The sequence below is a fragment of the Dendrobates tinctorius genome, unplaced genomic scaffold, assembly GCF_039654945.1.
Source record: "Dendrobates tinctorius isolate UK_male_01 unplaced genomic scaffold, ASM3965494v1 ptg000044l, whole genome shotgun sequence".
Classification (NCBI taxonomy): domain Eukaryota; kingdom Metazoa; phylum Chordata; class Amphibia; order Anura; family Dendrobatidae; genus Dendrobates; species Dendrobates tinctorius.
This window is the reverse complement of record NW_027361712.1, coordinates 20,706,177-20,778,265: the sequence shown is the minus strand read 5'-3', so window position 1 is coordinate 20,778,265 and position 72,089 is coordinate 20,706,177. Positions and strand designations below refer to the sequence as shown.

Sequence of the window (72,089 nt, the reverse complement as noted above, 5' to 3'; positions counted from 1 at the left end):
ATCTTAGTTATCCCACCACTGCCACAATGTGATAAAAAAACAGCAAGCTAGTCCTGCCCTAACAATTTATCGCAGGGGGGTTATTTTGGGTGTCCCACCACTGCCACCAATACTTCCAAAACTTTTCAGTTCCACTTTGGAACTCGCAGCTCTCCAGTGCCCCCCCTTACCTTCAGGTCAGTCAGGGATCTACACCTGGGATAAGTGGTTGCCGGCCGACTGCTTCAAAGGGGACTGGCCACTCGGCACGCTGCAGTGAGGGAATTATAAAATGCTCTGGCCGCAGCCACCCAATTAGCTTCCAAAAATTCCCTTTCCATCACAGTCAGCAGTACCTGGGACCCAGACCACACTTCGCTACCACCAGCTCCAGATTTTCTCTTATTAATTTATAAACTTAATAGAGGGGTTCGAAGCCAACCCGATTCAGTAGCGTAATTATCTTAAAGGCACGTAAATTCGGCTTAGAGCATGAACACAGACTAATAAAGTTATAATTTATTCCCCAAAAGGTGGGCAATGATTACAGAGATAGAAGATCTTACAAAGTTGAGACATTAGATATGTACAATGCAAATATAAAATAAACGGGTTTTAAAAAAAATTAACACTTACATGTGCAGATGGTCTTAGGCTAACCATGTGGGGAGGAGGGGCAGCCAGCCACACATCTCCACTCATCTGAGAACCTCTTGGCATGAGATCTCTGGCAGGAATGACTGAATTTTAGGGAAGGAATACCTTATAGCCTAGGGTCGGTGACATCACTAAAGGGGCTGGATGGTGATGGTCCTCCTCCTGCTCAAAGTACAGATGTGGGTCCGGAAAGCTTATTACCACCATATCTGGGCTTGAGAGCCTAGCAGAGTATCAGCAGGACCATCATTCACCTTATATTGAAATTAGCTTCGTAATGACAGCAAACACCAGCTGTTTATTCCACTCTGGATAGGAGAACTCCGTTTTGCTGGTTCTGGCAGTACCAGGAATTAGCAAGAACCACTGTAGTGGAGCCCAATCGGCGCATGTTACCAATATGCCATTTTTATATTTGTGCCACGGATTGGGTCTGCTGTACGACCTCTTTTAATATTTCCCACACTTGAATTTGCCACATGGGAAGATAAAGGACATTCTTTCCACTAGCTGGGGAGGGGGGGATGGTTGGCACAGGAAGTGTCTGGTGTCCTGTTACAGATGCAGGCACAGAGCTGGAATGTGTGTGTGAGCTGCGGGGGAAGGAGAAGGGAGCTGCTGGGAGGCAAAGTCTCCTCTGTAGTGTAATAATCAGGGAGCCTTTGATCAGATCTTACCGTATCATTACAAGCATCATTACACCTCCCCCTTTTAGAGTGCACTTAGGGAGGTAGTACCTGTCGGTACGCCGCCAGACGCACCTCCGGAGGTTCGCCCCTGCGGGACAATCCATCGGCATTTCCCTGATTGTGACCCTTCTTGTGTTGTACGGTATAGTCGTACTGCTGAAGGGCAAGGCTCCAGCGTAGCAACCTTCCGTTGGTTCCTGACACTGTATGCAGCCAGTTCAGAGGGTTGTGGTCGGTTACCACGGTAAAGGTAGGGCTGCAAACGTTGCAGTGCCCAAACCATGGCCAGGCACTCCTTCTCGATGGTGGAGTATGCCACTTCCCTCGGCAAAAGTTTCCGGCTCAGATACAACACTGGGTGCTCCTGGTTCCCCGAGTCGCCTGGCTGAGCACAGCACCGAGGCCAAACTAGCTGGCATCGGTCTGTACCAGGAATGGGCGACTGCTTTCGACTGCTTTCAACACTGGAGAGTTACACAGGGCTGTTTTCAAAGCTTGGAAGGCTGCCTCACAGCCGGCCGTCCAGTTAACTGTTTGGGGTAGCCTCTGCTTGGTGAGGTCTGTCAAGGGTTTTGCAAGGGCGCTATAATCCTGTACGAACTGTCTATAGTACCCTGCAGTGCCCAAGAAGGACATCACCTGTTTCTTGGTCTTGGGGGTGGGCCAGGACATGATTGTGTCCACTTTCTCTGGTTCTGGACTCATGGAACCCCCACCTACCTGGTGCCCCAGGTAGTGGACCTTGCTCATGCCCATCTGGCACTTTCCCAGCTTGATGGTCAGGCCTGCCTGGTGAATACGCTCAAGCACCTCCTGGAGATGCTGAAGGGGTTCCTCCCAGGTGGAACTGAAGACAGCAATGTCATCCAGGTGCGCCACTACGTACTCCTCCTGTCCCTGGAGCAGGTGGTTGACCATCCGCTGGAAAGTGGCAGGGGCATTTTTCATGCCAAAGGGCATTACCGTGGACTCGTACAGTCCAAAGGGGGTGATAAAGGTGGATTTCTCCTTCGCCTCAGGGCTCAGGGGAATCTGCCAGTATCCCCGACTCAGATTCACAATGGATATGTATTTTGCGGTTGCCAACCGCTCAAGCAGCTCCTCGATGCGCGGCATTGGGTGTGCATCAGAGGTTGTGATGGCATTGAGCCCCCTGTAGTCCACGCAGAGCCAGGTGGTCCGATCCTTTTTAGGCACGAGGACTACAGGTGAGGCCCACGCGCTCTTGGACCGTCAAATCACCCCTAGCTGTAACATCTCATTGATCTCTTGGCGCATGACCTGTTGCACCTCCTCAGAGATCCGATTAGGTGTTCGCCGTAGTGGGGCATGATTCCCGGTGTCCACCTCATGAACCGCTAACTCCGTCCTCCCAGGTTGGTTGGAAAACATGGCCTGGAAGGGTTCCAGGGTGTCCAACAACTGCGACCGCTGGGGTACGGTTAACAAATCACTTATCTCCATGTCCTCGATGGACCCACCGTCCTTGGCTTGGGCCAGCATGTCCAGGAGGGAATCTTCCTCCCCATCCTCGGGCAGGTTGCAGACCGGTAGGACGCAGGCTTCCTGTTCGTGATGAGCCTTCATCATGTTGACGTGAAAGGCCTTGCGCCTACCCTGTGCGTGGTCAAGCGTGACCACATAGGTGACTGGGTTGAGCTGTTGGTGGACGACGTATGGGCCCTCTCAGGCTGCCTGAAGCTTATCCGTTGGTACGGGGACCAGCACCCACACCTTTTGACCCACCTGGTAGGTCCGCTCCCAGGTGTTCTGGTCGTACCAGTGCTTCTGGTCAGCCTGAGCCTGCACCATATTGTCATGTTCCAACTGCGTCAAGGTCTGCATCTTGTCACGGAAGCGCATGACATAATCCATGATGGACACTTCAGAAGGGTTTGGTTCATCTTCCCAGGATTCTCTTATCAACCCAAGGGGTCCCCGGACTCGCCTGCCAAACAGGAGCTCGAAGGGGGAGAACTGTTGTGAACTCCCTTGCTCGAACTTCTGAGCCAAAGCTCCCTCTGCTCCCTCTGGTGGTTACTGAGAGTAGTGGAGCTGGCCAGGATGATGGAAGTTCCCCACTTGACGACAATAATTGGGAACCTGGAATTACTGGCTGGGAGCATATAATTGAGCTGCCTGCTCTTGGTGGTTGCTGGTGATTTCCTCCATGTGCATTTGGAGTTCTTTTGTCCCCTGCCTGATCTGCATGGTTCAGTTAAGTGATTCTTTTGCTAATCCTTTGCATCTAATCTGGTTGTGCCTTTTTTTGCTTTCTGCTTTGTTGCTAGGGTTCAGCGTACTCCCTGCTGGAGGCAGCGCTGGGCCCGGCTCCATATGTTACAGCTTGTGTCAGTTTGTTCAGTCCCCTGTTATGTTAGTATCTTTTGCTTTGCTTCCAGTTTATACCAGAGTGCTGATCTAGCGGGGGTGAGGTTGTGTGGCCTCAGGCTTTTTGTATATCAGAAGTGTTGGACATTTTTTAGGGTTTTGTGCGTGATTGCAGACAGTACCTTTTCTGTCCTGTCCTGTCTAGACAGCTTGAGCCCAACTGTTTGCTCAGTCTGTTTTCTGCCTGTGTTTGTGTTTCATCTTGCCTCACCGACAATATATGTTTGGGGGCTGTCTATTCCTTTGGGGATCTGCTCCGGGGCTGTTTAGATTTCACCTTTCTGGCTTTAGGCTTAGTTAGTTCTCCAGGTGTGACGAAGCGTCTAGGGCATCGTGGGAACGCTCCACGGCTACTGCTAGTTGTGTTGATAGGATCAGGGGTCTGCAATCCAACCTCTCTGGTTTTCCGGTGGCTTAGCCTGTTCCTGCCATCCTACTTGGTGACCCATTCATAACAGAATCACCAGCCTAACTGTAGACTCTAGGGTACTCAAAAGAAGGAAAGAATTGTAAAAAAAAAAAAAAAAAAAAAGTGTGTCAGAATTTTTTTATATATTTTTTCCTCTTTTTCTCTGGGGCCATAGGAGGATTTTTTCCTCAATGGAGACTAAGCAATTGTCCGATCGTGTTGAACAGCTCGATGCTGAAGTGCGGGGAATTTCTGCCTATCTCTCTCAATCATCTGCTGTAGAACCAAAGTTCCCTACTCCTGATGTGTTTTTGGGAGATCGGTCAAAATTTTGAATTTCAAGAATAATTGTAAACTATTTCTTGCTTTGAAGCCTAATTCATCGGGGAGCTCAGTGCAGCAGGTTAAAATTGTCATCTCCCTGCTGCGCTGCGATCCCCAGGATTGGGCTTTTTCTCTGACACCTGGAGATCCTTTTCTGGCTAATGTAGATGCGTTTTTTCAGGCCCTGGGGTTGTTGTATGATGAACCTAATGCTATTGATCAAGCTGAGAAAACCTTATTGGCATTGAACCAGGGTCAGGATGCTGCGGAGTTATATTGCCAGAAGTTCCGAAAGTGGGCGGTCCTTACTAAATGCAATGATGATGCCCTAGCAGCTCTCTTTCAGAAAGGTCTGGCAGAAAATGTAAAAGATGTTATGGTGGGATTTCCTGTCCCCTCTGGTCTTAACGACTCCATGTCATTAGCCATTCAAATTGATCGATGTTTACGTGAACGTAAAAGTACGCGAGAGGCGGTGCTGCCTTTTGAACAAACTTCTGAACCCATGTAATGTGATAGGGTTTTGTCTAGGGCGCAACGTCAAGAGTTTAGAAGGCGTAATAAGTTATGCTTCTTTTGTGGGGACGCCTCTCATGTTATTTCTGTCTGCCCTAAACGAGAAAAACGTTTTGCTCACGAATTTGTGGTGGGCAGTGTACAGCCTAAGTTCCTGTTGGCAGTTACCTTGATTTGCTCTTTGTCTACATTTTCTGCTAAAGCCTTTGTTGATTCAGGAGCAGCCTTGAATCTGATGGATCTTGACTTTGCCAAAAGTTGTGGTTTCCCCATGGTGCCCCTGAGAACCCCTATTCCCTTGAGGGAGATTGATGCTACCCCTTTGGTGGAGAATAAACCCCAGTTTTGGACCCAGGTAATAATGCGGGTCGCACCGTACCAACAAGAGAATTGTAAATTTTTAGTATTCCACAATTTGCATGATATTGTTGTGCTGGGTTTTACTTGGTTGCAGGCCCATAACCCTGTTTTGGATTGGAAATCTGTGTCTGTGGTGAGTTGGGGTTGTCAATGTGTTCTTAGTGACACTCCTGTTTTCTCCACCTCTCCCCAGTCTCAAGATGTTCCTATTTGGCTGATTTTTCTGATGTATTTAGTGAGAGTAAGTCCGCGTCTTTGCCTCCTCATAGGAGTTATGACTGCGCAATTGAGTTAATGCCCGGGTGTAAATTTCCCAAGGGTCGGCTTTTTCCACTTATCGGTACCTGAACTTGATGCTATGTGATCTTATATCAAGGAATCATTGGGGAAGGGTCATATCAGACATCCTCTTCGCCTTTGGGTGCTGTTTTTTTTTTATGGCCAAAAAAGATAGCTCATTAAGGCCATTTATTGACTATCGTTCCCTTAACAAAATCACTGTTAAATATCAGTAACAGTTACCCCTGATTTATTTTCTAGAGTTAAAAGTTAAAAGTTTGGTTTACCAAACTTGACTTCAGGGGGGCGTATAATCTTATTCGCATCAAGCACGGGGATGAATGGAAGACAGCGCTTAATACTCCGGAGGGACATTTTGAGTACCTGGTGATGCCTTTTGGGCTCACTAATGCCCCTTCCGTCTTCCAATCTTTTATGAACGATATTTTCCGGGACCTTGTGGATAAGTTTTTGATCATTTATCTGGATGATATTTTGATTTTTTCCAGTGATTGGGATTCTCATGTGGAACATATCCGGACTGTGTTCCAGATTTTGAGGGAAAATACTCTGTATATTAAGGGATCGAAATGTCTTTTTGGTGTACAGAGGATTTCGTTTTTGGGATTCATTTTGTCCCTGTCTGCTATTGAAATGGACCCGGCCAAGGTACAGGCCATTTATGATTGGGTTCAGCCCACTTCTCTGAAGGCTCTTCAGAAGTTTTTGGGTTTTGCTAATTTCTACCGTAAATTTATAAGTAATTTTTCTGGTATTGTTAAACCTCTGACGGATTTGACCAAAAAGGGCGCTGATGTGGTGAATTGGTCTCCAGAGGCAGTCTCGGCATTTCAGGAGCTTAAGCAGAGATTCACTTCTGTTCCGGTTCTACGGCAACCTGATGTTTCACTCCCATTTCAGGTGGAAATAGATGCTTCTGAGATTGGTGCAGGAGCCGTTTTGTCTCAAAGTGATCCGGTAACCTCCAAGATGAATCCCTGTGCCTTCTTTTCTTGAAAATTTTCTCCATCTGAACGTAACTATGACGTGGGGAATCGGGAATTATTAGCCATGAAGTGGGCATTTGAAGAGTGGAGACATTGGTTGGAGGGAGCTAGACATCAAGTTGTGGTCCTCACTGATCACAAGAATTTGATTTATCTTGAATCAGCCAAGCGCTTGAATCCTAGACAGGCTAGGTGGGCCTTGTTTTTCACGCATTTTAATTTTGTGGTCTCCTTTCTTCCGGGCACTAAGAATGTTAAGGCGGACGCCCTTTCTAGGAGTTTATTTGCGGATTCTCTTGATGTGACCTAGCCTACTACCATTTTAAATGAGGATGTAGTTCTTTCCGCCATCTCTCTTGATTTGAGACGTGCCCTGGAGGAATTTCAGGAGGACAAACCTGAACGATGCCCTATGGGAAAATTGTGGAGGAAAAGAGTAATGTCTGAAATTCATTGCTCCGCATTGGCTGGTCATCCAGGTATCTTTCGTACCAGAGATTTGGTGAGTCGGTCTTTTTGGTGGCCTGCCTTATCTCGTGATGTCAGGAATTTTGTGCAGTCCTGTGGGACTTGTTCTCGGTCTAAGCCCTGTTCTCATGCTAGTGGTTTGTTGATGCCCCTGCCGGTGCCCAGGAGGCCATGGACCCATATCTCAATGGATTTTATCTCTGATCTCCCTGTCTCTCAGAGAATGACCGTTATTTGGGTGATCTGTGATAGATTTTCTAAGATGGTCCATCTTGTACCACTCCCAAAGTTGCCATCTTCTTCTGAGTTGGTGCCCTTGTTTTTACAACAAGTGGTTCGTTTGCACGGGATTCCTGAGAACATTGTGTCGGACAAAGGGGTCCAGTTTTTTCCAGATTTTGGAGGGCTTTTTGTTCCAAACTGGGAATTCAGTTGTCTTTCTCCTCTGCATTTCATCCTCAGACCAATGGGCAGACTGAGAGAACAAACCAGACGTTGAAGTCCTATATGAGATGTTTCATATCTGCTGATCAGGATGATTGGGTCTCATTTTTGCCCTTGGTCGAATTCGCGTTAAACAATAGGGCTAGTTCTGCCACTTTGATATCCCCTTTCTTTTGTAACTTTGGATTTCATCCTCGATTTTCTTCGGGGCAGGTGGAAGCTTCTGCCTGCGAAAGTGTGGATTCTGTGGTAGAGAGAATGCAGTAGATTTGGGACCAAGCAGTGGATAAGTTTTCCCACCCTCAGGAAAAGGCCCAACAGTTTTCCAACCGGCATAGGACCATGGGTCCCCGGTTTAAAGTGGGTGATATGGTTTGGTTGTCCTCAAAAAATATTCCCATTAAGGTTGCATCTCCAAAATTCAAGCCAAGGTTTATTGGACCTTATAGAAATCATTGACCCCGTTACTTTCCGTTTGGCTCTTCCAGTTACATTTAAGATTCATAATGTTTTTCATAAATCTTTGTTGAAAAGGCTTGTGGAGCCAGTAGTTCCCATGGTGACGCCCCCTGACCCTGTACTGGTTAAGGGTAATTTGGAGTATGAGGTAGAGAAGATATTGTATTCTCGTCTGGCTAGACGGAGACTTCAGTACTTGGTCAAGTGGAAGGGTTATGGCCAGGAGGATAATTCTTGGGTCCCTGTTTCTGACATCCACGCCAAGAGATTGATTCGTGCCTTTCACCGGGCCCATCCTGATCGGCCTGGTGGCGTGGATGAGGGTTCGGTGACCCCTCCTCAAGGGGGGGTACTGTTGTGAACTCCGTTGCTCGGACTTCTGAGCCAAAGCTCCTTCTGCTCCCTCTGGTGGTTACTGAGAGTATTGGAGCTGGCCAGGATGACGGAAGTTCCCCACCTGGAGCTGGAAAGTGTGTGTGAGCTGCGGGGGAAGGCGGAGGGTCCGAAGCTGCTGGGAGGCAAAGTCTCCTCTGTAGTGTAATAATTAGGGAACCTTAGATCAGATCTTACAGTATCATTACAAGTATCATTACACAGACTCTATGCAGGCTTTTCTTAGCACCACGCCGGGTTACAGGCGTGTCAGTTCACTCACCCGCGCTGCAGTTGGTTCCTCTCTTCCTCATGCTCTGCATGCTCCCAGCAGTACTTCCAGCCAGGTCTCTGGCCATGTTCTAAGGGCATGCACGCGCTCCCACCCTCTTAAAGGGCCAGCGTGTGCACTTGCTATTTCCTCCCCAGCCAATGGTTTTGAGGCAGTATTTATATATTGCTTCCTCTCCACTGGGGAGGTGCCTGAGCAACCTTCCTGTTTCAGCCTATGTTGTGTAAGGTCGCATACCAGTGCAAATTCTGCCTGTTCTACACTAAGTACAAATCCTGCCTGTTACACTAAGTACAAATCCTGCCTGTTGTACTCTGAAGCAAATCCCGTCTGCTGCACTCTGAAGCAAATCCTGCTTGCTGCACTCTGAAGCAAAACTTGCTTGCTGCACTCTGATATAAACTCTGTCTGCTGCACTCTGATACGAACTTGGTCAGCTGTATTCTGATACAAGCTCTGCCTGCTGCTCCTTCTAGTCTCTCCTTCGGGTCCAGCTGCTGCGCGACCATTGGTCTGCCCTGGAGTGGTAACTGGCGTTCATCGGGAGTTAAGTCTAACCTCACCATCAGAGGCTCTAGTGAATAGTCAGGTGATCGCTTAGTCATGCCCCTCCAGGCTCTCCATGGTTCATGGCACAGTGGGTCCACAAACCACGACCGTGACAGCTTTCATATGTCTGGCACTGAGGAGAGGCTTCCGTCGGGCCACTCTGCCATAAAGGCCCGACTGGTGGAGGGCTGCAGTGATAGTTGACTTTGTTGAATTTTCTCCCACCTCCTTACTGCATCTGTGGAGCTCAGCCACAGTGATCTGGGGGTTCTTCTTTACAAATCAAGTCCTATCAGTTTAACTAAACACAGCTGGACTCCTACAAAGGAGAAGAATCATCTCAAGGAGGATGGACTTGAAAAATTTGGGGAAGGGGAATTTGGGGAAGGATCCAGCCGAAACAAAAATCGCATTGAACACCAATGACAAGATGGAGGAAAGTGGCGCAAAATGGCAAGATAGATTTTCCCATCGTGGGCACAGACAAACAGAAAGTGTGTGAAAGTCCATTCAGCACAAGGAGAAACTTGTCCAGAGAGACCAGCCCCTGGTGAGCAGTGCCCGCACCCAATGGGCACGACGAAAGAAAAAGAAACCACGCTCGCTGCAGCGAGTCAATGGAGAATGGGCGTAGAGTGTCAGAAAACGAGCAGGTAAGTCAGAAGAAGCCCCACCCTGTACGAGGTGGATCCATGTCGGGCCTTGGAAGCCGGAAGAGACAATGCCATTCGTGGGCAAAGAGGAGGCGAAAGCTGATCAAGGACAAGTACACCAGCTGCAGGAGATGTTAGAAAAGAAGGTAAGACCAGGTAGCCTGCTGTAAAGGAGCCATAGCGACCTGGTTTACGGCCCGCAATAGAATCATAGAATCATAGAATCATAGAATGGTAGAGTTGGAAGGGACCTCCTGGGCCATCTGGTCCAACCCCCTGCTCAAAGCAGGATTCGCTAAATCATCCCAGTTAGATGTCTGTCCAGCCTCTGTTTGAAGACTTCCATTGAAGGAGAACTCACCACTTCTCGTGGCAGCCTGTTCCACTCATTGATCACTCTAACTGTCAAAAAGTTTTTTCTAATATCTAATCTGTGTCTCCTCCCATTCAGCTTCATCCCATTGCTTCTAGTCTTTCCTTGTGCAAATGAGAATAAAGTTGATCCTTCTACAATGTGACAGCCCTTTAGATATTTGTAGACAGCTATTAAGTCTCCTCTCAGTCTTCTCTTTTGCAAACTAAACATTCCCAAATCCTGCAACCTTTCCTCATAAGACAAGGTTTGCAGACCGGTCACCATTCTGGTCGCTCTTTTCTGAACTTGCTCCAGTTTGTTGATGTCTTTTTTAAAATGTGGTGCCCAAAATTGGACACAATATTCCAGATGAGGTCTGACCAAAGAGGAGTAGAGGGAAATAATTACTTCACGTGATCTAGACTGTATGCTTCTGTTAATACATCCTAGAATTGCATTTGCCTTTTTTGCTGCTGCATCACACTGTTGACTCATATTCAGTCTGTGATCTATTAGTATACCCAAGTCTTTTTCACATGTGCTGTCACTTAGCCCTATTCCTCCCATTCTATATATGCTTTTTTCATTTTTATTGCCCAGATGTAGTACTTTGCATTTCTCCCTGTTAAAAACCATTCTGTTAGTTGCTGCCCACTTCTCCAGTTTATTTAAATCTTTATGAATCCTCTCTCTCTCTTCTCAGTTCCCAAGGGCCAAGTCCTGAAGACCCTGCAGTCCCTGATGCCGGAGGTAAGCCCCAACCCAGGGTGCGCATCTCTTGCCACACAGGCGAAGTTGATTGCGGTGGTGGTCTGGTCCTAGTTTGACAGTCACGATGAGGAAGGAGGCCCTGGTTGACTGTGTAGGTTGATGGCCCTTGTGATACAAGAGCTTAAGGATGACTTCATGTAGGGAGTGATCGCTTCCCTATTTGGCAGAACACTGATGCCAAGTGAGAAGATGCCGGTGCCAGGAGAGTTACGATGCTGTGTCCTGATGGTGAAATGAAGCCGGGAGACCTGGTGTGAGGTGGAAATAAGTAAAATGTGGCCTGAAGGCTTAGTTGTGCTTGTTGCACCAGAGATGAGCAGCTTAAAGGGAACTGTTCCGTATTCCTGAGGGCATTAGGTCCTAAATACGTCAGGAGCCCCAGATGCTGGCCAGGATGACCAAAGAGTTTTTGTGTCCCCCCCGCCCCTCTAAGTTTGTTTTAAGTACGTTGCGTACCCCCCTGCTGGATTAAGGGACTCTGAACTCTTAAAGGGCCCAAGACCATTTTTGTCTCTACGGAGGGAGCTACTTAAAGTTAATGTTACCAGAAAAAGGGGCAGGGTAGGAAATGGATGACTTGATGATCCGGCCAGATCAGGGCTTTATGGACTGTGTTACTTGCACCCCTGCTCTAAAAGACAGATGAGGGATCGTATGGACTGTGCTCATGGACTTGATGAGTCAATGTTGTGTGGGCCTAGAGGCCATTGTTATAGGTAGCCATGAAATCTAATGGACACTAGTTGTGTGGTTCTGACTGAGAGGACCACTCTTGTTTAAGCAAAAGGACAGAAGGAGGACTCGAGAATTGCTCATGGACTATTGGGTCGTGGATTATAATGACTGTACTCTTTATCTTGGGGGTCAGTGAGCTGACCATGGACACTATATAACTCAGGAAGAGAGATTACAAAGACTTTGTGTTGGAATGTATTAGAACTGTGAGGTTGTCTTCCAGGTTTCCAGATGGACAAGGATGACTGTCCAAAGAGGGGAGGAATCTGAGGATGTTGACTGTCTTACCCCATCCCTACCCTGAAGACAACCGCCATATGCTTATGTGTAATGTGAAAGGTGTTATGTGTTTTATGCATTTAATGTGTATAAGCCCTATGCAATATGTTATGGTAATGTGTAGAATAGCGGGGCAAATGCCAAAACACCATGATAGTGTATAAAGATACTGTAAGAGTTCATAGATATAAGGAGGCAAGGATTATTAGTAATATATGTTAGTAGATAGGAAATAGAAAATAAATAATTAATGTTAGGCACAGACCCACACATGGGAGGCGAATAGTCTTAATATAAGTAGATGTACTTCCTGGTTATGGATGGTTAGGAGTAGTGGAAGGTTTAAGCAAGTTCTTCAAAGAGCTCAAGATCAGTGGGCTGCTACGACCAACGTGGGTCTATCACTTGGGGCCAGCGTCGGACTGGTGTACCTTGGGCCCAACAGAGAAAAATCATTCTTTGGGCCCACCATCATACCTCCCAACTTTTGAAGAAGGGAAAGGGGGACAAAGGTTGCGGCGTGCTGCGGCAAGTTTTAGGCCACGCCCATCCACACCCATTTCACAACTGGTCACACCCATGTCCATGCCCCAACTGCACCCATTTAGCACTGCTGATCACACTGGCTGGTACAAAGGGCACAGTGGATGGCATTGTGGGCACAGTGGCTGGTACTGTGGGCACACTGACTGCTACAGAGGAAAAGAAAGAACAGAGAGAGAGAGAAAAGAAAACAGAGAAAAAAAGAAAGAACAGAGAGAGAACGAAAGAAAGAACAGAGAGCGAAAGAAAGAACAGAGAGAGAGAAAGAAAGAGGGGAAAGAAAGAATGAACAGAGAGAGAAAGAAAGAGAAAAAAAGAAAGAGGGGAAAGAAAGAGAACAGACAGAAAGAAAGAGCAGAGAAAGAAAGAAAGAACAGAGAAAGAAAGAACAGAGAGCGAGGGAAAGAAAGAACAGAGAGAAAAAAAGAACAGAGTGAAAGAAAAAAGAAAGATTAGTGAGAGAAAGAAAGACCAGAGAGAGAAAGAAAGATTAGAGAGAGAAAGAAAGAACAGAGAGAGAGAAAGAGAGAGAAAGAAAGAACAGAGAAAGAAAGAAACAGAGGGAGAAAGAAAGATTAGAGAGGGAAAGATAGAAAAGAGGGAAAGAAAGAACAGAGAGAGAGAAAGAAACAGGGAAAAAAGAAAGATTCCATAACGATATTACAGTATAGCAGCCCGACTCTCATTGTAGTGCCCACCTGAGCCTCCCGGTGCAGGACATATCATGATCCTCTCACATAGCCGACATCCCCGATTCCAAGGTGATCCCGCTGTCAGAGGACACAGTGATGGATCTGAAGCATTCCCTGAAGTGCCTCCATGGATCCGGCACAAGCTCCTCCCGAAATTACCTAATTTCTCGTCAGCTTCCAGCACATCACTTCTGGTGGAACATCATGTGCGAGTTTTGAAGTGCTCCTTGACGCTCCGCCGTGTACTCCTGTGTCCGCGGGAAAAGTAAGCTCCCGGCCTGGACAGTGGGGCAGACTCTCAAAATTGGGACAGTCCCGCTGGATCTGGGATGGTTGGGAGGTATGAATGCTCCCCACCATACACCTTGTACACGTACGGCTCCGCACACCTAATACACACATGGTTCCACTTTGTATGCCTCGTACACGCATGGCTCCGCTCCGTACACCTTGCACACACACGGCTCCACTCAGTACACACATGGCTCCACTCTGTAAACCTCATACACAAATGGCTCTGCTCCACTCCGTACACACACAGCTCAGCTCCGTACACTTTGTACACACAGGGCTGTTTCGTACACATGTGGTCAGCTCCATACACCCCGTACACACACGGCTCCGTTTCGTACACTTCGTACACACAAGGCTCCGCGCCGTACACCTCGTACAAACGCGGCTCCACTTCGTACACAAAGTACACGTGTGGCTCCGCTCCTTACACCTTGTACACACGCGGCTCCGCTCCGCACACCCCATACACACGCGGCTCCGATCCGCACACCCCGTACACATGCGGCTCCGCTCCGTACACCTTGTAAACACGCAACTCCACTTCGTACATCTCGTACACATGCGGCTCCACTCCATACACCTCATACACACGTGGCTCCACTACGTACACCTCGTACACATGCGGCTCCGCTCTGTACGCCCCGTACACACACGGCTCCGACCCGCACACCCCTTACACATGCGGCTTTGCTCCGTACACCTCGTACACACGCGGCTCCGTTCCGTATACCTCATACACACACGGCTCTGCTCCGTACACCTCGTTCACAAGTGGCTCCGCTGCATACAACGCGTACACACAGCTCTGCTACATCCACCCTGTAAACCCCTCCTGACCCCACACATAAACTTCCCCTCATCCATTCAGCACCACGACAACCAGCACAGCAGAGTCCTGCATACACTGAGGCCTCTGATCATATGACTCCTGACTCCTCCCCTCCTGTTACCTCATCACAAATCCTGTGCGCACAGAGCAGCCCAGCGATGTCATTGCTGGGATTTATAGGATGATGTGGAAATGGCTGGCACAGTGCTCTCAGCTGGATGAGGAGAGTTTGCGCCTAGTCTAGGAGTTGTGCCCCGCTGCAGGTGCGCCTGACATCTGCACACAGCACGGCCGGTCAGTTGTAGGCACTATTGACATACAGGGCAGGGATTAATGAAGGAGGCAGAAGCTGGGGGCAGGGCCCACCGGAGGATCCTCCATTATCCCGCTGCCTCAGTCCGACCCTGCAGGGCAGTGGATTGCCATAAAACTCCCCCATAAGGAGCCATTCGTCAGGCATGGGACCTCAAGATTGGCATCTGGGCCATTGCACCTGCAGGCCTGCAGGGGTACATGGATACGTATCCTCAAAGGCGGAGGATGATGGAATCCGGGTGCACTACCATTGGTGGAGAGGGATCACCAGAGATAGTGAAGACAGTAGGAAGCGGTATGCTCTATTGGGAACGAGTGCTCTGTTTAAAGTTATGTCCGGTACCTGAAGGAAAGACTGTAACCTGTTGTGCCCTATTCCACATGCTCCTCTGTTTTAACTATGAACTATTCAGTAAAAGTTTGACTGTTGAAAAGCACTTGGTGTCCCCTGGATTGAGTGCAGCGGTACCAAAAGATGGAAGCCTAAGGCCCACAAGTGTGATGCACCTTACATCTAACAGCACACTAGGAATGGGACACAATTTTCCTGTAGGGTGCCAGAGCGTGCAGAAGCAGCAGCTCATCAGCGACTACCTCGCTTGGGCACCTTACAGGTATGTGTAGAGAAAAAAGAGCACAGAATTTCAGGAGAAGAACATCTCGCTAACCATTGGATCAATCATGCTTTGGGGATGTGTTGCAGGCAATGGCACAGAGAACATTTCTCGGGCAGAGGGAAGAATGGATTCAATTAAATTTCAACAAATTCTTGGTGCAAACATAACACCATCTGTAAAAAGCTGAATTTGAAAAGAGGATGACTTCTAAGAAGGGATAATGATACTAAACACATGTCAAAATCCACAATAGACTACCTCAAAAGGCATAAGCTGAAGGTTTCACAATGGCCCTCACAGTCCCCTGATCTGAACATGATTGAAAATCTGTGGCTAGACTTCAAAATAGCAATGCATGCAAGATGTTTCAGGAATTAACAGAACTTGGAGAATTTTCCAAGGAAGAGTGACTGAAAATCCCCCAAACAAGAATTGAAAGACTATTGGCTGGCTACAAAAAGCATTTACAAGCTGTGATACTTTAAAAAAGTTGTGCAACGAGGTACTAACCATGCCCAAACTTTTGCATCGGTCCATTTTCATTTTTGTAATTTTTAAAATGTAAAAAATGACAATATACTTTTTTGCCTAAAATACAAAGGAAATGTGTCATCTTTAACTTTAGGCCTTTTAGAAATCATTTTGTCTTCAACTTGCACAATAACAGTAATTTTGGTCAGGGGTGCCCAAATATTTACATGCCATTGTAGTCCAATGACAGACGTGTTAAATGTTTGATATTCAAACTAATAACATGAATATAAATCATAAGCCTGATATTTTGATTGAGTCTTTTACGCTACTGATGAAGCATGAACATTTATAATTGGTGCGATCTTACCTCTGGTAAATTATTCTACTCTCTGATGAGTCAGGGAACTCTCTCCAGAAGCTGAGCTAGATTTCTCAAAGTCTTACAGTCCTTATCTAATAGAAATTACAGGGTTGTCTGTGGCTTTCCATACTTCAGTTGCTGCGCAGTTTCCTGACTGTTGCTCCCAGCTCAATATACTCTTTTATCCATTCCTTTCATCTCAACATCTGTCTTATGCATAAAACATGCTTAGAAGTATGTTGCTTCACACATCATAAGGCAACCTGTCACAAGGGGTTAGGAAGATCAAAAGATCCACCAATGGATAGCGGTGTAATTAATTGATGGAAAGGTGAGGAATGTCACTGTTACCACCAGATAAAAACAGACCACCATAAGTTTTTAATGGCTTAATTGGAGGTGAGAGCATTTTTTTTTATAATGGTGCGCTAATCAGGAAAGGACATGCCTGCCTAGAAATTTGAAAAAAAAAATGTGAATATGGGAAAGCAAGCCAATTGGGTCCGTGAATTAGGATCATGAAGATTAGTAGTGTATGAGTACTTTCTATGTTATATACATGTTTGACCATACAACCTTCTCAAGGTACATTTGTTCTGATGTACATAGCTTACTCAGTTGATGTGCCAGGTACAGGCTACATACATAGAGCTTAGTGGAGTGTGAGTATGGCAAAAAAAAAAAATGTCTGGGGTTTTAAATTGAGGATCAAATATTTGTAGTAGCATGTTCACATGGGATGGATGAAAATTCAGAGCATATTATAGCAACAGGAACATAAATGAGGCTTTACTAAATCTCATTCACACTCACTACATCAAAGAAAACTCAACATGAAGCTGCGAGAAAACTGACCTATGTCGGCACTCTGAAATCAATTTATGGTGTTGATTTTATTACCAGATCTCACCCTCTCCAATGCATATGCAGATCTGCAGCAAACTTGAATGCACTGAGGATTTTCCCAAAGATTTGTCTTTGATTTCCTGCCAAATTTATGAACTGTGTAGATGTGCCATAACAAACCCTGATACCAGTAAAGATTAATGTCCTGGTTGGAGACATTTGACATTATCACTAATAATCCTCATAATTGTTCAAGTAGTTAATGATTTATTTTACCACTGTTGTAAGCTGCATGAAAATATCTATTTCTCTCTGTTCATTTAGTTTCCAACAAATCCTTTTCTATTTTCTATCATATTATGAAATATATCTTACAGCTGTAACATTCCTGTGCTTTACCATTTTCTGATTCTTTTTGATTACACATACTATATTCACATATAGACATTGATAATTGTCTTCCTCCATTCTTTTCTGTATGTGCTTTAGTTAGATTGGATCGGTGAAGGGTTAAATTCCTATTCATGTCGTTATAGGAATGCACCCTCTTCAGCTCCATTCCCTCTAATTCTGGCATCTACCTACCAGGACTTAAATGATTCTAATTAAAATTTGATGTGGTCAGTAATATTTCCAGCTCAGTTTGTTCTAATCTCAGACCAGCATGGTCAAAAAGACTCAAATTACAAGACGGAGTGTGTTTGCGTGCGTATGCACAGAGCGTTTCGACTAAAGGTCATATGAGTACAACCATACAACTCTGTCTCCATGGTCACTGAGTTTTTGCAGGAATCAAAGATTTGGGATAGATATACTTTATACAATGTTACCTGAAATTGATATAGAAAAGTCGTATAATTATGAAAGTGATAATGATATGCAAATGATGAAAAGAATGGAAACAACATTTTGAAAACACCTCGATTTATTCAGTCTGGCAACCATACATTATGCCACGCTACACCATAATCTCAGGAACTGTCAAAAGTAGTAACACCTAGAGCCCACAGTAATAACAGCCAAAACTTCTCCACAGAAAGCAAACTAATACCTCGTTCCTTCTTCCCTTTAAGGCAGCATACTTACAAGCAGGGGTTCCCATTCTGTATCCCACACATCAGCACACTTGCATCTAGTTTCATGCAGCCCACTAACTGTCAATATCATCCTATCTCCCCTACTTCTCTCTCACCAGTATATGCACATCCAAATTTGCTCCTATGTGCAGAGCTACTCACTAAAGGCATCATCTGGAGATCTTCTCTTTATAGCCATTTTCTACACCTGGTGCTAATGCACCAAGCTGGCAAACATCCGTGAGCCATACATAACGGGCCCACGAGCTACATGTTGCTTCCACGCCACAGGTTGGGTACCGGTGAGGTGTTTGCACAACATTGGGCTACGAGCGAGACAACCAGTTACAGGTGTTCCATTAACCTTAAGTCACTCCTCTCAAAAGCCATGGTGTTACAGAGCAAGATGGCAATAGAGGCTGGAAAAGATGTCTATCCTCTTCAGCAATGAATCCCGCTATTGACTTGGATGCAATAGGTGGAGATTGGACTGGAGACAACGTGGGAAACCCCATGAAGACACCTTCATGAGGGAACAAGAAAGTGTCCCAGGAGCTGATTTTCAACACAACAATGTCAGGCGGTACGTTGCTTGCACTACTGTGGGCAGAATGCATGGACTAAACCTGCTACCATGGCCTTCAGCATCTCTGGGATGTTATTGGCTGGCAATTGCAAATGGAGCTGTCAGTAGCAGATCTTGATGATTTACATGTCCAAGTACATTCATCATAGCACATATCTCCTAAGACAACCATTAGTTACCTCATTGCTAGCATGTCAAGGCGTGTGTGTGTATTTTTGAATCTGGTGATCATACTCAATACTGAATAAATCGAGATGTTTTGAAAATGTTGTTTCCATTTCTTTCATTATCTGCATATCACTAACACATGTATCGATCCTATAATTTCCATAACTTCATGAGTTATCCTTCTTGACATACCTTCTTGATATACTAAGTAAGCCAGGGGCATGTTTAATGGGAGTGCAAAGGTAGTAGTCGCACCTGAGCCCTGGTTCCTCTCTGCCACAAAAAAGACACCATTATTACAAATAGCACAGTGAAGGGCCCTTTCCAGATTTTGCACTGGGGGCCAGTGTTCCTTTGCAGATTGCAGCATATGCAATAACACTAATGGACATGTACTTTGGAAGCATCACAATCTGCCATGAGCAGCAGACAATATTACATTTCTGAACTGAAGAAATTAAGATGGTCTATAAGGCCCGCAACCCTTTGGAGCATCCTAGAGCTTTCCACCTTGCTCTGCTGCAGCATTAGTGCAATCTTCTGTTGGACCATGGTCACACCAGATGGTTTTAATTTCTTCTTTAAGAATTCCAGTTTAGATTAGGCTTTGTTCACATCTGAATTGAAAGGCTCCAGATTCTATTTTTTTTATCAGTAAACATAGCACAATATGATATTTTTCCTGTATAAATGACAGACACCTCAGCAGAACAAATCCCATGATAAGTGAAGGGGTCCGTTTGGGCACGGCTGCTGTCCGCTATGTGATGGATCTGGCACAGAGCCGTGACTTACATTCTTAATGCTGATGTGTACAAAGTCTGATTCTCCATACTATACATATTAATTAGGCAATTATTATAAATGGCAGACCCATAATTACATATATCTGGGGAGACGGCAATCTCTCGAGTACCCGCCTCTGTATATCCCTAGTGAGACTTGTACATACAGGTTCTTCGTGCATTTTTTGGCTGCCCCTATTGCTGGCATCTGGTGACAAGTGTGCTGGAGAGGAATGCACTCTAGTGATTATATAAGTCAGTACAGATAGCAAGGATGCTGCAGCTCTCATCACCATGGTAACAGTTTCCATGGGACCCGCCTCTCTCATCTTCCAGCTGCCATGGTGACTGTATCCATGGTCCAGCTGCAGGATATTACTAGAATTGGGTGGAAGACTATTTTTATTAATAGATTGGGTAATTTGCATCCCATAGTTATAAGAATATGCTTTATATGCCTTTCAATCTTCTAAATCTTATGCAGATACAGTTGACTACTGGGAAAGTATCATCATATGAATGCTCACAGGTTAATATTTTTTGTATCTTCAGCAATGCAGATGACTGAATACCAAACGATTAGCTTCATCCCACCGGCCTTTCAAGATCTGTTCACAGAGAGACTCAAATTGATGAATACATCCTTTAATCCCAACATGCAACATCTATTGCTTAAAAAACTTTCAAAATGACTTATTAGAGTCGCACTAATAGCATAATGTCACGACGAACATGAATATTATGCGATAATGCTAAGCCGTCGGATAAAAGTGGTTCCAAATTTAGTTTTATTTAATTATCCTTTGATGTTACTTTGTAACATGAGGATGTTCAGCGTTATGTTTCCATTAGGCACACAGCCGAGTAACAATGCAGAAAGAGTGGGGGGATTCATGAATAGTGGGGCAACACTGAGGCCATCGGACAATGACATGCCGGGTGCATCCCGGACCCCGATAAATTATTATGGCGCTCTATTGCGGTTTCTGTAAGATTGACATCAGCAGAAAGTAATAGTATATATGCTGCATGAATGTCCATAAATGCGGTGCCATCATTATACAAAGTGGGTTCGTACATAAATGTGGCTTTCTCTTATGCTAACAACAGCTCACTGACGGCCTCTATGATATCTCTAGTCCCCCATCAGACTGCCCACTATGCCCCTTTTACCGTATACCTTCCCTCTCTCATATCCACCCTCTGTCCAGTTTTCTAAACAGGGTAGTGGGTGTAAGACTATACAGGCATACAGACCGGCTGAAAGGAAGATGAGAATGACTACTACCATTATAACTACACAATGAATACATAATATTACCGTACCTCTACAGAACAGGACATCCTATCCAGAGACCAATATTACCAATAATATCACTTGACTTTTTTGCAGGTTTATAAGAAGGACATTTAACTTTTCATTTTTCCCCTCACGATCTCCATCTATTCCCAACTTGCACAAACTGCCCACCCTGTCTTTAACTGTGGCAGTGAACAGTGAACCCAAAAACTTCAAAAGTTGTGTCATTGCTATGATTACCCCCTCCCACCAAAGAAATTCTACACAGTGTGCCAGATAGATAGCGCCTCTAAAAATAAGTGTCCCATATAAAGTTGTAATGTCCTCACTGTCCTACCTTGAAAATAATAAGGTTCCCTTTTGCCCCTCAGGCAGCAATAATGCTCCTTATGCATAGCTCCCAACCGTCCCGATTCTCCTGGGACAGTTCCGTTTTTGACCCCCCCACCTGCGTCCCGCTCGTGACTCTATTTTTCCCGCACTGCACTGAGCCATCACACCCCCCCATGCTCCGACCCTATCCTCGGCGTCCCAGAGAGACCCACCGCAGCCTGCAATGACGTCCTAGGTTGTTCTGTGGCTGCGCGCACAGGACCTGTGATGAGGTCACAGGAGCGGAGGAGTCAGGGGTCACATGATCAGGGGCCTCGTGTCTGCACTCTGCAGGACTCTGCTGTGCTGGTTGTCATGGTGCTGGATGAGGTGAAGTTTCTGTGTGGGGTCAGGAGGGGTTTACAGTGTGGATGTAGCAGAGCTGTGTGTGTACGAGGTGTACGGAGTGGAGCCGTGTGAGTACGAGGTGTACGGAGCAGAGCCGTGTGTGTACGAGGTGTACGGAGCGAAGCTGTGTGTGTACGAGGTGTACGGAGCAGAGACATGTGTGTACGTGGTGTACGGAGCAGAGCCGTGTGTGTATGAGGTGTACGGAGCAGAGCTGTGTGTGTACAAGGTGTACGGAGCAGAGCCGTGTGTGTATGAGGTGCACGGAGCGGAGCCGCGCATGTAAGAGGTGTATAGAGTCGCGTGAGTATGAGGTGTACGGAGCAGAGCCGCATGTGTATGAGGTGTACGGAGCGGAGCCGCGCGCATACGAGGTGTACGGAGTGGAGCCGTGTGTATACTTGGTGTACGGAGCGGAGCCGCATGTGTATGGGGTATGCGGAGCAGAGCTGTGTGTGTTTGGGGTGTGTGGAGAGGAGTCATGTGTGTATGGGATGTACGGAGCGGAGCCAAGTGTGTATGAGGCATACAAAGCGGGCTTTTCCCGCGGACACAGGAGTATACGGAGGAGCCCTGAGGAGCACTTTAAAACTCACATGTGACGTTCCCCCGGAAGTGATGTGCAGTAAGCTGACCAGAAATGAGGAAATTTCATGAGGAGATTGTGACGGAACCAAGGAGGCACTTCAGGGAATGCTTCAGATCCATCACCATGTCCTCCTCTGACAATGCAGACAATGGGATAGCCTTGGAATCAGGGATGCCAGCCATGTGAGCGCATCATGATATGTACTGCATCGGGAGGCTCAGGTGGGCATTACAATGGGAGCCGGGCTGCAATAGTATCTTTATAGAATCTTTCTTTATTTCTTTCTCTCTCTGTTTCTTTTTCTGTTTTTTCCTTCTCTCTCTCTGTTTCTTTCTTCCTCTGTTCTTTCTCTCTCTGTTTCATTCTCTCTCTCTGTTCTTTCTTTTCCTCTCTTTTTCTTTCTCTCTCTGTCCTTTCCTTCTCTCTCTAATCTTTCTTTTTTCTTTCTCTCTCTCTGTTCTTTCTCTCTCTGTTCTTTCTTTCCCTTCTTTCTTTCTTTTTCTTTCCCCTCTTTCTTTCTTTCTTTCATTCTCTCTGTTCTCTTTCTTTCTTTCTTTACTTGTTTCTTTCTTTCTCTCTCTCTGTTCTTTCTCTGTCTCTTTGTTCTTTCTTTCCCCTCTTTCTTTCTCTCTTTCATTCTCTCTGTTCTCTTTCTTTCTTTACTTGTTTCTTTCTTTCTTTCTTTCTTTCTCTCTCTCTGTTCTTTCTCTGTCTCTCTTGGTTCTTTCTTTCCCCTCTTTCTTTCTCTCTATCTCTGTGTTCTTTCTTTCCCCTCTTTCTTTCTTTCTTTTTCTGTTCTTTCTTTCTTCTTTTTCTCTTTCTTTCTCTCTCTGTTCTTTCTTTCCCCTCTTTCTTTCTCTCTATTGCTCCGTTCTTTCTTTCTTCCCCCTTTCTTTCTTTCTTTCTTTCTTTCTTTTTTTCTCTTTCTTTCTCTCTCTATTCTTTCTTTCTTTACTCTTTCTTTCTCTTTGTTCTTTCTTTCTTCCCCTCTTTCTTTTGCTCTCCCTCTGTTCTTTTTTTCTGTCCCTTCTTTCTTTGTCTCTCTGTTCTTTCTTTCCCCTCTTTTTTTCTCTCTCTGTTCTTTCTTTCTCTGTTCTCTCTTTCTATCTGTTCTCTCTCTCTGTTCTTTCTTTTCCCTCTTTCTTTCTTTATTCCCCCTCTTTCTTTCTCTCTCTCTATTCTTTTTTCTGTCCCCTCTTTCTTTCCCTCTCTGTTCTTTCTTTCTTTATCTTTCTTTTTCTCTGTTCTTTCTTTCCCCTCTTTCTTTCTCTCTGTTCTTTATTTCTTTTCCTCTCTTTCTTTCTCTCTCTGTTCTTTCTTACTCTCTCTAATCTTTCTTTTTTTTCATTCACTCTCTGTTCTTTCTTTCTCCCTCTGTTCTTTCTTTCTCTCTCTGTTCTTTCTTTCCCCTCTTTCTTTCTTTCTATTTCTTTCAACTCTTTCTTTCTCTCTGTTCTTTCTCTTTCTTTACTTCTTTCTTTCTCTCTCTTCTTTCTTCCCCTCTTTCTTTCTCTCTCTGTTCTTTCTTTTCCCTCTTTCTTTCTTTTGCTCTCCCTCTGTTCTTTTTTCTGTCCCCTCTTTCTTTCTCTCTCTCTCTGTTCTTTCTTTCTCTCTGTTCTTTTTTCTTTCCTCTCTTTTTTTCTTTCTTTCTTTCTCTCTGTTCTTTCTTTCCCCTTCTTTCTCTTTCTCTGTTCTTTCTTTCCCCTCTTTCTTTCTCTCTCTGTTCTTCCTTTCTCTTTCTCTCTGTTCTTTCTTTCTCTTTCTTTTTATCTGTTCTCTCTGTGTTCTTTCTTTCCCTCTTTCTTTCTTTCTTTCTTTCTTTCTCTCTTTCTTTTTCCCCTCTTTCTTTCTCTCTCTGTTCTTTTTCTCTCTCTCTTTCTCTGTTCTTTTTTCTGTCCCCTCTTTCTTTCTCTTTGTGTTCTTTCTTTCTCTTTCCTTTTTTCTCTGTTCTTTCTTTTTTCCCCTATTTCTTTCTCTCTGTTATTTCTTTCTTTCCCCTTTATTTCTCTTTCTCTGTTCTTTCTTTCGCTCTCTGTTCTTTCCCCTCTTTATTTCTCTCTCCGTTCTTTCTTCTTTCTCTCTCTGACCTTTCCTCTCTCTGTTCTTCCTCTCTCTGTTCTTTCTTTCTCGCTCTCCTTGCTTTCTTTCTCTCTCTCTCTGTTTTCTCTTTTCTCTCTCTCTCTGTTTTCTTTCTTTTCCTCAGTACCTGTCAGTGTGCCCACAGTACCAGCCACTGTGGCCATAATGCCAGCCATTGTGCCCTCAGTACCAGTCACTGTGATCAGCAGTGCTAAATGGGTGTGGTTGGGCGTGGACATGGGTGTGATTAGTTGTGAAATGGGTGTGGTCCGGGCATGGATGCATAGGGGCACGCCTCCCAAGTTTTAAAGACAGGAAGAGGGGCATGTATTAAGGCACTTGCCTAATTATTTTTCCACTATTGAAGCCCTTTAGTGTTCTCAAACACTTTCATGACCCACATAGAGTATGATGCCCCACAAAATGTCCCCGTAAATAATATGATACTCCCTTAGTGCCTCCAACATGCACAGTATAATGTCCCCACAGTGCCCCAAACACATTATCATGCTCTCACATGTCCCCACAGAGTATGTTGCCACTACAGTCACCTCCCTTAACAGAATGATGCCCACACAGTTTTATCCCCCCTGGTATAATGCCACCACAGCTTTCCCCCACACACAGTATGATTACCCCACTTCCTAGCATATGATGTGATGGCCACAACAGCATCCTCACACAGTATGATGACTTCCCACAACAACACACACAGTATGATAGCTCCATATCTCTCCCAAAAATGTTGGTACATGTTGTGTATGTATTCTGGTGATATTTTTTGGCTTGAGAAAGGCTGCTAGTGGGCAAAATATAGATGCTGTGCCATGTTTGTGACATTTTAATGATGAAATAAAAGAAGACTTGAAAATACCTGGTGCACAGGAAATCTTTTTCTGTTTGTACAAGCAATGGGCTAGCACAGGAACCACTGTCCCACGGTCCGGAGGGAACACGAAGGGGCATAACTAATCAATCACCTAGTACTTCACTATAGACCCTGATGGTGTGGTTATACTTGGATCCAGGTGGATGCCACTTACCACTCCAGGATAGACTCCGGAGCTGCAGCAGCTGACCGCCTAATGGGTGTACTGGAGCAGGGCTGGACTCAGAGAGTCAGGATAGCCAGGAAATGGATAGCAGGGGGTTTGATTCTGCACGGCGGCTAGAAAGGACAGTAACTGGAACAGATGGGACAGCTTACTGGAACACAGGACAGACAGGTGCAGGATCACAGGATGGATCAGGAACAGGGAGCCGGGTACATGTAATACACTAAGGACTAAAGCTAAGGCACCTCCCTATTGGGGGAGGGGGTCTTAAATATCTTATGCCTCCCAGCCATTGGCTGGGGACATTTACAGAAGAATGTGGCCACTTTAAGATGCATGAAGCACACGATCTCTCTAAGCACTCTCCCAGGAGATCTGCGCTCCATGCACTGGCTCTGCAAGGAAGCAGAGACTGCAAGAACCACAGCAGCCTGGGAGAGGAGGAAAGGGACTTGTGCAGGGGTGCTGGCACTGTCCTTACACAGCGCAATTCAGGGATGTCATTGTGCCACCTGTGCTGGGACAATAACGTCTTGTTGACTGCTGACATTCAGCAGCCTGCGGTCTAGAAACTAGACAAAGATAGGGCTGAAGGTTTGTGACTCCCTGCTTTAATTTGGGATTTAACTTTATCGGAGCCATGTTGACACTGACACAGTTCAACCTGGCGTTCGCTGGAGATTAGGACCACCAGGCAATAAATTCTGGGCAGAAGCTCTGGATCTTTAATGCAATCGACAACACTGAGTTAGACGTAAGGCTTGGGTTAGACGTAGGGTTAGTGTTAGGACTAGGGTTAGACTTTGGACTAAGGATTGGGTTAAGGTTAAGATTAGGTTTAGGGTTAGGTTTAAGTTTAGACTTAGTGCTAGATAAGCTGTGCAACTAGAGGGTGTGGCCTAACCCCATACATACCCTGGCCAGGGGTTTGTATAACTCATTCATACCCACTGTTCCCGGTTCAGAAACCGGCGAATCCCCACAGTGCACAGTGTGTGAGCTGGGGGGATTCATAAGTCTGCAGTCACACAACCCCTGTTTCCAATAAGTTTTATGTAATTCATTCGTAATAGATTGAATTTATCTTTATATGTATAGACCAATACTGTTGAGGAATTGATCTCATCGTACCAGACATCTACTGTAGTTCATCTCTATCCTCATTATGTCATTAATTTATTATGGATGGCTAATTAGCCACCTCTAGGTCTTGTACAAGAAATATTATTTGATTTGCTCTGCAAGTGTTTTTTATTGCCTCCAAGACCAAGCTTTGTACCATCGGTATCTTTGAAAGCACTTTCCTGTTTTTTCATTGAATAGCTTATTAGTGTACTTGGAAACATTATAATTCATGATTTGCTGGTTATGGGGCTGTTTTGTCTCCAGATAGAAATTAAGATTAAGTCTGTGTGCAAACATCCGGATTTCCAGCGGATTTTATGCGTTTTTGCCGTGTTTTTTCGCTGCAAAAGCGCATAAAATAAGCAGCCCATTGAATTCAATGGCATTCCGCACATGCTATGCTAATGCTGTGTATTTTTCCGCGGCAAAATCGCCTTGCGGAAAAATAGGCAGCATGCTCATCTTTGTGCAGAATCGCGGGAATTCCGCACACATAGAAATACATTGTTCTGCTTATTTTCTGCATGTGGCTATGGCCACCATGCGCAAAGTAAGCGGAAAATGTGTGGATGGTACCCACGGTCTGGAGGGGAGGAGAATGTCCTCCAGGTCCTGGGTACCATATCCCTGTTAAAAAAAAGGATGAAAATAAAAAATGGTGTTATTCTCACGTTCCGGCATCCCCGCAGCATCCCCAGGCCTCAGCGATTGCGACAATGACCGGAGAAGACGTAATAGAAGGTTTGGAATTCATTTTGACTCATAACGCTTTTAAATTTCTTGATCAGTGGTATTTGCAGAGGGTCGCCTGTGGCTTATGTGTTCGCCAATCTGTTTTTAGAGGCATTTGAAGAAAAATACATCACCAGTCCTAGAAACCCTTTTCTTAAACATATAAAGTGTTTTTTGCGCTTTGTGGATGACATTTTCATCATTTGGGAAGGAGGGGAAACGGAATTTTATGATTTTGTGGCATTTTTGAATGACGCCAATAATGAAAATATGCGGTTTACATCCATTTTTGGAGGAAATAGCTCGAATTTTTTGGATATTGATATTACCATAAAAAATGATGAAATCATTACGAAGGTTCATAAAAAAATCACTGCTACAAATTCTTTGTTACATTTTGAGTCAGCACACCCCTACTATACGAAAAGAAGTTTGTCTTATAGTCAAATGTTGCGATTGAGGAAAATAAATAATGATGATGATACATTTGAAGAATAAATCAAACATCTCAAATCCCGTTTTATTAATAGAGGATATCCCTCAGCAATACTAAATGAAGCTGCAGATCGTGTTTCCAAGCTTTCACATACTGATATATTGAGAAAAAATACTGTCTGAGACCAGAGAGGTAGCAATAATAATAGTAAAAAAAAAGTGCCACACCTCAGGAAAAACATTTGAATTTTTGCTTTAAACACAGCCTTTTGGATAAGGTCATTCATGCATCGATCTGAAAAAATAAGCATGTATTAACCCCTTCCCGACCTTTGACACCACGTTATGAAAAGTCGTGCCAATATGACCCATGTGGCATCATGAATTGATTGCCCCCCTGTGGGTCGGGTGACAGGGGTCACTGAAAGGTCACCTGACCCGCACACAGAGGACCCTTCATAGTTAACCCCCATGGGGCGTGGCTTAGCCCCCACATGCCTACGATCGCTCTGATTGGCCTTTAAAAGTGAAACAGCCAATCAGAGCAATTGTAATATTTCACCAATGAAATTGGGTGAAATATTACAATCCAGCCATGGCCAATGCTGCAATAGCATCTGCCGTGGCTGGAGACACCGATCAGGCCCCCCCCACCGACTGGCAGTGCCGCCACCGACTGATGGCACCTATCGGCAGCCGCCGTCATAATGTGCCCCCCCTCCCCTTCCCTCCGCTCCCCCCGCCAGCCTCCACAGTGCCTGCAACGTCCCTCTGGCCGTCCCGGTGTCCTGCTGTCTCGGATCATGGGCGCCTCCATCTTGGAAAATGGCGCAGTGCGCACGCTCGAATCTGCAACCTGCAGATTCATTCATTTATTTTGATCACTGTGATAAACTCTCAGAGTCATCAAAATAAAAAAATTAAATCACCGCCCCCTTATCACCCTCATATGTAGGGACAAATAATAAAATAAAGAAAATATTTTTATTTTTATTTTTCCATTAGGGTTAGGGTTAGGGCTAGGGTTAGGGTTAGGGCTAGGGTTAGAATTAGGGTTAGGGTTGGAATTAGGGTTAAGGTTAGAAATAAGGTTAAGGTTAGAAATAGGGTTAGGGTTAGAAATAGGGTTAGGGTTGGAATTAGGGTTAGGGTTGGAATTATGGTTACGGTTGGAATTAAGGTTAGGATTAGGGTTAGGGTTGGAATTAGGGTTGGGATTAGGGTTAGGGTTGTAATTAGGGTTAGGGTTGGAATTTGGGTTAAGATTAGGGTTAGGGGTGGGTTAGAGTTGGGATTAGGGGTAGGGGTGTGTTGGGATTAGAGTTGTGGTTAGGGTTATGATTAGGGTTGGGATTAGGGCTAGGGGTGTGTTGGGGTTAGGGTTGGAGATAGAATTGAGGGGTTTCCACTATTTAGGCACAACACGGAGTCTCCAAACGCGACATGGCGCCACAATTTATTCCAGGAAATTTTGCTTTCAAAAAGTCAAACAGTGCTCCCTCCATTCCGAGCCCCGACGTGTGCCCAAACAGTGGTTTACCCCCACATGTGGGGTATCAGCATACTCAGGAAAAATTGCACAACAACTTTCGGGGTCTAATTTCCCCTGTTACCCTTGGGAAAATAAAAAATGGGAGCTAAAAAAATATTTTTGTGGAAAAAATTATTTTTTATTTTCACGGCTCTGCGTTATAAACTTCTGTGAAGCACTTGGGGGTTCAAAGTGCTCACCACACATCTAGATTTAGTTCCTTGGTTGGTCTAGTTTCCAAAATGGGGTCATTTGTGGGGGAGCTCCAATGTTTAGGCGCACAGGGGGGGCATTTCCACTGTTTAGGTACATCAGGGGCACTGCAAACGTAACATCAAGTCGGCATTTCAAAACATCACTACTTCCCTTCCGAGCCCCAACGTGTGCCCAAACAGTTGTCCCCCACACATATGGGTTACCAGAGTACTCAGGACAAACTGGACAACAACTTTTGGTGTCTAAATTATCCTGTTACCCTTGTGAAAATAAAAAATAGTGGGCTAAAAATCATTTTTTGAGGGGAAATTTTTTTTTTTATTTTCATGGCTCTGTGTTATAAACTTCTGTGCTGTGAAGCACTTGGGGGTTCAAAGTGCTCACCACATAACTAGATTAGTTCCTTGGGTGGCTCTGCAAACGTAACATGACGCCCGCAGACAATTCCATCAAGTTGGCATTTTAAAACGTCACTACTTCCCTTCCGAGCCCCGACGTGTGCCCAAACAGTGGTTCCCCCCCACATATGGGGTACCAGCATACTCAGAAAAAACTGAACGACAACCTTTTGGGTCTAATTTATCCTGTTACCCTTGTGAAAATAAAAAATAGTGGGCTAAAAATCATTTTCTGAGGAAAAAAATATTTTTTATCTTCACGGCTCTGCGTTATAAACTTCTGTGAAGCACTTGGGGGTTCAAAGTGCTCACCACACATCTAGATAAGTTCCTTCGGGGGTCTAGTTTCCAAAATGGGGTCACTTGTGGGGGAGCTCCAATGTTTAGGCGCACAGAGGCTCTCCAAATGTGACATGATGTCCGCTAACGATTGGATCTAATTTTCCATTCTAAAAGTTAAATAACGCTCCTTCCCTTCTGAGCACTGCTGTGCGCCCAAACAAGTGGTTCCCCCCACATATGGCATACCAGCGTACTCAGGACAAACTGGACAGCAACTTTTGGGGTCCAATTTATCCTGTTCCCCTGGTTAAAAAATAGCGGGCTAAAAAAATCATTTTTGAGGAATTTTTTTATTTTATTTTCATGGCTCTGCGTTATAAACTTCTGTGAAGCACTTGGGGGTTAAAAGTGCTCACAACACATCTAGATAAGCTCCTTGGGGGTTCTAGTTTCCAAAATGGGGTCACGTGTGGGGGGTTTCTACTGTTTAGGCACATCAGGGGCTCTGCAAACGCAACATGACGCCCGCAGAACATTCCATCAAAGTCTGCATTCCAAAATGGCACTCCTTCCCTTCTGAGCTCTCCCATGCTTACAAACAGTGTAGTACCCCCCCACATATGGGGTATCGGTGTACTCAGGACAAATTGCACAACAACTTTTGTGGTCCAATTTCTCCTGTTAGCCTTGTGAAAATAAAAAATAGCGGGCTAAAAAAATTATTTTTGCGGAAAAAAGTGATTTTTTATTTTCACTGCTCTGCTTTATAAACGCCTGTGAAGCACTTGCTTACTATGCTTACTATGCATCTAGATAAGTTCCTTCTGGGGTCTAGTTTCCAAAACGGGGTCACTTGTGGGGGAACTCCAATGTTTAGGCGCCCAGGGGCTCTCCAAGCGCGACATGGTGTCCGCTAACGATTGGAGCTAATTTTCCATTCAAAAAGTCAAATGGCGCTCCTTCCCTTCCGGGCCCTGCCGTGCGCCCAAACAGTGGTTTATGACCACATATGAGGTATCTGTGTACTCTGGAGGAATTGCCCAACAAATTTTAGGATCCATTTTATCCTGTTGCCCATGCGAAAATGAATGAAAAAACTGAGGCTAAAAGAAATTTTTTGTAATAAAAAGTACTTTTTTTTTTTCACGGATTAATTTGTGAAGCACCTGGGGGTTCAAAGTGCTCATTATGCATCTAGATAAGTTCCTTGGAGGGTCTAGTTTCCAAAATGGGGTCACTTGTGGTGGAGATCCAATGTTTAGGCACACAGGGGCTCTCCAAACGCGACATGGCAACCACTCAATATTCTAGCATATTTTCCATTCAAAAAGTCAAATGGCACTCCATCCCTTCTGAGCCCTGCCGTGCGCCCAAACAGTGGTTTATGACCACATATGAGGTATCTGCGTACTCAGGAGACATTTCCCAACAAATTTTAGGATCCATTTTATCCTGTTGCCCATGTGAAAATGAAAAAATTGATGCTAAAATAAAATTTTTGTTGGAAAAATTAAAATGTCCATTTTTTCCTTCCACATTGCTTTAGTTCCTGTGAAGCACCTGAAGGGTTAATAATCTTCTTGAATGTAGTTTTGAGTAGCTTGAGGAGTGCAGTTTTTAGAATCGTGTCAATTTTGGGTATTTTCTGCCATATAGACCCCTCAAAGTGACTTCAAATGTCAGGTGGTCCCTAAAAAAATGGTTTTGTAAATTTTGTTGTAAAAATGAGAAATCGCTGGTCAACTTTTAACCCTTATAACTTCCTAACAAAAAATTTTTTTATTTCCAAAATAGTGCTGATGTAAAGTAGACATGTGGGAAATGTTATTTATTAACTATTTTGTGTCACATATCTCTCTGGTTTAACAGAATAAAAATTAAAAATTTGAAAATTGCAAAATTTTCAAAATTTTTGCCAAATTTCCATTTTTTCACAAATAAACGCAAAAATTATCGACCTAAATTTACCACTAACATGAAGCCCAATATGTCACAAAAAAACATTCTCAGAATCGCTTGGATGCGTTGAAGCATTCCAGAGGTTTTAACTCATAAAAGGACACTGGTCAGAATTGCAAAAAATGGCCTGGTCATTAAGGTCAAAATAGACTGGGTCATGAAGGGGTTAAATACTGATAAGGACCTTAACAAATTGTGCAAAACTAAACCTCGTTTTTCCTACAAAAGGACTAATAATCTCACTTATTTATTGGTGCATAATCGCGTTTGTAATACACAGGAAACCTGGTTAACTTCAAAAGGAAATTTTAAATGTGGTGACCGCAGTTTTTGTAATCAACATTTAACTGGTATTTCTTTACAGATCGGCCCCATTCATCATAAAATACGCGATTTAATGACTTGTAAGACAAAATTCGTGGTTCATATAGTTTTTTTGTCCCTCTTTTCATTACTATATAGACAAAAAGACCTATGTTTGTACAGTTTCAGGAACATGTCCGTTCCATTTCAACAGGTAAAGGAACTTTGAGGCTAATAAAACATGTTCAGGAGGAGCATGGTTCTAACCCACTATGTTTGAAGTTTGCAGGTTTGGAAGTAGTGAAGTTTCCACCAGGAGGTGGTGATCACAATAAATTACTGTTGCAACGTGAAGCAAGGTGGATTATCAAAAGTAACGCACAAGGAGTATTGGGGTTGAACGATAGATTAGATTATGCTGTGTTCCTATGACATTGTATTCATTTTTTGGTTGCTTGTAATCAGTAAATATATGTATTTATATAAGCAAAAAAATAATGCTTTATTATCATACCGCCGAACAAAAAGTGCAATAACGCGCAATCAAAAAGACGCATATAAATATCCATGGTACCGCTGAAAACGTCATCTTCTCCCGCAAAATAATTATTTTTTATATAAAATTGTTTTCAGTGCATAAAAGCTCCAAAACATAAAAAAGGACATAAATGAGGTATCGCTGTAATCGTACTGACCCGAAGAATAAAACTGCTTTATCAATTTTACCGCACGCGGAACGTTGTAAACGCAACCCCCAAAATAAATCACGTGCCCGAAAATGGTACCAATAAAAACGACAACTCGTCCCGCAAAAACAACTTTTGGGGTCCAATTTCTCCTGTTACCCTTAGGAAAATAAAAAATTGGGGGCAAAAATATCATTTTTGTGGAAAAAAAATATGATTTTTTTATTTTCACGCCCGGGCGTTATAAACTTCTGTGGAGCACTGGGGGGTTCAAAGTGCTCACCACACATCTAGATAAGTTCCTTAGGGGGTCTATTTTCTAAAATGGGGTCACTTGTGGGGGGTTTACACTGTTTAGGTACATCAGGGGCTCTCCGAAGGCAACATGACACCCGCAGACCATTCCATCAAAGTCTGCATTCCAAAACGTCACTACTTCCCTTCCAAACCCCGACGTGTGCCCATACAGTAGTTTTCTCCCACATATGGGGTATCAGCGTACTGAGGACAAATTGGACAACAACTTTTGGGGTCCAATTTCTCCTGTTACCCTTGGGAAATTAAAAAAATTTTGGACTAAAAGATCATGTTTGGGGAAAAAATATGATTTTTTTATTTTCACGCCCGGGCATTATAAACTTCTGTGATGCACTGGGGGGGTTCAAAGTGCTCACCACACATCTAGATAAGTTCCTTGGGGGTCTAGTTTCCAAAATGGGGTTACTTGTGGGGGGTTTCCACTGTTTAGGTACATCAGGGGCCAGCGTCGGACTGGCCCACCGGAGAACCGGTGGAATCTCCGGTGGGCCCTGGCATCTGGTGGGCCCTGGCACCTGCTGGCATACAGGGCCAGCAGTTGCCTAGGGCCCCCGCTGCTCCAGCGGAGCAGCAGCGGGTGTCAGGAGGCAGGAGCCCCTGACCCCGCTGCTAAAGAGAAATGAATATTCACTGCGAAGCAGTGAATCTCATTTCAGGTCTCCACCCCCAGAGGCCCCGCCCCCAGCCCAGTAAGCCGCTCTGCAGACTACAGCTGTAAATCAGGGCCGGCGCCGCCCTCAGTCCTCTCTGCTCCTGGCTCACAGCCAGTGCGGGATGACGTCACTACATCGCGCACCCGCTGTGTGTCTGGCAGAGGGGGCAGCTCCTGACACTGAAGCCGGGATCAGCGTGGGAGTGAGGAGGAGAGGTGAGTATTGTTTTTTTTGTTTTTTTTTATATCTCTCTCGCTCTCTCTAGCTGTCTCTCTATCTCTATATCTCTATATATCTCTCTCTCTATCTCTCTTATATCTATCTATCTATCTTTCTATCTCTATCTATTATCTATATCTATCTATCTCTATCTATCTCTATCTATTATCTATATCTATCTATTTCTATATCTATCTCTATCTATCGCTCTATCTTTATATCTATCTTTCTATCTCTACATCTATCTCTATATCTATCTATCTATCTATCTATCTCTATATCTTTCTATATATATCTCTATATCTATCTATTATGTCTATCTATCTATCTCTATCTCTATATCTATTATCTCTATATTTATTATCTATCTAGCTACCATCTATATCTATCTATCTTTATCTATATATATCGCTATCTAATATCTATATCTATCTATCTCTATACCTATCTATCTATTTATCTATCCGTTATCTATCTCTATATCTTTTCTCTGTATCTATCTATCTCTATATCTATATCTCTCGCTATCTATCGCTCTATCTCTATATCTATCTCTATATCTATCTTTATATATCTATCTCTATATCTATCTCTATATCTATTTCTCTCTATATCTATCTCTATATCTCTCTCTATAGCTATCTATCTATATATCTCTATCTATCTCTCTGTATATCTATCTATCGCTCTATCTCTATATCTATCTTTCTATCTCTATATCTATATATCTATCTATCTTTCTCTATCTATTTATCTCTATATCTTTTCTCTGTATCTATCTCTCTCTATATCTATCTATCTATCTATCTCTATATATATCTATTATCTCTATATCTATATCTATTTCTCTCTATATCTCTATATCTATCTATTTATCTCTCTCTATATCTATCTCTCTGTATATCTATCTATCTTTCTATCTCTATATCTATCTCTATATCTATCTATCTTTCTCTATCTATCTATTTATCTCTATCTATTATGTCTATCTATCTATCTATCTATCTCTATCTATCTATCGCTCTATATCTATCTTTCTATCTCTACATCTATCTCTATATCTATCTTTCTATCTATCTCTATATCTATCTATATCTATATCTATCTATTATGTCTATCTATCTAGCTATCTCTATTATCTATATCTACCTATCTCTATATCTTTCTATCTTACTCTATCTCTATATCTATCTATTATCTCTATATTTATTATCTATCTATCTCTATCTATTATCTATATCTATCTCTCTATCTATTTATCGATCTCTGTAACTATCTCTCTATATGTATCTCTCTATCTACCGCTCTCTCTATCTCTATCTATCTTTATATCTATATCTATCTATCTCTATATCTATCTATTATCTCTATCTCTATCTACCTATCTCTATATCTATCTCTATATCTATATCTGTTTCTCTCTATATCTATCTCTATATCTCTCTCTCTATAGCTATCTATATATTATCTTTATATCTATCTATCTATCTCTCTCTATATCTATCTATCTCTATATCTATCTATCTATCTCTATATCTATCTGTAATCTCTATATCCATATCTATCTCTATATCTATCTTTCTATCTAAGACTATATCTCTATATCTATCTCTATATCTCATTATCTATCTATCTCTATCTCTCTCTCTTTATCTATCTATCGATCTATCCATCTATCTCTATCTATTATATCTATCTATTATCTCTATTATCTATATCTATCTATCCATCTATCTATCTAGCTATCTCTATCTATCTCTATATCTCTCTCTATATCTATCTATCTTTCTAACTCTATATCTATCTATCTCTATACATATCTCTATATCTAGCTATTATATCTATCTCTATATCTATCTGTCTCTATATCTATCTCTATATCTATCTATCTCTATATCTATTATTTCTATATCTATCTATCTCTATATATATCTCTATATTTATTTTTATTTATAGCCATCTATCTATATATATTTATCTCTATAGCTATCTATATTATTATTATTATTATTATTATTATTATTATATCTGTATATCTCTATCTATTATCTATCTCTATCTATTATCTATCTCTATTATCTATCTCTATCTATATATCTATCTATCTCTATATCTTTCTATCTATAGCTATCTATATCTATCTATCTATCCATTATCTATTTTCTATCTATCTCTATATCTATCTACCTATAGATCTATCTATCTATCTATCTATCTATCTATATTTCTTTCTATATCTATCTTTATATCTATCTCTATCTATCTCTATCTATCTCTATGAATCTTTCTATCTATATCTATCCATTATCTACTTTCTATCCATTATCTACTATCTATCTCTATATCTATTTCTACATCTATCTTTCTATCTATATCTTTCTAACTCTATATCTATATAGCATTATTCCCTATGAGGGGGCAGTATTATACCCTATGAGGGGGCAGCATTATACCCTATGAGGAGGCAGCATTATACCCTATGAGGGGGGCAGTATTATACCCTATGAGGGGGGCAGCATTATACCCTATGAGGGGGGCAGTATTATACCCTATGAGGGGGGCAGCATTATACCCTATGAGGAGGCAGCATTATACCCTATGAGGAGGCAGCATTATACCCTATGAGGAGGGCAGCATTATTCCCTATGACGGGGTGCATTATTCCCTATGAGGGGGGCAGTATTATACCCTATGAGGGGGGCAGTATTATACCCTATGAGGGGGCAGCATTATACCCTATGAGAGGGTGCATTATACACTATGAGGAGGCAGCATTATACCCTATGAGGGGGTGCATTATACCCTATGAGGAGGAAGCATTATACCCTATGAGGAGGGCAGCATTATTCCCTATGACGGGGTGCATTATTCCCTATGAGGGGGGCAGTATTATACCCTATGAGGGGGCAGCATTATACCCTATGAGGGGGTGCATTATTCCCTATGAGGGGGCAGCATTATACCCTATGAGGGGGGCAGCATTATACCCTATGAGGGGGATACATTATACCCTATGAGGGGGTGCATTATACCCTATGAGGGGGACAGTATTATACCCTATGAGGGGGGCAGTATTATACCCTATGAGGGGGGCAGTATTATACCCTATGAGGGGGTGCATTATATCCTATGAGGGGGTGCATTATACCCTATGAGGGTGCATTATACCCTATGAGGGGGTGCATTATTCCCTATGAGGGGGGCAATATTATACCCTATGAGGGGGGCAGTATTATACCCTATGAGGGGGTGCATTATACCCTATGAGGGGGTGCATTATACCCTATGAGGGGGGCAGTATTATATTCTATGAGATGGCTGCATTATATTCTATGAGATGGCTGCATTATATTCTATGAGGGGGCTGCTTTATATTCTATGAGGGGGCTACCCCAACTCCTGCTACATAATTAAGACATGTACAACCTTATATTATACCCGGATATTAGCGTATTTTACCGCACAATTGGTGGTCTGGTATTTAACTATGCAGCTACATAGTGGGCCCCAAGAATGATTTTCTCTGGTGGGCCCAAGGTGTTCCAGTCCGACGCTGTCAGGGGCTCTCCAAAGGCAACATGACACCCGCAGACCATTCCATCAAAGTCTGCATTCCAAAACGTCACTACTTCCCTTCCGAGCCCCGACGTGTGCACATACAGTAGTTTTCTCCCACATGTGGGGTATCAGCGTACTGAGGACAAATTGGAAAACAACTTTTGTGGTCAATTTCTCCTGTTACCCTTGGGAAAATGAAAAAATTGGGGACTAAAAGATCATGTTTGTGGAAAAAATATGATTTTTTTATTTTTATGCCCGGGCGTTATAAACTTCTGTGAAGCCCTTGGGGGTTCAAAGTGCTCACCACACATCTAGATAAGTTCCTTGGGGGTATAGTTTCCAAAATGGTGTCATTTGTGGGGGGTTTCAACTGTTTAGGCACATCAGGGGCTTTCCAAACGCGGCATGGCGTCCAATTCCAACTCCAGCCAAAAAAAGTCAAATGGCGCTGCTTCCCTTCCGAGCTCTGCCATGCGCCCAAATAGTGGCTTACCCCCACATGTGGGGTATCAGCGTACTCAGGACAAATTTCGCAATAACTTTTAGGGTCCTGTTACCCTTGGGAAAATAAAAATTGGGGGTGAAAAGATAATTTTTGTGGAAAAAAATATGATTTTTTAATTGTACGGCTGTACGTTATAAACTTCTGTGAAGCCCTTTTGGGTTCAAAGTTCTCACCACACATCTAGATAAGTTCCTTGGGGGGTCTAGTTTCCAAAATGGTGTCATTTGTGGGGGTTCCCACTGTTTTGGCACATCAGGGGCTTTCCAAACGTGACATGGTGTCCGATCTCAATTCCAGCCAAAAAAGTCAAATGGCGCTGCTTCCCTTTCGAGCTCTGCCATGCACCCAATAGTCGTTTACACCCACATATGGGGTATCAACGTACTCAGGACAAATTGCACAATAACTTTTAGGGTCCTGTTACCCTTGGGAAAATAAAAATTGGGGGTGAAAAGATAATTTTTGTGGAAAAAAATATGATTTTTTAATTGTACGGCTGTACGTTATAAACTTCTGTGAAGCCCTTTTGGGTTCAAAGTTCTCACCGCATATCTAGATAAGTTCCTTGGGGGGGTCTAGTTTCCAAAATGGGGTCACTTGCGGGGGTTTTCCACTGTTTAGGCACATCAGGGGCTATCCAAACATGACTTGGCGTCCGATCTGAATTCCAGCCAATTTTGCATTGAAGGCCGGAGTCACACTAGCGATAAAATCGGACAAATGCAATGCGATAAAAAATTGCATTGCATTCGTCCCAGTGTTATTCTATGTTGCTGCTCCCATCATGCGTTTTTTTATAGGATCCGTTCCTCGGACCGAGACAATCGCAGCATGCTGCGATTGTCACCGATTTTCGGATCGGATTCGCCAATGCAAGTCTATGGATGCGATTAAAAATCGCATTGAAAATTCACCACACATGTGACTTGCGATTAAATCACAAGACTTCTCCTGGTCAACAGGAAAGAGCATCAGGCATTGGCATTGGATGTCAATTTGATGCTTAGATGCGAATAAAATCGGTTCATCGCCGGAAAATGGGATGACAGACGGATCTCTGGACAGGAAACCTTTGTGCGATTTCATACCGTTAAAATCGGACCGTTTTTTAAAACGTTGTGTTTGACTCCAGCCGAAAAAGTCAAACGGCGCTCCTTCCCTTCTGAGCTCTGCCATGCGCCGAAACAGTGGTTCCTCCCACATATCAGGTATCGGCATACTCAGGACAAATTGCACAATAACTTTTACAGTCCAATTTCTCCTGTTACCCTTGGTAAACTAAAAAAAATTGGACCTGAAGTAATTTTTTTGTGAAAAAAAGTTAAATGTTCTTTTTTTTTTAAACATTCAAAAAATTCCTGTGAAGCACCTGAAGGGTTAATAAACTTCTTGAATGTGGTTTTTTAGCACCTTGAGGGGTGCAGTTTTTTGAATGGTGTCACTTTTGAGTATTTTCTATCATGTACACCCCTCAAAGTGACTTCAAATGTGATGTGGTCCCTAAAAATAAAATGTTGGTGCAAAAGTGAGAAATCGCTGGTCAACTTTTAACCCTTATAACTTCCTAACAAAAAAAAATTTTGGCTCCAAAATTGTGCTGATGTAAAGTAAACATATGTGAAATGTTACTTATTAATTTTTTTGTGTGCCATATCTCTGTGATTTAAGGGCATAAAAATTCAAAGTTGGAAAATTGCAAAATTTTCAAAATTTTCGCCAAATTTTATTTTTTCACAAATAAACACAAGTTATTTGAATGAAATTTTACCACTAACATGAAGTACAATATGTCACAAGAAAATAATGTCAGAATCAGTGGGATCCATGGAAGCGTTTCAGAGTTATTACCTCATAAAGGGTCAGTGGTCAGGATTGTAAAAATTGGCCCGGTCATGAACGTGCAAACCATCCTTGGGGGTAAAGGGGTTAAACGACACTTTTTATGGATATCTTTGAGAAATGGCTTTCTTCTTGCCACTCTTCCATAAAGGCCAGATTTATGCAGTGTATGACTGATTGTTGTCCTATGGTCAGACTGTCCCACCTCAGCTGTAGATCTCTGCAGTTCATCCAGAGTGATCATGGGCCTCTTGGCTGCATCTCTGATCAGTCTTCTCCTTGTTTGAGATGAAAGTTTAGAGGGACGGCCGTGTCTTGTTAGATTTGCAGTGGTATGATACTCCTTCTATTTCAATATGATCGCTTGCACAGTGCTTCTTGGGAAGTTTAAAGTTTTGTAAATCATTTTGTATCCAAATCCAGCTTTAAACTTCTCCACAACAGTATCACGGACCTCCCTGTTGTGTTCCTTGGTCTTCATGATGTTCTCTGTGCTTCAAACAGAACCCTAAGGCTACTTTCACACATCAGGTTTTCGGCGTCAGGCGCGATCCGGCGTCGTGCCGGAACGCCGGATCCGGCAAATGTTTAGTAAAACCGTATGTGACGGATCCGGTTTTCTGCCGGATCCGTCTTTTTCTTGACAGACAAAACCGGATCCGTCTCATCCGGTTCATCCGTTTTTCTATCCGTTTTTCGACGGATTACGCCGGATCCGGTTTTTAAAATTGACCCTTGTGGCCTTCCGAACGGGATTGGCTACTGGAAAACTATATATAGAGCATGTTCCTACAGCCCTTCTTTGACAGGTTGTAGAGGAGAAAGTGCAGGTTGGAGAGAAGAGCAAGTTACTGGCGAAGATGGATGTTGTCATTGGAAATATTTTGAAGAATTTGGCGGATTTTATAGCGGAGGCGAATCGTTTGAGGGTGATTGTTCTGGAGAAGGAGAGAGCGAGACAGCAGCGCATCAGGCATCGTAGACGACGTTTGTGGATCCACCCCATCACAGCCAAGAGAATGACGCGTGGGGTCTATTCTACACTCTGCATGGACCTTCGACGAAACCCGGATAAATTTTTTGGATATGTTAGGATGAAAATGGAGAATTTTGATTACTTGGTGGAGCGCATTGCACACCTCATAAGAAAAGCGGACACCTATTGCCGCTTCTCTGTTTCACCCGCAGAGCGTCTGATGGTGACTTTAAGGTAAGCCACATTTATTGGATGTGATCGCATCAGTGCACACTTTCACTGCAATCTTGTTGGTGGTAGTTTGTATCTCCAAGTGTTATAGCTCAGTTTTGGTATGTAATGCTGTGATTTAAAACTAATTTATTGTTTTTTAATTCCCCACAGATTTCTTGCAACTGGAGAATCCCTTTCGTCACTGCATTTCCAGTACAGGCTCGGGATTTCCACCATATCTGGAATTGTGAAGTACACATGCCGTGCACTGTGGGACTCCTTAGCTGAAGAGTTTTTACCAGAGCCCACAACAGAGAGGTGGATTGAAATTGCTGACAAGTTTCAACAGATATGTCAGTTTCCCAACTGCTTGGGCGCTGTGGACGGGAAACATATCCGCATTGTAAAGCCAGCTGGATCGGGATCGGAATATTTCAATTACAAGAAATATTTTTCAATTGTCCTCATGGCCATCGCTGACGCGGAATACAAATTTATTGCGGTTGATATTGGGGCCTATGGCCGCTCCAATGACTCTCAAGTTTTCAAACTGTCTGCCATGGGGCGTAAACTGTATGGAAACACCTTCCAGTTCCCACCACCTAGACCGCTGCCGCAAACATCTGGTCCACCTATGCCATTTGTCTGTGTAGGGGATGAAGCCTTCCAGCTGTCAGAACACCTTTTGAAACCGTACTCTAGCAGAGGATTGACAAGACCAAAACGCATTTTTAATTACCGCCTCACAAGAGCAAGAAGAATGGTTGAATGTACCTTTGGTATTCTGACAGCCAAATGGCGGGTCCTATTGACTGCGATCAACCTCAAGACAGAAACTGTGGACGAGGTGATCAAAGCATGCGTGGTACTCCACAATTTTGTTATCTGCAAGGAACCCATTTCCATTGAGGACACCTCTGAAGAAACCACCTTGCAAGATTACCATGACATTACCACTAGAAGTTCTGTGACGGTTTCAGTAATGAGGGACAATTTTGCACTATACTTTATGTCACCTCAAGGCAGAGTACACTGGCAGGATGACAGAGTGTGAAAGATTTGTGCCCTAACCAAACTTGTGTACCTTCTGTACCAACAGTATATACCTTTGCCAAACAAAGTTGGCTATCTTGTCATGGTCTCTATTTTTAGCTTTAGGCCACAGGTGTGTACCTGGTTGTGTTTTATGCAAAGTATTTCACCTTTTAACAAAAGTTGTGTACATTGTTAGGAAATCACCAACAATAAACACAACTTTTTAGGTGAAATACTTTGCTTCAAACACAACCAGGAACACAACTGTGGCAAAAAGCTAAAATTTACCCACAGTTATATACCTAGTTTTGAATACCATTTCACCTTTTAAATACGCTGTATTTAACCTTTTTCGCCGCAGAAAGAAATGACAGACAACCAGTGTAAAATAATTTAACTTTTATTGAAAAATGTTTTTTTTAGTAAACTTTTTAAAAATTTTAATAAACTTGTTTAATAAAGCTTTGAAACCATAAAACTGGTCATTTTTATTTAAATACACACATTATAAATCTGTGTAGTGTGTGGTGGAAATACTGCTGGAGGGGCTGCGGGACACTTCGACACTGGGAGTGTGGAGAGAGGACTGGGATCGTGGTGGGGAAGGAACAGTTAGAGGTGAAGGTGTGGAAAAAACTACAGAATGGGTGGACATGTGGGAAGCAGAAGAGGTGGTGGGTGGTGGAGTGGAGGGTTGGGCAGGGACTGTAGGAGCAGATGATGTTGATGGCAAGTTGTATGGGGAAGGAGTTTGGTACGGGGCAGGTTGCTGGAAGTGGGGAGATGTCTGGTACGGGGCAGGTTGCTGGAAGTGGGGAGATGTCTGGTACGGGGCAGGTTGCTGGAAGTGGGGAGATGTCTGGTACGGGGCAGGTTGCTGGAAGTGGGGAGATGTCTGGTACTGGGGAGGTTGCTGGTACTGGGGAGTTTGCAGGTACTGGGGAGGTTGCTGGTACTGGGGAGGTTGCTGGTACTGGGGAGGTTGCTGGTACTGGGGAGGTTGCTGGTGCTGGGGAGGTTGCTGGTGCTGGGGAGGTGGATGGTATGTAATAGGAGGGGGAGGATGGAAAGTGGCTGGAGGGGGTGTAGATGTAATAGGAGGGGGAGGATGGAAAGTGGCTGGAGGGGGTGCAGGTGGAGGAACTACTGTGGTGGGAGGAGGAGGTTGGGAGGTAACTTGCTGGAGAGCAGCGTGGCATGAATGCATTACATGCATCTGCTGGGCAGGAGAGAGCGTTTCCATGCGCTCCACAACAGACCTGAAAAAGGTGTGGTTTGGCGAAGATCTTGCTTCTGAATGCATGGTTTTCAGAAGTGTCTTCACCTCCAGAATGCTGGAGTTGATCTGCTGATAGCCTGCGGAGATTTGCTCTGACAAGACTTTTAGACAGTTCTGGAAAGATGCATTCAGATGCAAGAACTCTGGCGCATAAGTCTTTTCCTGACCCCTCTGCCGCTGCCGCCCAGTACCCGCAGGTGTACTATAGGTGGCAGGGGCAGAAGGGTGGGGTAAAGGGAAAGCGATCTCCTCACCAGCAGCTTCATGTAATGTAGGCGGCCACGATGCTCCTGTGCTGGTGGATGGGACAGATGGGTCGAATGTGTGGGAAGGCTGGGAAGGTGCAGATGTACCGGGGAGGTCGAAGTGTCCCTCGGTGCCGGTCTCCTCAGGGATCGCCTCAGAAGGGTCCAATCGTGCAGGCTCCCGAGTGCTGCTCACCGTGCTGTGGAATAAAGAGAAAAAAAAACAATTAAAATAGTGACATGGTATGGCCCTGGCTGAAAAAAAAAAGTTACATCTAAACATTTTTTTGTCACATGTGGTGTGTAATATTTACCTTCTGGTGAGCATTGTCTCCCGGAGGAACGACAGGGCTCGTGCGTACTTGTACTTGCTCCTGCGTCCTCCAGATCCACTCGGGGCCCGCATCTCTTTATTGAACTCCTTCTTGAAACGATCCCTCACAGACCGCCACCGCTTCACAATTCTCTCCCCTGAAACGAGAAAGGACAAAGTGGTTAGTATACAACATCAGTGTTTCCCAAACTCCAGTCCTCATGGTCCCCAGGGGTCATGTTTTCAGGATTTCCAAAGTAAATAGAAATCCTGAACACATGATCCGTGGGGACCACGAGGACTGGAGTTCGGGAAACACTGGTTTAAATCAAGCAACCGGTACTGTATATACTTACGCTCTTTAATCTGGGCCCGAGCTTCGAGGTCCTCCCAGCGGTCCACAAGGAGCGAACAGATTTCCTCCCAGAGTCGTCGGGTAACGATCAGGTCAGCATGGCGGCGGTCAGCCATATTCCAGAGCGGCTCCCTTTCTCTGACGAGATCGATGAGGCGGTCCACATCAATCCCTCCATCCTCACCGTCAGAGTCGGGAGCATGCTGTGAAGGCTGTTAAAGAAAAAGACAAAAATAACATAATTAGCCTCCACAAAAGAAATGAAATAAAATGTGCAAAAAAAACAAAGCAAAAATATTTATACTTACACGCTGGTGACCGCCGCGTTGCTGTCGCCGACGACCCTGGGAGGCACTGCGAGGACCTCTTGGCCGAGCACCAGATTGGGAAGACTAGAGAAGAAAACAAAAAATGTTATGTCTTTGGATGTAGGCATTTGTTTGCTGTGTGTGGTCTGCAGAACATTGTTTTCTATGTGTTGTGTGTAGTGTGATGTTGTGTTTCTGCGTTTGATGCAAAAAACTTACCAATTGTGAGCCCACTCCAAGTGTCTGTCCACCCCTTCCTTCTTCTTCTGGGAGCTCCTCTTCATCTTGTGATTCCTGTTTTGAAATAAAAGGCAATGAATACACATATATTACAGAGATGATGGATTTTGGAAATAAAAACTTACCGTCAAACGCTGACGATGCGAGGGAGGGCTCCCAGAAGATGTGCTGTCTTCCTCATGGCCAGACTCCATGGCTGTGGGTGGTGTTTCTGCTGCTGCCATTGCTGCTGCTGCTGCTGCATCTATTGGGCGGCTGTTGAATAAAGAGAAACAAAGGGCCAATGAATATCTTGATATTCCATAGCCCTAGTTTGGAGGAATGGGGGATTTGATAATTACCGTCTCTCATCTGCTGCTGGACTCCCCTCCCGTTGTTCAGCATGCTGCTCCATTTGGGGTGGTGCTGATGGTGCTGCTGCTGCAGATGTCTGCTGCCTTCTCCTGCTCCTGGTTCTTGGCTTGGGTGGCATGTTGGGTGTGGCTGAGGGTCCCATTGTCTTGCTTTTATATATGTCCTGTGGGCAGAGCTACTGAGCATGCTCAGACCAAAGAAACCGGATCCGGCAGCCGGATCCGGCTGTCGCCGGATCAGGCGCATTGCGCCGCTCATAGGCTTTCATTGTATGAAAAAGCCGGACACGCCGGATCCGGCGTGTCCGGCTTTTTCGCCGGAGACAAAAAACGTTACATTAGCCGTTTTTTCCAGACGCCGGATCGCGTCACATTGCCGGATCCGGCGAAAATCGGATGAAACGCATGGCCATCCGGCTCGATCCGGCTCTAATGCAAGTCAATGGGGGGGAAACCGGATCCGGCATTGCATTTCGCCGGATCCGGTTTTAGTCAAAAGCGCCGGATCGCGCCTGACGCCGAAAACCTGATGTGTGAAAGAGGCCTAAGACTTTCACAGAGCAGGTGCATTTATACGGAGACTTGATTACACACAGGTGGATTATATTTATCATCATTAGTCATTTAGGACAACATTGGATCATTCAGACATCCACAATTAACTTCTGGAGTGAGTTTGCTGCACTGAAAGTAAAGGGGCCTAATAATATTGCATGCCCCACTTTTCAGTTTTTGAATTTCCACAAAAATTTAAAATAACCAATACATTTTGTTCAACTTCACAACTGTGTTCCACTTGTTGATTCTTCTTCACCAAAAATTTACATTTGGTATCTTTATGTTTGAAGCATGATATGTGGGAAAAGGTTGAAAAGTTCCAGGGAGCCGAATACTTTCACAAGGCATTGTATGTGCTGCCATACAGGCTCTTTTGGTTGATGCTACGTATGTACAGGGTAATCTCTGGCAGAAACATAGCTATACGTATAAAACCGATTGATCCAACTTCACAATTTATTTCCTAGATATGAAGTCAGAGACATAGTGGAGTACAGTAAGTGCTGATATGTTACAATGGCTGTTTTATTGAAGCTATAAGGTATAATTCAGCCATGTAAATGAGTAAATAAATGTTTAAAGTGTAGAAATCACCATTTGCATCATATTTGGGGTCAGTGTTCGGTATACACATTTGGACTGTACTGTACTTTCAAACCCATTCCGTTACAGGACATATAATATCATAAGTTTATTATTAAAGGGGTTATCCACTACTGGACAAAACAAATTAATGGGCTCAGGGAGGTGAAATAAAAACACTCCCAGACCAGTGGCGGCCTGACATACTCAATATTGCACCCACTCGGTTTTCTTACAACAAGATTCGATGGGGAAGGCAGGTTGACATTTCATATGAGCTGAGCCAGAAGAAATAATGCCATGAAAATGGCGGGGGAGATGGAGGGGTGAGTACGGAAATATCATGCAGGTTCGTTTTGGGTTTTATTCATTCACAAATCACTACTCCGTTCATTTGATATGGATAATATAGATCCTTCATACAAATACAGTATGTGTTAAATCATATCTTCCTGGTCAAAATACAACAGCTAAATGAAATCGAGGCCAGGGGAGTAGTCGTGACAGCGGGTGGCAGTATTGGCATGCCCTGGCCCTCTGCTCTATTAACACACAGGAGGGTCCATTCCCAGGGCTGCCACTAGGAATATCGGGGCCCCATCCTGGCAAAATTTACGGGGCCCCTTTGACACCACTCAGGCTCCACCCCAGCCCCGCCTCCACCCCTTGAACTGTCCACAGCCCCACCACACTCTCTTGGAAAAACTCCACTTCTCACCAATCACACATTACCAGTTCCCATCACCAAATCACACATGTAACCAGCAGTCGTTGTTTTGACCAAAATATTTTTTTAAGCCGCCACCACAACACGGTAGACTCTTTTGGCCGGGCACTACTCTACTCTTAACTATTAAACATTTGTTAAAATTTGTAATACAATTTAGGTATATTTTTAAATTTTTAAAATGGCCAATAATATCACACACAAGTGACAAATACCACCGTACCATGACCAGACACCATATTACCACCACATAGTGACCAATAATACCACATACAAGGAACAAATACTACCACACAGAAGCGTAGCTACCGGGGGGGCAGAGGAGGCGGTGGCCCAGGGCCCCGCGCTCTCAGGGCACCCATTCGGTGCTACGCTACAGATGCACTTTGCGGCAGAGCAGGGAGAGTCTGGCCGCTATGGGCCCCTGAGCAGGCGGGGGGACCCGGTGCAGCAGTGGGCCCCCCTCCCGTCATCGCAAGGTCAGCGTTGTCGGCTACATGCCGACACAGCTGACCGTATTGATGACAGAAGGAGCGAGCGCTCCTTCTCTCATCATCCCCCTGTCAGCGTCTGATGACGCCGACACTGATAGGGGGCGCGATGACGTCAGTACCCGGCGCCTTCAGTCGGAGATGAGCGGGATCAGCCCAGGAACCAGGAGGAAGAGAGGTGAGTATTTAGTTTATGGGGGAGTGGTGCATTATCCTACAGAGGGTGGCTATGAGGGTGCATATGCATAGGGTAGCTAGTGTGCATTTACAGAGGATGGCTATGGGGGTGCAATACAGAGGGTGCATATACAGAGGATTGCTATGGGGGGTGCATATACAGAGGATTGCTATGGGGGTGCATATACAGAGGATGGCAATGGGGGTGTATATGCATAGGGTAGCTAATGGGGTGCATATACAGCTATGGGGGTGCAATACAGAGGGTGGCTATGGGGGTGCATATACAGAGGGTGGCTATGGGGGTGCATATACAGAGGGTGGCTATGGGGGAGCATATACAGAGGGTGCCTATGAGGGTGCATATACAGAGGGTGGCTATAAGGCTGCATATACAGAAGGTGGCTATGGGGTTGCATATACTACAGAGGGTGGATATGGGGGTGCATATACAGAGGGTGGCTATGGGGGTACATTATACTACAGAGGGTGGCTATGGGGGTACATTATACTACAAAGGGTGGCTATGGGGGTGCATTATACTAAAGAGGGTGGCTATAGGGGTGCATTACATTATAGACGCTGCCTATGGGGGTGCATTACACTACAGAGGCTGTCTATGGGGAGTGCATTACACTACAGAGGCTGCTTATGTGGAATTCATTATACTATAGAGTCTGCCTATGGGGAGTGCATTATGTACAGTATAGAGTCTGCCTATGGGGAGTGCATTATACAATATAGAGTGAAAAAAAAAAAAGCATTATTACGTTCTAGGGGACAAAATGTGGGCACTGTTTTCTAGGGCACTTGCACCCGGCCTTAGTATTTTCTAGAGGGTTGCTTTAAAATTTAGAGGTCACACAGGGCCACACAGCAGGTGCATAAATACGGTCACATACGACAGCAGCGGATCAGCATTGGGGCATCAGCAGGATGAGGAGTTTGTGCAGGTTGGGGATAGTCCCGTTTTGGACAGTGCTGAAAATGTGAGAAGTGAAACATGTCTTTGCTGTATTCTCTGTCCTGGCTGGAGAAGTTGTCATGTCGGGCTGGGCCAGATGGAAAAGACATGAAAAGTGAACGGTTCCTTCAGAAAGAACGTCAGCAGTAGGTTATTATCTGTAGCTGTGCTGTGATCTCTTATACAGTATGTTCTGTAGGACGGGTATCTACTACTGACCATATGGCGGTAATATCAATGTTGGTCTTTATATAGCAATTATTTTCAGTAACAGCGCGGTCATCTGCTTAGGTTCTCCTCCATTATTAAGGTGCGTCACCCAGTTATAATCAAGGTTACCTGGTTAGGGGCCCACTCAGAAGTTTTGCCCTCCCTGAACCAAAACTCTAGCTACGCCTCTGCTACCACACCATGGCCGGACAACATATTACCACCACTTTGTGACTGAATACTATAATACTGATCAGTAATAAAAAAAAAGCACAATACTAATATCACCATATGTGCCATTATACACAGGAGATCTGTACTTAGTATGCAGTGTCAGTGTAAAGGTAATACAGTGATCACTGGTGACATTGTACACAGGACCGCTGTATATAGTATACAGTGTATAGTATCAGTGTATAGGTAACACACTGATTCACCAGTGACGCCTCTAGGTGAAGTCTTTCATCTTCATCCTGCACAGAGCGACGTCACTTCTTCCAGCCAGGGCTCGTCTCTGCAGGAAATAACACAGTTATCTAGAGCCCCGCTTGCAGAACACATTACTTATTTTTTTCCCAACTTCTACACTACACCAGGAAGGGAGATCGCGGAGAAGCTGGGGGCTGAAGAGACAGCGCCAGGACAGGTAAGTATGACCTGACACCCCCGCCCCCCCTCCCCCTCTGACCCCCTGGTGTATATGACTCGAATATAAGCCGAGAGGGGGACTTTCAGCCAAAAAAAATGGGCTGAAAATCTCGGCTTATATTCAAGTACATACGGTACTTATTTTTTTTCCCAACTTTTACACTACACCAAATGAAGAAAAAAAGGCAACATAGTATCACTCTGCACAGTAACAGGACTGCCTCCTCATTTAAAACAGTATACTCAAAAAATAAAATCATCACTGCAGTAATAATATCCCTTGATTAGCCCCTATGGTAATAATATCCCCCATCTTGGCTCCCGTGTGTCTCATTCCTGGCTCCAGCCATAGGTTCTCCCATCCTGCCCTTATGAGTATCCATTCTGCTCCAAATGATCTCCCCGTCCTGCCCCATCTGTCCCATGGTCCTGCCCCATGATCCTGCCCTATCTGTCCCATGATCCTGTCCCATGAACCTGCACCATCTGTCTCCATCCTGCCCCGTGATCCTGCCCGATCTGTCTCCATCCTGTCTGATCTGTCTCCATCCTGCCCCATATTCCTGCCCCATCTGTCTCCATCCCACCCCATATTCCTGCCCCATCTGTCTCCATCCCGCACCATGTCTCCAATCATGCCCCCTGAATCTCCAATCCTGTCCCCATATCTTTCATCCTGACACCATGTCTCCAATCCTGCCCTCGTGTCTCCAATCCTGCCCCCATATCTTTCATCCTGCCACCATGTCTCCAATCCTGCCCCGTGTCTCCAATCCTGCTCCCATATCTTTCATCCTGCCACCATGTCTCCAATCCTGCCAACATATCTTTCATCCTGCCCCTGTGTCTCCATTCTGCCCCCTGTGTCTCCAATCATACCCCCTTTGTCTCCAGTCATGCCCCATGTGTTTACAATCATGCCCTCATATCTTTCATCCTGCCCCTGTGTCTCAATTCCTGCACCCTATTCTGCCCCCTGTGTCTCCAATCTTGCACCCATATCTTTCATCCTTCCACCATGTCTCCAATCCTGCCCCGTGTCTCCAATCCTGCTCCCATATCTTTCATCCTGCCATCATGTCTCCAATCCTGCCCCCATATCTTTCATCCAGCCACCATGTCTCCAATCCTGCCTCCATATCTTTCATCCTGCCACCATGTCTCCAATCCTGCCAACATATCTTTCATCCTGCCCCTGTGTCTCCATTCTGCCCCCTGTGTCTCCAATCATGCCCCTTTGTCTCCAGTCATGCCCCATGTGTTTACAATCATGCCCTCATATCTTTCATCCTGCCCCTGTGTCTCAAATCCTGCACCCTATTCTGCTCCCTGTGTCTCCAATCATGCACCCATATCTTTCATTCTGCCACCATGTCTCCAATCCTGCCCCGTGTCTCCAATCCTGCTCCCATATCTTTCATCCTGCCATCATGTCTCCAATCCTGCCCCCATATCTTTCATCCAGCCACCATGTCTCCAATCCTGCCCCCATATCTTTCTTCCTGCCACCATGTCTCCAATCCTGCCCCCATATCTTTCATCCTGCCCCTGTGTCTCCATTCTGCCCCCTGTGTCTCCAATCATGCCCCCTTTGTCTCCAGTCATGCCCCATGTGTTTACAATCATGCCCTCATATCTTTCATCCTGCCCCTGTGTCTCAAATCCTGCACCCTATGTCTCCATTCTGCCCCCTGTGTCTTCAATCATGCACCCATATTTTTCATTCTGCCCCATGTCTCAAATCATGCTCCCTGTGTCTCCAATCATGCCCCCTGTGTCTCCAGTCATGCCCCCATAGCTTTCATCCTGCCCCCCGTGTCTCCAATCCTACCCCCTGTGTCTCCATTCTGCCCCCTGTGTCTCCAATCCTGCCCCCATATCTTTCATCCTGACACCATGTCTGCCATCCTGCCCCCTGTGTCTCCAATACTGCCCCCATATATTTCATCCTGCCACCATGTCTCCAATTCTGCCCCCATATCTTTCATCACCTCCCTCTCCAACATCACTGAAGGAGAGCTTACTCATCTCCATTCCAAATCACACCTCACCACCTGTGCACTTGACCCAATCCCTTCCCACCTGCTCCCCAACCTCACTAACATGATCATCCCAGCCCTAACCCATATCTTCAACCTATCCCTATCTTCTGGTACCTTCCCCTCTGCCTTCAAACATGCTACCATAACACCCATCCTCAAAAAATCAAACCTTGACCTAACTGTTATGCCCAGCTATCGCCCCATATCACTGCTACCGTTTACTTCCATACGCCTTGAACAGCATGTCCATGCTCAATTTTCCTCCCACCTCTCATCTAACTCCCTCCTTGACATCCTCCTAGAATCCGTCCCTTCCTTAGCCCTCAATCTACTAAAACTCTTATACATGCCCTCATTATCTCCTGCCTTGACTACTGCAACACTCTCTTCCGTGGCCTCCCTACTAACTCTCTTGCACCACTCCAGTCTGTCCTCAACTCTGCTGCCCGACTAATCCACCTCTGTCCTCGCTACTCCCCTGTCTCTCCCCTCTGCTAATCCCTCCACTGGCTCCCAATTCACCAACGAATCCAGTTCAAATTACTAATACTGACCTACAAAGCCATCCACAACCTATCCCCTCCCTACATCTCTGAACTAATCTCCCAATATCTTCCCTCACATAATCTTCGATCCTCCCAAGACCTCCTACTCTCCTCCACACTTATTCATTCCTCACGCAACCGCTTCCAAGATTTCTCCTGAATATCACCCATCCTCTGTAATTCCACGTCCGTTTATGCACCACCCTCGGATCCTTCAAACGGAACCTGAAAACCCATCTTTTCAGGAAAGCTTACAGCCTGCAATAACCATTCTGCCGCCTCACCGCTGCCCGAGCCGCCGCCTCAAAACCACCAGAGCTGCTGCACCCCCGATCTTCTGTCTCTTCCCCACTATCAACTAGAATGTAAGTCCACAAGGACAGGGTCCTCTCCACTCTGTACCAGTCTGTCATTGTAAATTTGTTTACTGTTAACGATATTTATAACTTTGTATATAACTCCCTTCTCATGTACAGCACCATGGAATTAATGGCGCTATATAAATAAATAATAATAATAATCCTGCCACCATGTCTCCTATTCTGCTCCCATATCTTTCATCCTGCTATCATGTCTCTAATCCTGCCCCCATATCTTTCATCCTGCCAATGTGTCTCCAATCATGCCCCTGTGTCTCCAATCATGCCCCCTGTGTCTCCAAACATGCCCCCATATCTTTCATCCTGCCCCCTTGTCTCAAATCCTGCCCCCTGTGTCTCCATTCTGCCCCTGTGTCTCCAATCATGCCCCCATATCTTTCTTCCTGCCCCGTGTCACCATTCTGTCCTCTGTGTCTCCAATCTTGCCCCCTGTGTCTTCAATCATGCCCCCTGTGTCTCCAATCATGCCCCCATATCTTTCATCCTGCCCCCGTGTCGCCAATCCTGCCCCCTGTGTCTCCAATCATGCCCCCATATCTTTCATTCTGCCCCTGTGTCTCCAATCATGCCTCCATATCTTTCATCCTGCCCCCTGTCTCCATTCTGCGCCGTCTCTATTCTGCCCCCAGCCGGATGGACACTTGTCTCCATTCTGCCAACTTGCCGCTTTCAGTAAAAATAAAAATTAAAAAAAACTTTCTCCTTTGCTGTGCTCCTGCAGCGAGCGATCTTCCCTCCAGGCTGAAAGCGTGCACTCGCTGGCGACTGTCAATGACGTCAGATGCTAGCGACAAGCGCGCTGACGTCAGCTGCCAGCTTCCGATTGGCTGGCGGCTTTAACTATTGCCATGCGGGCATGGGCCCCTACGGCAATACAGTGTAACTGAATCGTCAAAATCCTGCCGCTGTGGCCCAATCAGCAGAAGAGACGGGCACTACAGGCCCCCTCTGCTGACCGGGCCCCATACGCCAGTCAAGGCAGTGATGCCCTGATGACAGCCCTGTCCATTCCACACAGCCGGAAGTCTTTTTCCTTTTAACACCACACAATGACAGTTAGAGTCCAGGGTCATCTTCAACAAAACAATTTTATTCGGCTCATCCAGTTTAGTCAGAAACAGTACAAGATTCTTTGCAGAATATCAGCATTCCATTCCCTGTACTGTCCTTCACTCCTCCAGAAATATCCGCCGGAACCGCCGGTCCCGCAGCTTCCTTACTGGTTAGACTAACCCGCTTCAGGAGTTCCCCGCCCGCTTCCCTTTCCGAAGGTGAAGTCGAGAAATGGCTCTTCCATTCCTTACCAGGCCCTAGGCCTCAGACATTTAGGGTTGTTAACACAAAATTAGCTGTTACCATCTTTAGGCTGCCAAAATATTACTCACCACGTGTGACTGTCAGCTCTAGGCCCTGGACTGATGGCTCCTGGCTTAAACGTTCCCCCCCGGACACGACTGTCCTACCTCCCAGCTCACACTCCAACTCTAGACCCTCCTAACTATCCTATTGGTCTGTTTAATGGGCTAAGTCCTACACTATCGCTATATCTACACAACACATTAGCATATGTACACTGCATTACACTTTATAAAAAGCATGTAGACATGACATGACATATGGAACAAACCAGGGACAGACACAACGAGTGCAGGGCATGAAACTAGCCCCCGCATCCCTTACATGAATACTATATAGTCCAGAGCTCTTGTAACAATTTCAGCTGAATTGTGCATTTTAGGGGTAAAAGTATGAAACTTGGTAGATATGTTTCATGAAGGTGACTTATTATTTTGAACATCGTAGGCATCATCGTAAGTTATTCTGAGCTGCCACTTTTGAAAATGGCCACAAAGTATGTTTTTTAGCCAGTAACTTTTGAATGTATGGTCCGATTTCATTTTTTCTTTTCACTTTAAAGGTCTTTTTAAACTGAAAATTTTATTTTATGTGCTATTTTTTTTCCAAAATTCAATGGTTTTCTTGCAATTTTCAAAATATTAAATAATTAGTCATGAAGTAACTCGAAAATATAAGTTAAAATTTAATTGTACAAAAAATACATATCAAAAAGAACCATTGTTGACAATATTAAAGAAACTCATTCGGGTTCTACTTCACAGCCACCACATAGACGAAGGGTACTGCATGGTAAATCATAGTTAACACATTTACATAAGGCAGAAAAAGACTTTTTGCACTTGCATCCAATAAGTTCTCTGGATTCAGGTGCTTGAGTAATCCACTTTTGTTGCCAAGTTTCTGAAGTCCTGTCTCGTTTCCAGACAACAGTTCCAAACTGGGCAGTTGTGAAGCCATTTGTAGACCCTAACCAGACATATGGCTTGCCAGATAAGTGACTTTCTTTGAGAACATGTTGTTGAAGTGCATGAAATGTTGGTGGTATGTATGTAAGTGGATAGGAAAATATGTATGGTATCTCTTTATGCGGGTATTGATACATCATTTGGTGTATTACCCAGGTCCACTTTTGGTACTGCTACACGTCTAAGTGTATTACCATTAAGTGTTAAATGTATATTTCTTATGACTTGTTTTATACTGTCATGTATACTGTTATAGTTCTGCTAATACTACACTGTTGTGCTTTAGGTCAGGGACAATGTAGGTGGTAGGTTTGGCCACTAGCTGGGGGGCATCTTATTGTCCACAGGACTAGACAATGTACATAGTCACACACATGGTTAATTGTAGGAGGGTCTGCTGCTGGATAAGCCAGGGAGACATTCCTAAGTTAGGGAGAAGGGCAAGGGGCACCCGTAGGGTCCACACGGGCTATAGTCCCCGGGACACTGCAGCAGTCTTGCAATGTTTTAAGCGAAGTGAAGCCCATTTTTCCACAGCACCAGAAACAGTACAGCAACAGGTCACTACAGCTAAGGGACCAAAATGGACCCAGAATGTGCATATGTGAAATGACTAACCGTATATCTGATAATTCCTTTCAGCCATTTATCTTGGTATTTCTTCTTGACAGATTCTCCTCTCCTTCTGCACTCTATACAAACCTCCAATATTGGAATAAGGTAATACCCTCCTTGATATCTTAGTTCTATTTGGTGCTAATTTACTAGGCATTTGCATTGATGTATCCTTAACTATGGATTATCATACTGTATATACTGTATATATGAATATATTCTCACCTTGTGTTCCACTGGGATAACCTTTATATTTTATTGATTTTTGTGATTTGTTTATCTGTTTTTGTCAATTTCTGATTTATCTCTCTTTATATTTCAGCGATAATATGATAAAGGCTCGGGCTGAGCCGAAACGTCTTTTATTTATATCGCCTCCACTGTGTGCTATATTCCTGTTTGGCTCCCACATGTAATAAAATGAATACCTATTTGCATAAAGTCTGTTTGAGCGTGCTGTGAATTAAATTAACTTACGATTAGGACCTACTGGTCCGTTGCACCTGCACCTCGTCTATATTTGACTAAAGTGCACGCTAACTACCCTGTTTACTGCAGAGGCATAGGCCACATGGAATGGAGGAGGCGGCAGGAGGCCGAAAGCACACAGCCCGGCAGGTCGTAGGAAGAAGTAGCGGCGAGCCCTATTTTCCAGCACCCGGAATTACCCTTGAGTGTGGAGCCAGGGCCTCAACGTGACCTGCTGCAACCTGTGAAGGCGCCGCGACATCACCCGGGAAGCATACCCCATCCCGATCCAACAACGTTTGTTCAGCGTGGACCGGATGTTGCAGCCACCCAGGAGGAAACACAGCGGGAAGCTGTGAATGAGCCAGAACTTTACATTGCACTGGATGCCTGCATAGACACAAGCGTGGAAGATTCCAGCAACTCCAATACGGCCGCGGTCGACGTGTTGGTGAGTGAACCTCATCCCCTGACCCTGGAGGGAAGGTCCCGGGCTCCAGCTGCGGAGGTGGTTGTCCGACCGCGAATCCCTGAAGAGACGCCCAGGTCGCTCCCTTACCCTGCGCAGGCCCAACCAGCCCAACCAGTCTCAGTAGCGGCCATGTCCCTGATCGCCGCTCACTCTTCCACACCGGCGGAGAGCCCCTTTCTGACCCCCAGGCAGGCTGCCTGGGTGGAAGAGGTCATGCAGAAAAAGAAGCTGCGGGAGAAGGAGGTTTGGGCAGAGCTGCGACAATCTGGAGGGGGTGCCCTGGCTGGCCGACGTACCCGCGGATGGCTGGTATACACCGACATCGACTGGGGGTATGGATTTATCAGAGAATAAGGGACTGACGCAAAAGTATACGTTAATGTGGCGTCGGTTAGATTCGGCAAGCCATTGCAGGAAGGAGACAATTTATCCTTCTTTAAAGGAGATTGTCCTCGAGGGTATTACACGGTAGCAGTCACCCTCTGCAGCGAGGACGACCTGGGACTCTTTCCGGGCTCGGAGCAGGCTTCAGCGGCACCTGCTCTCCAGTCCTCTACCAGTCTAAGTGAGAATCCTCCTCTTCCGTGGCAAACCCCGACCTCTGCGGCTGCAGAGTCATCTTTGGCCCGAAATCGGGCATGGGATTTAGCCACTTATGCAACAGTCCGGGATGTGCGCCGTTGATAGCAACGAGACAATTTGCTAAAAAAAAAAAAAAAAGTTGTGCATGTTGCACCTATGCCCGGAAATTGTGGAACTGTTTTGCGTCCTTGCGGGCAAGAAGAAATTGTTTATGCCTTCATCTCAAATTTGACAAGCAATGTACAACTTTAGAAACAAACTACGGTCTTGCTTTAAGGTCTTTAGTTGTCTTGCAGTTTGAGATTTTCACTTGCTCCAAGCTAAGTGTCAGAAACTTGCTTCGAGTGAAGGGTTCGTCAATGGTTTTTGCACAGTTGACTAACCGTTCTTTGCTCAAAATTGTTCCATATTTTTAATTGCTTAAGAGATTGCTCAATATCATTACCCACAATATCCCTTGTGTCGAGAACCAACAAATCTTCACTTGAGTCTGAAAATGGGTTTCCCATTTCTCTCACTGTGGCTGCAAGGATATAAACTCTTTCTAAGAATTGCATTTGTTTTGCTAAAGCTTCATCATGATGAAGGTGTTCAAGGTTCTCTAAAGCATTTATTTGATTTACAAACTCTTCATCAGTGCGTGTTCTGTCCCCAGATGAGGTGAATGGAGATGTGGTTGACTGGGACTGGGAGAGATTCCTACCTCCGTTTCCTCAATGCAGAGCAGACAGGACCAATGCTATTCAGCGTCCGGAGAGCTGATGCACACCAGGGATTGTGCAGTCCAGACTTATTTATTTGGAAGTCTGGACACACAGCATATGATAGGTAATACAGTACTTCTCCAGAATTACAGGTGTAACAACAAAAGTGTGCATCAAAGTGGTACAGCAAACTTTTTGAAAACTGATGCCTTTCACAGCTCGGTACAAGCGTGTCTTTCCCACAGAAAGTGAAGCTAAAAATGAAATGGCAGCCAGGAGGAAACAGTGACCCTTTAACCGGAAGTGAAAGGCACACCCATAAGAAAATAATTAATTACAAACTGCTATACGTAAAAAGACCATTAGGTGGCAACAGAGCAGCATGTAAGAACAGATACCATGCACAACATGGAAATAATACAATACATAAACCAGACAAATGGAACAGCACACTCTCCAACTGAAATTACATAAGGGATTTCACTATACTAGTGCTTTGAAATAAAATCCAACAACCTAGAAAAAACAAACACAAACATGCATACAATGCAATAATAACTTTAAACAAGATAGACAAATGTCTTTAAGTCAGTTCCTGAAACAATCCAAAGATACCCATCTTTGGATCGGAGAAGTCACACTAGGCCAAACTATCTCTGACCCAACTGCAATCCAATGGGCAAAGTACTAGTGCAGTGTTCTGTTCATCGTTTATCCTACCGGAATTTCCTCGATCGGTAGTACCAATACGAGCTTGAGAATTGGCCTCTGAAATGTCTTAGGCTCGCCTTTTCTAAGGACCGTCAGCCCCTCCTTCCGGACCTTACCGTTTTTGACCAGGGAAAGCCTTTGTAATTATTCAGGGAAAGCCTTTGTAATTATTCACATAGGCCAGTCGATCCTTTGAGCTTGTTGTTTCTTCATTAACACAATGTCTCCTTCTTTCAAGTTCGGTCTACTCTGTCACCATTTTCTTCTTCCTTGCAGAACCACGAGATACTCCTTTCTCCACTGGTTCCAGAAGTAATCAGCGAGGTATTGTACGCATTTCCACTGCTTTTGGTAGGAGTTTGCGTGAGTAAACTCCCCACTGACTGTTAGGGGGTACCTGGTCTTTTCGGTATTATTAGTAGCTGGCGTAAGAATGGTCGGCATTTCGGGATCCTTTGACACTGGGACAAGGGGTCTTGAGTTGATTATGGCAGAAGCTTCAGGTCTCATGCAGAAGTCATGAAGAGTTTACGTCCATAAGCATAGAGTTCAAGATGTTGCGTGAGATCCCGATCATCCTTTCCCAGGAACCTCCCATGTGAGAACTATGCGGAGGATTGAAGATCCAGGTGCAACCTCTTTCTGCCAGTTGATCCTGAATTGGCTTGATGTCTATATCCAGCTCTCGACATGCCCCGATGAAGTAGCTTCACGGTCGGACCTTAGCTGTTTTGTCGGTCCTCTGATCGCTAGAAACCGCCGAAGAGCGTTGATCAGGCTGGATGTGTCCATAGATTCTATCACTTCTATGTAAACGACACAGGCACTCATGCAACTGAATAGTATGGCCCAACATTCCTCGAGTTCTGCGTGCAGATACCATCCTTGGGCAAAGATGTCTAGGCTGGCATAAGTGAAAGGCGGTTCGGCACTCAGTCTGTCAGAGGGCAGGTCAGCCATTTGTTGATGCACCTGTTTTCCTCTAGTTTTGCAACATTGCACACAGAGATGTAGTGATCCCGATACACATCTTTTCATACCTATGATCCAAAGTTCTGCAGACTGCAACTTGCCCTCTGTGATCTGCCTGCCTTGGTGTTTGGTCTTTTCATGAAACTGCCAGATCAGTGGATCGGTGATGTGAAGTTTACTACGAATAATGCAAGGATGTTGCTCTGAAACCCCTAGCTTGGCTCGATTTAATCGACCACCGACCCTCAGCAAACCGCCGCTGTCCATTACTGGATTCAAATGGGCTATGGGGCTTTTCAGAGGGTTCTGCTGTTTGTGATCTAAGCATTCCCATTCAGTATTCAATACGCTCTGCTCAGTGTAATGTATTATAAGGGACTCGCAGTGAGAAATGTCCTCTGCAGAGAGCAGTTTATGGCAGACGTGCCAACCATGACAGTCTTTGTCTCCATGCGAGTTGTGATAAGATCTCACAATGTGGACTAACCTTGCGATAGTCTTGATGAGTTTCATCCAATTGGAGAAGCGTTTGAAGCGCTGGCTACCAAGGCTGGAGGTTGGTTCAGTGTTGATGGTCAGAGCACTGACCTCGGAGCGGACTTCTGGATCGTCATCCGGATCCTGGATGCTGAAGACTTCTGTTCCAGCAGAAACGTCGGACCTGAAAGCCAAGAAGAGTTAGCAAAGGAACTTATAGACATAGGTCTAGTGGCATGATCAGCTGGATTAAGTTCAGATGGGATATAGTGCCATTGTTCAGGCACTATGGGGCTGATGCGGTTACTGACGTCCACGTAGAAGCACCTTGTTTGGTTGTAGATGTAACCTAAGATGACTTTACTGTCACCGTAGTATTGTACGTCATCTATGTCGGTGTCCAGCTCATGCTGTATAAAGTCTGCAAGTTCTACTGCAAGCACAATCCCACAGAGTTCAAGCCTGGGAATAGTGTGGTCAGGCTTGGGAGCCAACTTAGCCTAGCCGAAATCAAGCCCAACATGATCTCGATTGTTGGATCCCGTCACCTTCAGGTAGGCAACAGCTGCAATGGCCTCCCTGGATGCGTCCGAGAACACATGGAGTTCTGTCCTAGTGCAAGCAGCAAGTAAGATTCTGGCGTAGTATGTGCATTTCATCCAAGGCACACAAAGACTGCATCCAGGTTTGCCATTTCGGTTCCTTATCAGGAGGGAGTGGGGCATCCCAGTCCTTGACGGTTTCGGAAAGCTGTCTCAGAAGGGATTTACCTTGCATGGTAATTGGTACTACGAATTCCAGTGGATCGTATAAGCTGTTCACCACTGACAGGACACCACGTTTAGTGAATGGTTTGTCAGCTGACAGGTTCCACCTCAGGCCCAAGCTTCTCTGCACAGGCGGATGGTCTGGTCCCAGGTCTATGTCTTTGAATCCAGGTGCGTGGTCACTTGACTCAAAGGCTCTCATGATACCCGGGCTGTTTGAAGCAATTTTGTGCAGTCTAAGCTTGGCTCGGTACAGTAGGGTACCTGTAGAAGCGCAATGTAGCGTGAAACGATCGTCGTCTGACACTTGTTCCACTGTTTTATCCGCCTGCTGTGGTTGTTATGTTTCCACAATAAAGGATTATTTTGTATGGGCCTGTGAGTGCCTATCCACTTTCTTCTGCATGGACATTTTGGATTTTTTTTAATCCCTCTGGAAGTGGCACCCGTATTCCCAGGTGTGAATTTAGCCTCATTATCCCAAAGTTCTACAGCTGTGCCAGTGTCCGTTTTCTTTCTGTGTATGTGCTATACATTTCCTATAACTACCCCCCCCAAAGTCTAGTCTCTGGGCATAGGGGACGTAGTCAGGACCATTACACTGTTGGCGGACCTTATGTATCCTTAAATTATCTCTGCCGAGCAGAAGTAGGATTTCAGCGTATGTGCCCAAAGGTGGGATAACGTTGGCTAGGTGCCTTAAGTGTGAATGGTGGAAAGCAGCTTCCGGGGTAGGGATCTTATCCCTTTGGTCTGGTATTTGATCGCATTCGATTAGCGTAGGTAGGGGTATTTCTACTTCTCCGTTGATAGGGGAAGCAATAAAATCTTGTGCCCTTTTATTGCTAGTCTCTATGCGACCCGAGCAGGTGTTCAGAGTGTAGGACGTTGCTTGTCCCTTGATACCAAAGGTTTCAAAGAACTTAGGTCCAGCTAGGGATCGATTGCTCTGATCGTCAATGATGGCATACATTTTTACTGCCTTCTCTGGATGCCCTTCTGGATAAACTCTGATTAGGCATATTCTGTCACAGCATTTAGCACTTTGGTTCTGACCACATACCTGCATGAGCAGGAGACAGCCGTGGTGGACTTGGCGTGATTCTGTGGCTCCCCTCCATGGCTTGTATTATTGAAACTGCCCTAAACAAACAATGCACAAAAATTTTGCTGATTTTTTTTTAATAGAATCTCTGCATTTTTCGAATAGTTTAAAATATAGATCAATCCAGACACAAAATATAAAATATAAAGACCCCCCCCCCTGAAATTATGATTTTGCAGCTCAGCCATTGACAAGAGCGTTAATCCTGCTCAGGGTACAGAACTGCACATTTTGTCTGAAGTCAGCTCAAGTAGTTCTTTCAACAGTACGTTCTCATAATTAGTGGGGGGCGCTTTCAAAAAACTATCCTTCAGAAACCACAGTGGCGCAGCTCAAAGCAAAAACCTCAGCGTTGGCATCAACTCCTATGGATGTAATGCTTTCACCAGCTTGATGATAGTAACATTTAGTAAAAGAATACTCAGATTTTATGTTACAAATCTTATAAGGAATCAGTGTCAATATTTTATTGTTGTCTATCAGAGATGAGCAGATCGATCTGCTGAGAATCGACTTTGAATTGAGTCAAAGTGCCTGATATTTGCAGGTCCCCTCAAATTGGAGCAGTTTGAGATTCAGTTCAAGCGGACTGGCAAAAAAGAAAAAGCCCGCTGCAATTTCACATTCTGCTGAAGAGTCACAAAAGCAGGCCAATAACATCAGGCACAGACGTGCAGACTTCCCAATGCCCATCACATGGTATAGTGCAGCCAATCAGGAGGGACTATCACAGTCAGTATAAAAGAGGAGGCTGGCCAAAAAGTGCCATTTTAGGACTTTGCAACCTAGAGATAGGAGGTCGGTGTGCACAACTCATTCCACATGGAGACAGAAAAAGGCGTAAATTGGATTTTGCTGTACTACAGTGCACTAATGCTGACGAGCCATTGAAAATGGAAGTTGTAATCAGTCTATGAATAGTAATCCAAAGATTTACTCAATATAGCGAGATGCTGTTTGTGCAGACATGTGAAAGTTAATTCATTGCAGTAACATCACCTTATTAGTGTCATGGCTCAGGACATGATTTCCTTCTCCGTCCTGGGCTTGTTGGCGTTAACTCTGCATGGCCTCCCTTTGATTTGGGGAGGGCTATTTTAACCAGCTCTGGTGCTGGGCTCTTTGTCAGTGATACTTCCTTTCTCAGCTGAGCAGCTGACCTAAGTGACTCTTTGTAAACCGCTTGTTCCTCTGTGTGCTTGTACTGTGTATAATTCGGCTTGCCCCTCGTTTTGTGTCTGCTTTGTGATTCTGCACACACTGCAGTTGTTAATCAGGAGGGCAGTTTAGTACCCTGTATTCCAATTTTGCTAGTAAAGAAGAATCCTGAAACCTAGGCTCATGTATCACATGAAGGGAAGACACAATTTATTTATTTAATCCAGAATCCAGAAATATAAAACCAACTGTATACTTCACAAAGTGTGCATCTTGTTGAAAATGTTCATTGTTGTAGTAGTCCAACATTATACCCATACATCGTAACACAAAGAAAAAACCACAATAAAAAATCCCCAAAGAGAACAATATATTCAAAAATACAAAAAAGCTTTATTTAAGACTAATAGGGGTACATTGAGATGAGGGAAGGAACAAGCAAAACATGCCTGTGCGAGAAGCAGGGCACACCATTAGAGGGGAAATATACGATAATGAACTGCAATCAAAAACATCATAAGTTCCAAAACCATTGCACAATCCCAAAGGCCTAAGCAAAGGTAAAGAAAAAACATATCTAATACCAGTATATACTAATGTCCCATATTAACCAGCAATATTATACCTGTTCAAATGGCCGGGATTTGTGTCACAGTGCGCCCTCCTTGACGAGCGTTTGGGCTGCAGAGACTTTGTCAAGGGGTGGTGGAAGACAGGAAAGTGTGAGTTTAAATGCGCCACCTACCAATGAGAGCGCAGCATCCACAATGTATGATGTGTGCGTTGCCATGGCGATTAAAGCGTCTATCGTAATAAAAAATGCGATGTCCACTGCATGTGCCTCAGGTGCCGTCACGGTCACCAGGATGCCCAGCGGCGGCGGCATCACGTGTCATGTGGCGTCATAATCACATGACCGCCAACCTGAGCACAGAAAGATACCGAAAGCTGATGAACAGGCCGGGACCGTGGCACGCATGCGTACCAGTGTCAGCAATTGGAAAGACAAGAACGCCACGGCGATATAACCACACAGGAAACCAGATCATTAATAAATAGATATTATATGCCCAATGCCTAACTTATATGAATATAGGAGAAATGAATGTAAATATGAAATATACAGTAAGGAAAAGAAAAAAGAAATGGATATAAATACAATAAAAAAATACATGCAAAACAGTATGTCATGCAAGATCAAGATGTATAACATGACATTCCCCATATCACAATCATTATATTGCATGAGACATAAATAAATATATAATAAATATATAAATAAAAATCACTGACACACACAGAAACCACAATCCAATGAATCAAAACAGTATACAGTATTATAAAGTCACAATGGACGTATGCTTATATATCCAAGGATCATGATGTGGCCAGGGAAAATTCATGCCACGTACCAAACATGTATACAAAATGGTAAATGATAGAAACCAGTTAAAGAGTAAAAAATAAAAGGAAAAAAATAATAGAAAGGACAATAAAAGGGCATATAAAATCCACAGATGGAAAAGCACGTAATTCATCATGGGTATCCACAGACAGACTGGGTAAAACTCCACAGTGTTAGTATGCTTCCTAAGGTGGGGGCTAGTTAGAATATAAAAAATACTTTAGGTGTTAAAACAATAAAAGAAAGAGCACATACATGTATAACCATCACTACATGTACAACAAAAGTAGATCAAAATTAATGTTCACATAAGGACCTTTATTATTATATAAATGGAACGTAACTGATGTTCTCATTGAGACCTTTTGTATGCACAGTATCAAGGGTCCAGATCCACCTGGTTTTGCATTGGGCGAGCCTCTGACTAACATTCCCTCCGCGAATACCAGGTTTCCTAATCTCATATATCCTATTACCAGAAGAATTAAAAAATGTACTGGTACGATCAATATTAGGACATACGACACACTGGCCACAAGGCACACATCCACACACAGGACCAGCGTCATCAAGGAATGTGGACCTGGGCTCAGCCTGATAATAGCTCTGGACAATAATAATAATAATAATAATAATAATCTTTATTTATATAGCGCCAACATATTCCGCAGCGCTTTACAGTTTAACAGTTTCAAAACACAAGTCATAAGTAACAACGCTAACAATACAATAATTAAAGCAAAATAAGACGAAATAAGACGACCCTGCTCGTGAGAGCGTACAATCTACAATGAGGTGAGGGAGATACAGAGTACAGGTGTGTATTTACAATGGTGTATTTACAATGAAGGTCCAGCCATCTTGCAAGAGTGAAGGATGGATGGAGATAGTGAATGGGCTACGCACGCACACTTACACAGAGAATGACTTTGATTAGTGAATGTGATAGGCCGCTCTGAACAGGTGTGTTTTGAGGGAGCGCCTAAAACTATGCAAATTGTGGATAGTCCTGATTTCTTGGGGTAGAGCATTCCAGAGGATAGGAGCAGCACGGGAGAAGTCTTGGAGTCGGGAGTGGGAGGTACGGATTAGTGCAGAGGTTAGTCGAAAGTCGTTTGCAGAGCGCAGCGATCGGCTAGGCCGATAGACAGAAATGAGAGAAGAGATGTAAGGGGGTGCCGCACTGTGGAGAGCTTTGTGGGTGAGAACAAGTACTTTGAATTGGATCCTATAATGAATGGGCAGCCAATGTAAGGACTGGCGAAGAGCGGACGCGTCCGAGTACCGATTACCCAGATGGACGATCCTGGCTGCTGCATTGAGTATGGACTGGAGAGGGGATAGTCGAGTGACGGGGAGGCCAATTAATAGAGCGTTGCAGTAATCCAGGCGAGAGTGGATCAATGCAACAGTGAGGGTTTTTGTTGTTTCCATAGTGAGAAAAGGGCGGATTCTAGAGATGTTCTTTAGGTGTAAGCGGCAAGAGCGGGCAAGGGATTGTATATGGGATGTAAAGGAGAGATTGGTGTCAAACATAACACCCAGACAGCGCACCTGCTGCCGGGGTGTTATTGTGGTACCACCCACGGAGAAGGAAATGTCAGATTTAGGGAGGTTAGTAGACGGCGGGAGCAGAAGAAGTTCAGTTTTGGAGAAGTTGAGTTTCAGATAGAGAGCGGACATGATATTGGAGACTGCGGACAGACAGTCACTGGCGTTCTGTAGTACAGCGGGGGTAAGGTCGGGGGAAGACGTGTATAGTTGTGTGTCATCAGCATAAAGATGGTACTGAAAGCCAAATCTGCTGATGGTCTGTCCAATTGGGGCCGTGTAGAGAGAGAAAAGAAGGGGGCCAAGGACTGACAGCAAGAGGAAGAGGAGATGACGTGGAGCCAGAGAACAAAACACTGAAGGAACGGTCAGAGAGATAGGAAGAGAACCAGGAGAGTGCAGTGTCCTTAATGCCTAGTGACTGGAGCCTAGAGAGTAGGAGATGGTGGTCAACAGTATCGAAAGCTGCAGATAGGTCAAGAAGAATGAGCAGAGAGTGGTCACCGTTACGTTTTGCTGTCAGAAGGTCATTGGTCACTTTGATGAGTGCAGTTTCAGTCGAATGTAGGGGGCGGAAGCCGGACTGTGAAGGGTCTAGAAGGGAGTGAATGGAGAGGTAACAGGTAAGGCGGGAGTAAACTAGGCGTTCCAAAAGTTTAGAGATGAAGGGGAGATTGGAGACTGGTCTGTAGTTGTTTGTGCAGGATGGGTCGAGAGCAGGTTTCTTTAGTAGTGGAGTAACGATGGCGTGTTTGAAGGAGGATGGGAAAATGCCCGAGGAGAGGGAGAGATTAAAGATTGTAGTTAGGTGGGTTGTGACGACTGGAGAGAGAGACTGGAGGAGATGTGAGGGAATGGGGTCGGTAGTGCATGTAGTCGGACGAGAAGAAGAGAGGAGTCTGGAGACTTCTTCTTCTGTTATGGGATCAAATGTGGAGAGTGAGCCAGGGGAGATGTAGGAAGGGATGGGAGTCACAGCACTTGGTGGTTGGGAGCAGATTTCTTGACGGATATTATCTATTTTTTCTGTAAAGTGGGAGGCCAGGTCATCAGCACAAATGTCTGTGATAGGGGCTTGTGCTTTTGGCCTGAGGAGGGAGTGAAAAGTGTCAAAAAGTTTCTTGGGGTTGTTGGCTAGTGAGGAGATCAGGGTGGTGACGTAGGTCTGTTTGGCAAGGTGAAGGGCAGCATTATAGGTTCTTAACATAAATAGTCCTGCAAATTCCTGGAGCGTCTAATGGTGAAGAAGTTGTTTCAATATTGGATCTGTTTGGAGGATGGGCCACACCCTCTGGAGACATCCCTTCACACGTGCAAATTTTGTGTGGTAATTAATAATAAATCTGACTTTTGACTGGACTTAATTAAATCATGCTTGTATAACAAAGACTGGCATGTTGAGTATTTCGCTCAGTGATAGGCCCTCTTTATTGAACGTCGACTATAGCCTCTTTCGTGAAATCTGTTACACAGGAGAAAGGTTTTTTTATTTTTTTATTTTTATTTTTATTGAAAACGGCAAGCTGGCAGGATTGGAGACACAGGGGGCATGATTGGACACATAGGGGGCAGAATGGAGGCACGGGATGGATGAAAGATATGGGGGCAGGATTGGAGACATGGTGGCGGGATGAAAGATAAGGGGGCAGGATTGGAGACATGGAGGCAGCATGAAAGATATGGGGGCAGGATTGGAGACATGGTGGCAGGATGAAAGATATGGGGGCAGTATTGGAGACACGGGGCAGGATGGGAGAAATGGTGGCAGGATGAAAGATATGGGGCAGGATTGGAGTCACAGGGGAATGAATGGAGATATGGTGCGGGATGGAGACAGATGGGAAAGGAATATGGGGCAGGATGGAGACAGATCGGGCAGGATGGAGACAGATTGGGCAGGATGGAGACAGATCGGGCAGGATCATGAGGCAGGATGTAGAGAGATGGTGCAGGCTCATGGGACAAATGGGGAAAGATCATGGGACAGATGGGGAAGGATAATGGGACAGATGGGGAGATCATATGGGGCAGAATGGATACTCATGAGGGCAGGATGGGAGAACATATGGCTGGAGCCAGGAATGAGACACACGGGGAGCCAGGATGGGGGATATTATTACCATAGGGGTTAATTAAGGGATATTATTTATTTTATTTTTTGAGTATACTGTTTTAAATGGGGAGGTGGTCCTGTTACTGTGCAGAATGATACTATGCTGCCTTTTTTTTCTTCATTTGGTGTAGTGTTGAGAAAAATATAAGTACAGTATATACTTGAATTTCAGCCGAGATTTTCAGTCCATTTTTTTGGGCTGAAAGTCCCCCTCTCGGCTTATATTCGAGTCATATACACCAGGGGGTCAGAGGTGGAGGGGGGCAGGGGTGTCAGGTCATACTTAGCCCTCCTGGCGCTGTCTCTTCAGCCCCCAGCTTCTCCGCGGTCTCCCTTCCTTCCTTCAGCGGTCACATGGTACCGCTCATTAAACTCATGAATATGCGCATAGTCATGAGTTTTAATGAGCAGTACCACGTGACTGCTGAAGGCAGGAAGGGAGATCGCGGAGAAGCTGGGGGCTGAAGAGACAGCACCAGGACTGGTAAGTATAACGATACTCACCTGTCCTGCGTCCATGGCTGCTTGCTGCTGTCTGGCACATCATCTGTCAGTGACGTTCAGACAGCAGAGGGCACGGTGACGTGGTTAGTGCGCGCCTCGCCCCCTGCAGTCTGAACGTCACTGACAGATGACGTGCCAGACAGCAGCAAGCAGCCATGGATGCAGGACAGGTGAGTATCTCAGGTGCCGGCACCACTGCTGGCACCTGAGATACTCACCAGCACCTGGCCCCCAGCGAAGGAGAGGTGAGTATGTCATTTTTTTTATTTTTAAATGCAGCAGCAGTGGCAGCACTTGGGGCCATAATCTATGGAGCATCTTATGGGGGCAGCATATAGGGGCATAATCTATGGAGCATCTTATGGGGGCAGCATATGGGGGCATATTCTATGGAGCATCTTATGGGGGCAGCATATGGGGGCATAATCTATGGAACATCTTATGCGGCAGCATATGGGAGCATAATCTATGGAGCATCTTATGGGGGCATAATTTATGGAGCATCTTATGGGGCCATAACCTTTATGGAGCAGCATATGGGGCATATTATTCTATGGAGCATCTTATGGGGCCATTATTAACCTTTGTGCAGCATTATATGGGGTGTATTTTGTATGGAGCATCTTATGGGGCTATCATGAACTGTATGGAACATTATGTGGGGCTCCTGATTCAATATGGATATTCAAAAACATTTAACCTACCGATGTCTCAATTAAATTTACTTTTATTGGTATCTATTTTTATTTTTTAAATTCACCAGTAGCTGCTGCATTTTCCACCCTATGCTTATACTCGAGTCAATAAGTTTTCACAGTTTTTTGTGGCAAAATTAGGGGGTCGGCTTATACTCGGGTCGACTTATACTCGAGTATATACAGTAATGTGTTCTGCAAGCGGTGCTCTAGATAACTGTGCTATTTCCTGCAGAGACGAGCCCTGGCTGGAAGAAGTGACGTCAATCTCTGCTGGATGAAGATGAAAGACTTCACTGGTGAGTCAGTGTGTTACCTATACACTGATACTATAAACTGTATACTATATACAGTGGTCCTGTGTACAATGTCAGCAGTGATCACTGTATTACCTTTACACTGACTCTGCATAATAAGTACAGATTGTCACGATTTCGAGGTGAACCCTAGAGTGGACCCTCTGGGTCATGATTCCAGAGCTCCTGAGGGCGAGCGGACCAAGTTGGGACCACACCCTATACAGGGAGTGTCAGAAGCAGGCCCGAGGAAGTTAGAACCACAAGAACCACAACAGCTGGTGCTAAAGGGGCGACTCAAGGAAATACAGGGGATATACGTAGAGGAACAGGGAGGGGAATGAGGGACTCCCGAATGCGAAGAGAGAGACACAGAAATGGGAATTGTGGAGAAGGGGAAGAATCTGATGAACCAGGAGCCAGGGAGGACTTAACACTGCAAGAGAGAGAGAGAGCAGAACGGAATGAGGCACACACATAGGACACACAGGCTAGAGGTTGAAAACAGCAGGAGATGCACAGGAGACACACAGACTAGAGATAGGGAACAGCTGGAGGTACACAGGAGATACACAGATTAGCCAGAGAGCTAGAGGACCTGAAGACAAAGGAAGGCGCCTGGCACAGGAACGCAGGCACTAGCCACGCAGATAATCAGGTGCCTTACCTGCTCAGAAGCGGCACTGAAGTACCCGGTGGGCACCGCCATGACAGCGCGGAGCCACCGGATCAAGACCTACCAGCAGCACTAGAGGCAGAAGGAACGCGGCGCATGCGCAGACCACCGACCTGCCAGGACCCCGAGAACACAGGCAAGGGACGGCGAGGGACAAAGCCTGCATCACACTGAGAAGCTGAGGAGCTCAGGTGAGCACCCGCAGGCATGACAGTACCACCTCCCTTACACCCCTCCTTTTTAAGGCTGGAAAGAAGTCTCATAATACAAGGAGCATTGATGTTCTCTCGGGGCTCCCACAATCTCTCCTCAGGACCAAAACCCCTCCAATCAATCAGGAAAAAAGTCTTCCCCTTAACTTTCTTCATAGCTAGAATATCCTTTACATCGAAGACATCGTCAGAACTGCTTGGTCGAGGGGCGCGACAGGGAGGCGAAAACGATTTAACACCACGAGTTTGAAGAGTGACTCATGGAAAGAATTGGGGATTCGCAGTGAGGCAGGTAACTTTAACTTGTATGCCACATCGTTGATGCGACTCAGGATTTCAATAGGACCAATGTAGCATTGACCCAACTTATAGGAGGGAATTTTAAGCCTGATATATTTTAAAGATAGCCAGACCTTATCGCCCGGACGATTCGGAGGGGAGTCCAGGCGTTTTTTGTCAGCGTACCTCTTCATTCTGACGCTAGCTTTTTCAAGTACCCCCTAGTCTCCTCCCAAATTCTAGAGAATTCCAAGGACAGAGAGTCCGCCGCCGGTACACCCGAGGCGGGGGAAGCGGGAAGAGGGATGCCAGGATGCTGCCCAAAGACAACAAAAATAGGAGATTTGGAAGAGGATTCACTGGGGTAGTTGTTGTAGGCGAACTCTGCCTAGGGAAGAAGACCGACCCAATCGTTTTGGTGAGCATTGGAGAATTGTCGAAGGTAGGATGTTAGAACTTGATTGACTCATTCCACTCGACCGTTGGATTGAGGATGATAAGCTGAGGAGAAGTCCAAGGTCACCTTCATTAATCCACAGAGAGCTCTCCAGAAACGGAAGGTGAATTGAACTCCTCGGTCCGATGTGTTGCAGGAATCCGTGAAGTCAGAAGATATGGTGCAGGAAAATCTTTGCCAACTCGGGGGCAGAAGGCAGCCCTGGCAACAGAACAAAGTGAGCCATTTTAGAAAAACGATCCACGACCACCAGGATAACGTTACTGTTACGGGCTGGAAGAGCGCACCAAATAATATAATGATAGTAGGTGCGTTCGCAGCCCGGGGTCCACCATGCAGAGGTGGTAAACTGCTTCTTAGTAATGGCGGATGTATATAGCAGTATACAAAGGTCATACGCGGGTTAACATCACCCAGTGTGAACAGGAGCGGTCTCTGTTACGTCACAGAGCCGCAGTACCGCGGAACTTAAATGCCGGAGTCTGTTAGCATTCACAGAGCTCGGCAAGGGGGCGCTCAGAATGTGCTCACGGAACTCTGCCCCACGGACACGGGGTCAGAGTCCCTCTAGACCTTCTGAGCACGTGGTGTTGCACCTGCAGACATCACTATAGACGCTGACCTTGGAGAATTGTCAAGCACGTGCACCGTGGCGTGTAGAGCCAGCGGTGGACACTGATGCTAGTCTCTGACTCAGCCTCTACCTACACCTAGACCTGGGCGCTTGACAGGCTAGGCTGCACAACACCTGCGTACCAAGGGTAGGAGTTTCCAATGAGTCATTCACTAGAGACATTTATGCATGCATACAACAGTCACTCCACAT

The 72,089-nt window shown here is 44.9% G+C and overlaps 1 long non-coding RNA gene across 1 annotated transcript; it reads left to right on the top strand.

Annotated features, from left to right (window-relative positions):
- The first annotated feature begins 22,284 nt into the window (after positions 1 to 22,284).
- LOC141089117 (uncharacterized) lies at positions 22,285 to 56,100 on the top strand. Its single transcript, XR_012232181.1, has 3 exons — positions 22,285 to 22,404; positions 55,716 to 55,764; positions 55,982 to 56,100. It is a non-coding gene; the product is annotated as an uncharacterized lncRNA (long non-coding RNA).
- Positions 56,101 to 72,089: the final 15,989 nt, after the last annotated feature.